The following is a 72089-nucleotide window of genomic DNA, read 5'->3' as shown; positions in this document are numbered from 1 at the left end:
GACACTTTGTAGGCAGCCATTTTACTCTAATTCCACTTTTGAGGTTTTCTTAAACCCTAGTTTTCATATCTTTGTTCCAGACTTGATCTTACACAATATTAGCCAAATTTTTTCCCTAGTTTTTGCAGATTGTTCCTCTCACACTGCATCATCCTCCCTCCTACTCAAGCTAGTAATTGGCATTGAAAATTCTTTTGGGTAGCTCCCAAACCAAACTCAAAGTCAAGCTCAAGCTACTCAGTTCACATTATGGCTTTAATCCCACTAGATAGCAGATAATGGAAGGTAGTAGTGGTACTTATATCACCAAAATGTTCGGTGGCTTTTCCATTATCCATGCCATTGTAAATTTAAAATAAAGCTTCGTAAACAAAATAAAGAGAGTGCTAGTTTAAAGAAGAACCAATCCATTCTCCCTACTTTCAATTGTGTAGCTCACTGATAACAGTATACATAAAGATCAATGATCACTAAAGCATATAAATCTAACATTTTCCTTAAAATATATGTTAATTGAAGGAAATGTGATAATCAATTCAAATTTAATGAAGAAGGGAAGAATCATTATGAAAATTACAGAAAACTTATCAAATAAGAAATTCTTTTAGAAGCCTGCATCCCAGAATAGCTAGAGAACATATCACAAAGGATATTAACGATATTTCAACACATCTAAGAATGACCAATAACACCACTAGTTGACAACAAGGAAAAAAGCAAAAGCAAAAAGGGGAAGACAGTGACAAGAAAACAATCCAAATGTCAAGGGAACCTACTTTTTTCCTTAACCGGCTCTTCCTTGCAGCTTCACGATTTTGAGCAAGCCTTCGAAGCGTCTACAAAACAACAATTTAGGGAAAAAAAAACAAAGGAAGAAAGAAACTGAATGAAATCAGTTGAAACCAATTGAACTAATAAAACCTTCTGGTCCCTTGACTTGTCACTGGCATCAGAGACCACCATGGCTTGAGATTGATCCCTTAGATACTGTAACCATGGATGTCAATATCAACATAAGGTCAAAATAATTCAGATATTTCAAACAATCCATAAAGAAAGAAACATAAATCATATCTCAAGTTAAGAATTGGGAGGGGAAAACCAAACTGATGTTCAAAAAAACACTTTTGGACAAAGAGATTTGCAGAAAGTAGCTGAAAAGAATGGTTGGAGAAATCACCCTCAAGTTCTTGTCTTCAGTATCCGCATCAGTTGAAGTATCAGTCCTAGGACTGATATCCGCCATCTCAGACACTCCCAATTCTTAAGACCACAGCCACAGGAGCAGGTTTGTTTGCAGGCTTCTCGGAGAACCCAGTTCAAATATGGGTAGATTTGTATTATTTGACCATAATCAGTCGCAGAAGATAGAACTGCATCCAATAATCCAACAAAATTAACTTGATTTCTCACACTTGCAAGAGATAGTTCTCAATTTTTAACTTTTACCAAAAAAGTTAGAATCTGTTAACGAAAGCCTATATACGAACACACAGTATATACGAAAGCCTATATGAATATGTTAACGAAACCCCAAAATCTTCGACTTGGAGCATCGAATTTCTTCCATAAACACGACAACAAAATATAGAAAATCATGGAGTTGGGGAGAAACTGAGGAACTTACAGTGAACGAGAAAAAGGACAACGAAGAAGAAGCAAAGCAAGAAGGCATCAGGGCCACCAGTTGGCGGCCATTTCCGGCATCAACGCAGCAAACCCTTGCGGTTGGGCAGTTGGCCGGCCCTAGAACTCATCCAAGAACACTGAATCCTTCAAAATCGAAGAGAACCCAGAAGGGGAAAAACCGCTGACCACTGTAATGCCGTCCCAGAAGCTGTTGAAGATCGGCCGATGATAGCTAATTTTGACTTTTGGTCTCTGGACTTCAATACAGTTCGTACAGTTGTAGCCCACATCCCCTGGGAATGTCAAAATAAAAATAAAAAGTTGCTTACTGCTAACTTGCTAAGTTACAAAAATGCCATTTGTATATTTAAATTTAACGTTTATTTTAATATTTTATATATATATAAATATAAATATACAAAATATATTAACATAAAATATCACTATAAATATTTTGGTACAAAATATTAGCAAAAAGAAGGCCTGAAATTTCTTTTCTTTTAGTGCAAATGCTAGAGAATAAAAACAATAGATCATATTTTTTATTTTTTATTTTAATTTTAATTTTAATTTTTAAATTATTAAATTTCTCATTAAAAAATAAAATATCCAATTTTTTAGATTTTGTTAACTTTAAACTACGAGTTAAAAAATATCTTTTTTGATATTTTTAATTTTTTTGTGAATGAAACTTTTTGAAACACACAATATCAGAAGTTCTTAAATTATAAAATTAAAATGAAAAGCTAAAAAGTATTCTTTGAGATTAAAAGGCCTAAAATTTTTATTTTTTGTGAAAAAATGGTTTATATTTATATATTAAAATATGTTAAATATTATAAAATATATCATTTTATTGATGTAATATAAATTATAACACATTAATATATCTGTGTCAAGACTTTCAAATGGTATTTTTCTATTATTTTAAAGGTTACATTAACCAGAGTCTTGAGAGCACTTATTAATATATATTTAATGTATTTTATTTTTAAATAAAATGCAAGAATTATATATTAAATTTAACATTCAAATAAATTTATTTAAGTTTAATTTTTAATTTCATTTAATAAAGGAGTCGAATTTAAACTTTAAGGTGTTTATCTCATTTATCAACTTGTCCAAAATAATATTTCAAAGTAATGTGTGTTTTTTTATAATTGATAATTTTGTCATCATATTATTTATATTATTCAAGAGTTAAATATATATTAAATTACACTAATTTTATATATTTTCTAAAATCATACCTTTAATTTTAAAATTTATGAAAAGATTCATATAAAGTGAAGGCCTAAATTCAGTAAAATTCCATATAAAAATATTGTGTATATGAAAATATGATTATATATATAAAAATGTTAATATATATAAAATATAATTTTATATGGATCTATATGAATTTACATTATGAAATATAATTATATAAATAATTAATGAATATATAATTTTATATATATGTAGTTATAAGATAAATGAGCAGCTCGATTAATCGTTACTTAATACCATGCGATAATATCGCATTCAATTTTTTACATATCAAACATGATGTAATTATAACATCAAGCAATATCTTTTTATCGAACTTAATTAGATCATTTCGCATTTTTATCTTTATCCCATCACTATTTAATTTGAATACTAAAAAACTTATAAATATATAAAATTCTAATAACAAAAGAGTTTAAATAATGGGTATTAATTGTCTAATGATGAATCTAAGACTATACAACAAGACGGATGGAGGGAGAGAGAAAGAGAATGAGAATGAGAATGGCTATTTCATTCCTTCATTAGATTTGGTATGAGCCATCCCTTTCCATTCTTATATTTAATATGCCTTAATTTCATGCTAGGATGGATGAAATAATTGTTGTTAGCAACTAAATGTTGCTTTTCAGTATGTCATAACCTTCTGTTAGATATAAAATTGATTCTCCTAAAATAAAAAATCTCATGCACCAAGAATAACCCTTTCTCTAGCTTTGAGTAATTAATAAAAGATGCATGCTTATTTGAACCTGCAGAAGTTGAGTAAATGCAATTAGATACAAAAGCCCTAATCTATAACTGTTTGTTTTGAATAATATACAGTACATTAATTAGTCCTTATAATATGATCTGTATCTAATCAATATTAATGAACAAGAATTGTAGATACATTTTAAGGAACTCCTCCACTGGTTTCTAAGTTTTAGCAAGCCACAACAAGACAACTGGTTGAAAATGTTAACCAACGAGAAATTAAGCCGAGCCGACCCCAGCTAAATTAAGAATAATTTTTCACAGTGATGAATGCCTCGTCGGGCTTCTATCATTTCCTACATCCCCCAGCAGCAGCCACTAGCCACTATTTTACAATGCAATCTGTAAATGGTCGATCCATATACATGAAGAAATACATCAAATTTGTCTCTCTTTTTTCTGTCTTCATGGCATTTCTTTAGACAATGTTCATCATTATCGTGCGTGCGTATGATAAGAAAGGATATCTACGTACTCTTTGCTCTACTTGATACATACATACATATATATATCTCAAAGCCCTGCAGGATCAAAGGAAATGTCGCGTCTTTTCTTGGGGTTTTGCGCTGCTTCGGGGTCTCCTTTCTTCATCATGGCTACAAACTCGTCATAGTTGATCCGACCATCCTACAAATACATTATATTCATCACTTGATTAGTTAGTTAGTTGTTTCCCCCCATAAATCAATAGAAGAACTGTCCCATATTGCTTTTGCTGCTAACTGAAAATGCATATGGTTTTGTCATTTTGATCTTACATTGTCTGAATCAACTTCAGAAATGATATCCTTAATGTCCCGCCCATCGTTCATTCCAAATTCACGTAGAGCTTGCTCTAGTTCTTCTATGGTAATGTACCTGCAGTTTGATTGATACAAATAGTAAGCAGAGCGAGCACGAGCAATGGTGTTATCAAAATATATCTGTATGTGGTATGTGTATGTATATATATATATATATATGTTATAGCTACCCGCTGTTATCCTTATCGAAGTATTGGAACGCCGTGTAGAGATGTTCTTCTCGGTCCATTCTGTTCAAGTGCATTGTCGCTGTAATGAATTCATCGTAGTCTATGGTCCCATTGCCATCGGCATCAGCCTATATATTTTGGTAACACAATGACATAATTAAGCAAGGTGTCATAAATAGAATTTATGACAAAATGATGATCAAATTAATCTAAACTTGATATGTTACAAGTAGTATTAGTAGTAGTAGTAGTAGTAGTAGCAGCAGTACTCACGGCTTCCATCAACTGTTTGACTTCATACTCAGATAACTTGGTCCCTTGCTGCGCGAGCCCGTGTTTAAGCTCCTCTAGTGTTATTGTTCCGCTGTTGTCCGTATCAATCCCTTTGAACATCTGCTTCAGTCCCATGATTTCTTCCTCTGATAGGCAGCCAGCAATAACCTAATAACAAAAACAACCCAACCCAGATAACCATTGATACATAATTCCCTCATCAACTATCATATATATCGATTTGATTCTATTGAATTGGGAAGGTGTGTGATGATGGATAAACAGGAGATTATACATTAAGGTGATATGTATGATGATAGGATATACTCCTATCTATTATGACTAACTAACTAACTAACAGGTAAACAAAGAGATTATTAATTGTGAATACCCGAAGAGCAACTTTCTTGAATTTATTCATTGCTCTGAACTGTTTGAGTCTGCCCAAAACAGCATTGTCAAGCGGTGTATCAGGAGCTTCCCCATCCTCCTTAATCCAAGGATGATCTGAAAAGCAATCGATGATCATATATACATATATATATATCATATGAAATGAAATAGTCCTAGATCGATCCATTGATGTACTTGAGAGTACATAGAATGATTGCAAAGATGATAAGATGCTACTTACTTAGAACTTGGAATGCTGTCAGCCTCTGCTTGGGATCCGAGTTCAGCATCTTCCTGACAAGATCTTTTGCTCCGGGTGAAATTGAAGGCCATGGATCGCTCGTGAAATCAACGTGACCACGCAAGATTGCATTGAAAATTCCATGCTCCGATTCTGTCGATTTTGTTTTTATCAATCAATCAGTTAGTCTATTAACAACAACAACAACATATTATTATATAAAGACTAGACAGATAGATACATAAACATTAACATTAAGAGTAAATAAAGAGAGATTTATATTGATTACCTGCCCAAAAAGGAGGAACTCCACACAGAAGAATATATAACATAACCCCAACACTCCATATATCTACTTCCGGTCCATATTTTCTCTTCAACACTTCGGGTGCAATATAATATGCACTACCGACGATATCTTTGAATTGCTCTCCTGCCAGAGCAAAGGAAACCATTTTTGCCAACTTTAGATCCTTAAGTTCAAAAAAGAAAAAAAGGACGAAGAAGTAATTGGCCGAGTTTACAGTGATTCTTAATTATGAAATTTACTCATCATTTCATCTTTGTTACCAAAAAAAAAATCAACAAAATAATTGAAAATCACATCAGAAACTACATATGTCCCATTAATTATCAATAATCAATCCAGTCCAAGAAGAAAAGAAGATGGCTCATCATTGATATCTTTGGATTGCTCTCCTGCCAGAGCAAAGGAAACCATTTTTGCCAACTTTATATCCTTAAGTTCAAAAAAGAAAAAAAGGACGAAGAAGCAATTGGCTGAGTTTACAGTGTTTCCTAATTATGAAATTTACTCATCATTTCATCTTTGTTACCAAAAAAAAAAAAAAAGAAATCAACAAAATAATTGAAAATCAAATCAGAAACTACATATGTCCCATTAATTATCAATAATCAATAAAGGCCAAGAAGAAAAGCAGATGGCTCATCATTGATTCTCTATGTAAATTAAGCATGTTGTTTGCAATTCCCATTTCCTGTTTCCTCCTACTCAACAAGCGCTAGCTAGATACATCCAAATATCAAATGTGATGCAGGGGATCCATCAAACCAGACTTTTTGCTGGAATCTTAGTTAAAACCATTTATCTGTACATTTGGGAAATTGAAAAAACGAAAGGAAGAAGAAGATTAAAACAGGGGAAATGAAATTGTAACCTTGCTTGTAGAACACAGACAGGCCAAAGTCCGTAGCCTTGAGAGGCGAATTCTCCTCCTTGTTCAAGAGAAGGAAGTTTTCGGGCTTGAGATCGCGATGGATGACCCCCATAGAGTGGCATGTGTGCACGATCTGAACGATGGTCCTGAGCAGCGAGGCAGCAGCCCTCTCGGTATAATGCCCCCTGGCAATGATCCGGTCAAAGAGCTCCCCCCCGGCGCACAGCTCCATCACCAAATGGACCGAATGCTTGTCCTCATAAGCCCCCTTGAGCTCCACAATATTTGGTTGGCCTGTCAAATGGTGCATAATCTGGACTTCTCTCCTCACATCCTCAATATCCTCCTTGTTCACCAGCTTCCTCTTGGCAATCGTCTTGCAAGCAAACTGTTCGCCGCTAGCCTTGTGGGTGCACAGATGAGTCACGCCAAATTGGCCTCGGCCAAGTTCCTTCCCAATCGTGTAGGTGGATCGAATGTCCTCCATTGGCCGGCCTAAAACGTGGCCTAAAGGGCTAGGCTTGGAGGGCTTGGTGGACTGATTGGGAGAGGCCGAGGGAGGGCCACCGGAGGAGGGCTTGGCCGGGGCAGTGGAGTTGTGGGGGGAGGGGCCGGCATTGCTTTCGTCGAATTGAGGTCCGTCCTTCTTGTTGTCGTCGCTCAGGGGATCATCATTCTGGTTGCGACGAGAGCAACAGTTCCCCATTGGAGAGGGAGCGAGCGAGAGAAAGTGATGGAAGCAGGAAGAAGAAGGATTATGAAATGTTGGGGGTGGCCCGAAAGGCCAGAGAAAAGAAAAGGAATAAAAGGAAAAAACAATGGGGCGGGGGCTTTTTGGGGCCGAGAATGAGAGGTCAAGGACAAAAATCCATGGTTCTAGAGGGGCGAGGTGGAGGAAAAACTGATACTGGTAGGATTTGGGGGGACAAGGGCCAAGGATTGATGGTGAGGATTGCCTTTGAAACCAGTTGACAGAGTCTTCCCACTGCACCTCGACTATTTTCTTTTCTTTTGGTTCCGAGAGTTTCCCGGGAAACAAATAGGCTGGCATCACATGACATCATGAGCGGATGCTTTTTTTGGCAAATCTGTTAAAAGAGTTTGGAAGTTGGAATAGCTTGGCCCGATCCCACCATCCACAAAACATTACTGTTTTTGCATGTCCTCTCTCTCTCTCTCTCTCTCTCTCTCTCATACACACACACACACACACATAATTGTCTGTAACAATTTCAGAGATTTGGGTAATTGTAGTCAACGTCTGACAAATTGATCTGGGTACTAATGGTGAGAAAAAATTTCAGTTAACAATGAGAATTCATGATCATGCACATTAAGCAAGCACACGAACGAGGTGGATTAGACATTATTAAAGACAGTTTAATTTTTAAAATTAATGAGACGGGACAGAAGGGAGGAGAAGCGTGGAATCGAAGGCGTGGACGAGGATCGGGAGAGTCTCGGAAGATTTCAAGATCTTTCAAGGGGTTGTGAGAAGCTGAGGAGGAGTTCTCAGGCCCGTGAACGAGGAACTAAGCTGCATATATATATACACGCGCGCGCCTGCATATCAAAAGCTTCGAATTATAGGAGTTGGGAGTTCAGTGACGGGCCTCAGCTGTCTCGGTTTTCGTCTTTGTTAACTTCCTTCATCCTGTGGTTAGTCGACTAGCATTATACAACCCCTTTGCAAAATGTAGAAGAATAGTGGATGTTGGCATACCACGAAGGGTTAGATCAAAAGGAAATAAGTTTAAGCTTGTAGTTGTTCATTTTAGATCAATGGACGAGGCCGGGGAGGCCATTAACGGGCCTAATGGCAGCGTCTTTTATGGGTGGAAGAGAGGCCTGCAAATGACAAAAGGCATGTTGGTAGCTTGGTTGTTACAAATCCTTTGTGGAAGGTGTTGTTAAATCTCAGGTTTTTGGGACTGGATGAATTGCTGTGCAAACGAGTATGTGAAGGAGTTGTCAATTATATCTAAGATTATGGGACATCCTTACACAAGGAGGTGTCTATTTGGGTCCAGTCCAGTCCACATATGGGAGGTGTGAAGATGTTTTTACTTTTGATGATGAAAATGTTAGAAGTGGTATGCTTCGATTGCTGGAGGAGACAGCCCTATGGTTGTCTCGAGCAGTGCTACTTTACCCGATAAATGCAGCGATGGGCTTACCGAAAAGTGTTAAAAAGACCAAAATACCCTCACCCAAGTTACAAATTTGTAAAATTTGTTATTACCCGCTTCTCTCTCCTCTCTCCCTTCTCATGGCCACTAATACAACCACCAACTGCTACTGCTCCGCCTTGCTGCCTCACCGTCATCGCCTCGCTGACAACCGCTGCATCTTTGATGGAAGGAGGATGTAGCGGCAGTCGGCAAAACGATGGCAGTGACGCGACAAGGTGAAAGCAGCAGCGGTTGCATCGGCAGCCATGGAAAGGGAGAGACAAGAGAGCAACGGGCAGTGACAAATTTTGTAAATTTGCAACTTGGGCGAGGGCATTTTGATCTTTTTAACACTCTTCGATAAGCTCTTCTGTACATCCGTTGAGGAAAGTAGATTAATTCGGTTGTCTCAATGGCTTGAATTGGTGAGGGAATAGGTTGCTGAGGATGTCAGTTTACATGGTTGAGGTGTGAAGTAACTCTGTTGGCTGCATGGAATTGTAACTTCTTCATTACAATTGTTGCTGAAAGGGGAAAGCTTGTCTTTGTTGATCCCTGACACTCTGGGTAGGAGAAGACTTGATGTGGCAAGGCTGCAAGGCTTCTGATTTCTACAAATTATGGAAATAATAATTTTGAAATTTAAATATAATAAATAAATTTAGCTAAGGGGTGTAAGTATATATGTAATTGAAATCCCTAGCTAAGGTTGAGAAATCCCTAACCTAATTGGATTAAGCTAGGATATAACCCTTTAGGTTTCTCTTATTTTTTAATTTATACTTGTTCTATATGTTATATGTATTGAGAGAGGCCTGCTATATTGTCTATTGGCGGGCAACATAACAGATGCCCACCAGTGAGGAGGGCGCGGGCCCCATGCACATGGGGCCATGTGCAGTGGGCAACATAGCAAGCCAGTGTATTGAGATATCATATTATGTCATTTGCGTGAGAGATTAGTTTGTAAGGACTTTAAATGCTCACAAGAAGAATCTATGAGTTTTGTTGCTCATGTATATGTGTTTGTTTAGTTTACTCAAGAGACTTCAATTACCTAATAATGAGTTTTATTGGTTTAGGAACGCTAATATTGGAATCTACATCATTTCTAATCTCACGTTCTCTTAATTATATCCCTTTTTTTTTTTACACAACTATTTTTTGATATTGCATTTTTGTTATAATGTTTGATTAGCATATTGTTTATTATTACAAAATTAATCAACACAACCTATATCCAGGGTTAATTACACCAATAATTACTCAACTTTGCATTATGTTATTGTTTGATCACTAAATTTTGAAATATTATCTATTAGTCACTAATATTTCAAAACTGTTACTGTTTAATCACTGAACTTTAAAATATTATATGCAAGTCATTAATATTTTAAAATCATTTCTTACTTGTCACTCGTTAGTCACTGAACTTTAAGTTCACGAGTGACGAATGAAAAACAGTTTTGAAATATTAGAGCCTGTTCTCTTTGCTGTTTTCAGCCCGTTTTCCATTTTTAGTTTTTCAAAACACTCATAACACGTTTACTTACTCATTTTCAAAAACGCATTTTGCAAAACACACAAAAAATTTACACAGAAAACTCAAAATGCCAAAAACACGTTTTGGCTATTTTCAGCCAAAACCAGCCCTTCATCCAAAACACGGAAAACAGCCACCGTTTTCACCTCTTTTCTTCCACCTCTCTTCTCTCTTATCTTTTTCTTATTTTCTCTTCAAGCTCGGTCGCCACCGCCATCACTGCCATCCACACTCACCACTGCCATTACTACAACCGCCCACCACGACCATCACCACCACGCCCAAATCCGCCCCCCACTGCCATCTCCCTCGCCCGCCATTACCCTCCAAGCCCAAATCCGCCATCGCCACTGTCTTCCATGCCAAGATCCGCCATCGCCATCGCCTGCCACTACCCTCCAAGCCCAGATCCGCCACAGCCACCGCCGGCCATTGCCTTCCACGCCAAGATCCGCCACCACCACTGCCATTACTCTCACCCGCCACTGCCATCTATTAGACTGAGAGGTGTTATGGCACACACCAAGAGGGGGGGTGAATTGGATATTTTAAAAACTTGATAGAAACTTGAAATCCTTTTGATGAAAATTTGATGCAAGTAAGGATTATTGAAATGTTTGAAATAATAAATGAAATAAAAGCACAAGCAAGAGATGAACACAAGAATTTATAGTGGTTCTGCTTAACCCAAACCTAATCCACTACCTTAGCTCCTCACTAAGGATTTTTAAAACAATCCACTATCAACCCCCTACTCAACCCGAGTAGATCCTCTAGTCCTCGACTAGGAAATTTACAAACCTCTCAATCAAATGGGCCCTCTAACTACACAAGATAGGAAATAAAAGAAATATACAATTGGAGAGAATCTAAGAGATGAATCTCTTAGTTACAATGTCTCTCAAAAATGATACAAGACTTAAATGAATGTATACAGATTAAGATCACAGGCTTGAAAAGAGAAAAATAAAGCACAGACGATTTTAAATACAAATGAGAATAACAGTAGGCTCAAATCATTTCATTTCCATCCATTGGCATTCTCTTGATTTCCTTGATATGTACATATAAGCATCCCAAGAGTTTTTCCCAAAACTAGCCTTTATTGAACCATTGGAGAATGAGAAACTAGCCGTTGGAGATTGAAAAACTAGCCGTTATTGATTTCTGAGAAACAAATAGTCGACAAATAAAATGGGTTAGTCGATTATTTCTTCAAATAAAACTAGGCATAGTCAACAAACAAGAAAGCATAGTCGACTATTGCTTAACCAAAACTTCTCATAGTCGACAGATCAAAAATACAAAGAAAATTTTGAATATCATGAACAAACATAGTAGACAGAAGAAAAACCATAGTCAACTATCCTTACATGATAGTCGACAGAATGAAAAATAGTCAACAGAAGCCTTATATAGTTGACAGATTAAACCAGCATAGTCAACTATCCTTATGCATAATCGACTATTTTTAGGCATAGTCGATAGCATTAAACAACATAGTCGACTATCTACTTGAAAAATTTGAAAACTTAACAGATAACATGTAGAAGCACACTTGATTGATACAAAACATCACCACATATTTACATTTCTTTAGTTTAAGTAAATGTCCTCATTTTATTTAATTTATATTTTATCTTCCATTTACTTTAATACATAAATGTAAATATGAAAGTAACCCCCCATTTGGATTCAATAAGAATATCTAAAAAATCAAAATCCATAAGAATAAGAAAGTAGAATTTGAGTTTTAATACAAAGTTAGGATTTTGCAATTTTACCATTCCAAGATATACATTTTCTATTTCTTAAAAAATTCGTTAAAAATCATTTTATCACTAATAAATATTAGCTATTGAATTACCGGGAGTTAGTTTTCTAAAAAGAAAACATTTTCATATATGTCTCCTTATAAGGTGCTAACCTTCCAGACTTAGAAAAATATGACTTTGAAATCTCAATACTTGAAATTCATTTGGTTTTCATTCTCACAAAGTAATACTTGATATTGAAATTGATTTATGTTAAAAACCACAACCTTGATTCATGACTTAAGGATTAAATAAAATATTATTTTTTATCATTAAAACTAAGTGTACAAAAGTAAACACCCTCCACGCCCGAGCCATTGCCACCGCCTGCCACGCCCAAATCCAGCCGCCTGCCACCGCCCTCTTCCATTTCTTCTCTGCCATTTCTTCCTTCCGCGCCTCCATGCCCAATGTAATTAGTTTTTGTTATTTTATGATTTATAATTTTTTTAAATATTTATAGGTAAAAAGAAATTTATTATGAAATTAATAGTTGAGTGAAATTAAGAATGACTTAGAATGTACTTTGTAATTTTAATATATTATATATGATTAAATTATTTAACTTGTATATATTTGAAATTTTTTAAATTAAATTTATAATTTATTAATAAATATTTATAATTTATTTTGAATCAAATTTCTTAAATAAATTATCATAAAATAACATTTTACAAAATTTCAAAGTAAACGCGTTTTCCAGTTTTCTGTTTTGAGAAATAATTTTTCAGAATAACAAAAAAAAACGTGTTTTTAAAAATCTCAAAATAAACACTCAAAACACAAAACACAAAATGAATTCAAAACTCAAAACAGAAACACAAAGAGAACACCATCTTAGTGATTAGAAGGTAACATTTTAAAGTTCAGTAACTAAACATAAAAATCAATGCATAAAATCATAAATTTTAAATTTTTATAGTATCTTGGAGTTTAAAACTAAAATAAGTTACTATCTAATAAAAAATGCAAATTTAAAAGTTTTAAATCTACAACATAACCACATGCTCATAATATAAAAATAACACAAAAATCCACAATATAATTCATGGTTAAGAAAGTATATATTTTTAATTTATTTTCTTAATTTTTAAATTATTAGATATTTTTAATTTTTTTATTAATATACTACTTGGCCGGTTTGGTTTTAACCGAACCAAAAAAATCACAAACCGTAAACCGCACGATTTGAGAATTTCTCAAACCGTGCCGAACCTCACCCCCAAAAAATCGCACGGTTTGGTGCGGGCGATTTCAGCGGTTTGACGATTTTTTTACACACCCCTAATTTTTAGGCATAGTCGACAGCATTAAACAACATAGTCGACTATCTACTTAGAAAATCTGGAAACTTAACAGATAACATGTAGAAGCACACTTGATTGATACAAAACATCACCACATATTTACATTTCTTTAATTTAAATAAATGTCCTCATTTTATTTAATTTATATTTTACCTTCCATTTACTTTAATACATAAAGATAAATAAGAAAGTACCCCCCATTTGGATTCAATAAAAATATCTAAAAAATCAAAATCCATAAGAATAAGAAAGTAGAATTTGAGTTTTAGTACATACTTAGGATTTTGTAATTTTACCACTTCAAGATATATACTTTCTATTTCTTGAAAAATTCGTTAAAAATCATTTTATCACTAATGAATGTTAGCTATTGAATTACCGGGAGTTAGTTTTCTAAAAAGAAAACATTTTCATATATGTCTCCTTATAAGGTGCTAACCTTCCAGACTTAGAAAAATATGATTTTGAAATCTCGATACTTGAAATTCATTTGGTTTTCATTCTCACAAAGTAATACTTGATATTGAAATTGATTTATGTTAAAAACCACAACCTTAATTCATGACTTAGGGATTAAATAAAATATTATTTTTCATCATCAAAACTAAGTGTACAAAAATAAAACAACACCCTCCACGCCCGAGCCATTACCACCACCTGCCACGCCCAAATCCAGCCGCTTGCCACCGCCCTCTTCCATTTCTTCTCTACCATTTCTTCCTTCCGCGCCTCCACGCCCAATGTAATTAGTTTTTGTTATTTTATAATTTTTTTAAATATTTATGTTGTGCATAATTTAAATCTCAAAATTAATATCATATTTTAATTTATAGGTAAAAAAAAATTATTATGAAATTAATAGTTGAGTGAAATCAAGAATGACTTAGAATGTACTTTGTAATTTTAATATATTATATATGATTAAATTATTTAACTTGTATATATTTGAAATTCTTTAAATTAAATTTATAATTTATTAATAAATATTTATAATTTATTTTGAATCAAATTTCTTAAATAAATTATCATAAAATAACATTTTACAAAATTTCAAAATAAACGCGTTTTCCAATTTTCTGTTTTGAGAAACAATTTTTCAGAATAACAAAAAAAACGTGTTTTTAAAAATCTCAAAACAAACACTCAAAACACAAAACTCAAAATGAATTTAAAACTCAAAACTCAAAATTGAAACACAAAGAGAACACCATTTTAGTGATTAAAATGTAACATTTTAAAGTTCAGTAACTAAATAGTAACAGTTTTAAAATATTAGTGACTAAGAAGTAACATTTTAAATTTCAGTGACCAAACAGTAACAGAATGCAAAATTGAGTAATTATTGATGTAATTAACCCCCTAATCCATGTATGTATATTAACCATGATTTATCGTATTTGTATTATTTTTTAGTGGTCATGGCATGCATTTGTTGCTTGTAAGTCCCTTGTGAGTTTACCGTTAGTATTAACATTTTTTAAGTTTTGACTCAAAGATATCATGTTTCTAGTTTTGTCATTCAGCATTATTAGTTTTGGATATATTATCTTTCTAGACGCACTTTGTGTGAACATAGACACTCAGGCCAAATCTTGAGTTATATATTTTTGTTATATCCTTATATGAATTTATGTTCCATATAGAAGCTTTGGATTCATTATAATTCTGTTATGAGATACTAAATGTAAATGAGACCAATTGTATTTGATAATTTAATGTAAATTTTGCACAACCAATGGGTAGGGTTGCCTTGGCATCGGGATCAACGTCGATCATGAACCTAATTTTTAGATCGTGAAAAATATTAAAATTAAAATTTTCAAAAAATAAAATTTTAGCAACAATAATTTTGCTCTCTCTTCAATTCAAGGTTTATTAATTTTGTTGTGTAATATACATCAATGTATAATGAACCAGAAAAGAAATATACATCAATACAAAGGGTAATATTGGTTTATTAGTTTTGCTCTTTTATCATTCATGGTTTATTGGTTTATTGATGGGGTTGTGTGTGGGTTTGGAATCTACATTGAAGGTGTTGTTGATTTCAAAGGGAGCTTGTGCATTTGGAAGATCTTGTGCACTTTTAATATCAGTTTTGAGGACAGAATCGACTCCAAGAAGGGATTTCAGAGTCAAATCTTTATGTTTACAATGGACTTTGGAAGCTAATAATGTTGCTTTCAGCATAGGGTCTTTAATTATTGAGTCTTGTTAGGAAGATTTGGTTCACCCTTTGATCCACTTTAAGTGAAAATTTTTATTTGGTTACTTCTATCCTAAACAAGATTTAACACCAAAGGTTGTTAATGGAACATTTTTTATTTGATCATTGGGGAGGCTTTGTCTATTGAAAGGCAATTAAAAGGTTGTGATTGTCCATCTCATTCAGCATTTTATGGACATTATGGCCCCAGGAGGCACTGGAACTTTAATAACAAACTGAAAGGATGTGGAAAACACAACACATTCTCGATTCAAAATGCCAGCCGCATCGCATAACCATGCTCAGTTAGAGCTCCCTAATGTTATGAGTTGAGAAATTTGTACAATAAAATGAAGTGCTTTCAGTTCCAAGCAATGGTTATTGCACCAACACTCAGCCTTGTTTCTAAAGAAATTGTTCGGGTATACGAGAGGACTGCTCGAGTCTGGGCGACCAAGTAGAAGTTTCTAACTTGGAGAAAAAAACCAGGACAAGAGAGTCAGAATCCTGCTCAGTAAGTTGGAATTGATGAGTCTACCTTTACAGCATAAGCGTGAATCCCCCCGGACACGTTGAATACTCTCTTAAACCCCTGAAAGTTACAAGTCAAGTCAGCAAAAACACAAGCTTGAGCCCGAAAAACTTGCGGCAACAACTTGCAAAACGGCAAGAAAAAAAGGAAGTAGTTTTCCATGGATGGATTTGCGGTATCTCCAAGACCAGGCCATAGACAAACAGAAAAAATCATAATGGATCAAGAATTAGTAATCCCATGGTTGATTGAACCGTTTACCCTTAGCAGCCACAGCCACCATATATTGAAGATTCTTAACTCACTACCATTTTCTACCCATGGAGCTATCTTACCTCTTAACCCATACTTCATCCCCCACCATTTACCAGAACTAGTTACATTACGCAACAAAAAGTTGACCTCTCCACTCAATGATCATAGTAACCTCTATGGCCGCCATCATCAATGACCACCTCCATTACGCTGGCCAATAAATTACCCTTGCTGCCAACCCAATGTATTACACATCGCAAGCCTAAAAATAAATGGAAAAATAATGATCCTCGCCTTGATTTATAGCAAAACCTTTGTTCCTTCTGCCTATTTATAGAACTACAATTGACTATTTTCGTATCACGCCCAAGAACACCAAATTAAAGAAACAAAAAGAAAAACCGAAAGGAATAAAACTAACTACATTAATCAGAAGTGAACTGCAGAGTAAATAGAAATCTGTGATCTACCATCCCCTTGAAGTAAAGTTCTGCAAATTTCTTTAGCCCAAACGGTTAAGCATTCCACCTGATTATCATCTGAATTTACCTATGCTTGTGTTGCAGGTAAGGAGGACAAAATTTAACATAGAGGGGCAATTCCAGTCCAACTTACACATATTTTCATAAAATTCTCCATTTTAACCAGCATTAAATTTCAATAATCTACATATGTTATGTGAATCTATTAACACACAGAATAAAATTAGAGATGCATATTTATTTGTAACTCACTAGGGTATTAGAATTTTCTAGTAATACTAGTCAACTTATTACCTGAACTAGGAGCACCAAAACTAAGAATCAAGGTCAGATGGTATTTTTCAGAAGAGTTCAGAGGTCAGCACAATTTGATCAAGAATATAACCACTGTCAGGCCTTTGTAGCATGTATCCCGTTTAAAGAATTTGCAATGTCCCATGTCATCATGTTCAAAATGAACAAATTACTTTGAGATGACTGTATTTTTACAAAAAAAATAGATAAAAGAACATTCACAGACAAGAAGGGAAAGAAGAATTAACAACTGCTATTGCTTTTTGTGTTTCCAATGATTATAAACTGGACGATATGCAGCATTTTCGTACAGGAACAATTTGTTGTCAGATCACAAAAATCATAGCAATTTATTATGAAACACTAGCAAATATCCCTTCTAAGCACGACACAACTTTCAAATTGCTTTAGTGTCCTGGGGATAACAGGCTAATGGCTCCCTAGAGCTTTATCAAATGGACCTTTTAGCACTTGAATGTCGACTCATTGCATCCTAGGATTGACGCCCTATATTAGAAGACCCAAGGATATATAGAGTGGCATTCCAGAAGACCCAAGGATATATAGAGTGGCATTAAATGAAGGATAGAGCCACAGAAAAAAGTCAGGGAGCCATAGCACAGATCAAATTCATAGGGAGCATTTTTCTAGCTTTTTTCACTCTGCTTGTGTTAGTGTAGGTGCTCTAGACCCAATCAGATTAGGCATGTAGTACATTAATACTTCCAATCATATTTATTATTAAATAAGGAGTTATTCAATTTCACAAGAAATCATTCTATTAGTTTCTTGTTGTTCTATTAATTTCTTGTTATTATTGTAAGGACTTGATAAAACTAGATAAAAGTCCATATGATGTATATTGTGATTAATCTATAAAGATGTGAAATGATGCATCATAGTTTCTAGACATCATTAAATGATCCAAGTCATAGCGATGTCAAGAATGGACATTGACAATTGCAGTAAGACTTATATATGCTATGTTTTTGCTATGTGATAGCAATGGGGTCTCACACCCATAGGTATGGGGATGCCTAAACAAGTACATAGGTGACCAATGTTGAAGAACATGTCGCTGGACATGACTCGCCATGTGAATCCATTTTAGTTATATGTTGATGGAATTCTCATACGAGATGGGTGCAACTAATCCTTGGACCTAAGGTTGTCACAGTCATCTCATAAGAAGATCGGTATGCTTTGACATCGTTTCGATGGGCCTAGACAAAGGCTGCACGTGGGCGATCGTTGAGCATATCGTGAGACTTATGGAGATGAGTGCATAACCAAAACTAAGATGAGACTTGTTTATCCCTTGATAGTGGATGATGTATCTAAGGCACCTTCGGTGGATATTAACTTTAAATCCATGGTCATGATGATAGAGATCAATCAGGAGTTATTGATTCACTTTTTATTAAGTGGGGATATCTAGATGACTGAAGAAAACTCATGTGATCGTAATCAAGTAACACATCGACAGATTTGAGATCACAAAAGATATATTGATGAGAGGATCGAATTACACAGTAACCATGCTCGTGAAAGATTGTTTACGGATTATAAATCCTTCTGAATAATTAAGTAGGCATGACGCCTTGCTAGAGGCCAATCTTGTCTTATGTGTTTGCACCGACACATTGCCAACATATTCAGAAGCATAATAAGTCATACGCAAAAGGTACGGTTCCTAACTTAAACTAGGAGAGCAGACGTATGGTTAAATGGGACACTTCGGCAAAAAGTTATGCCATCGTAGGTTCTCATGAAAAAAGAACAAATAGATGTAATGACGTCGATATAACGAAAGTCGTCATAAAAGAACAAGTTTCTTAAAATGGCAATTGATTAAATTAGAAAAAAGTTTTTAATTTAATAATTTTCTATTTGTTGGAGTGGCAAATAGGAAATAAAATATATTTGGGCTTTTGGGCTAAATAAAGTGTTTTGGCCAAATATTAAATTAAATACTATATTTGAGCTAAATTAGATTTGGACCAAATATTTTATTTAAACTTATAATTGGATTTGGGCCACTTAATTAATTACTAGTTGGACTAGGATAAATGAGTCGGCCCATATCCACTAGGGTTTTGGAAACCCTAAGAGGTCATACTCCTCTATAAATACCCCTTTATGGGTTGCCCAAATCAACGAATGGTTTTATGGTTTTTCAATGGTTAAAAAAATTGCCATTCACTCCCTTTCGTTTCCTTCCGCATCGATTCCAAACGAGGAGGTAGCACTCCCATTTCACTCTCATTGCCAACGGACGCGTGCCGCATATTACGAGTTAGAGGCTGAACGTTTGGATGACTCGAATCTGCAAACGACTCAGAAATCTAAAGGTTAGATTTAATTTTATGTGAATGATCTGATTTCAACGCTAATTCAATCGCCGAGATCGGGATAAGATTCAAAATTTTTGAACTACGTTGTTTGTCCCGTAGCGATCTTTTTTTACTTTCAGCTTGTGTATTTGATGCAGCTCAAATATTTTAAAAACACAAAAAAAGTCCCAAGTCCAAATTAGCATCAACCAAATGAAGCCCAACTTGTGGAAGCTTCTTGAGTTAGGTGTGTATTCCATTATTTAAGTACTGAGTGGGATTAGTGCTTCCATTATTTAAGTATTGAGTGGGTTTAGTGCTAATTGTGTGGTTGTCCTTAATTTAAGTATTGAGTGAGTGGTTGTACCCAATTTCCTAGTTTTTTTAAATGTGTGGTCTCTAACACATTTTGTAAGCTATAAATAACTCATTTGGTTGCACTTGTAAGGCATCCAATTTTGAATCAAATTACATTTGTATTCTTAGCACTTCTCTTTAAGAATTGTTCTTCTCTTTTCTCTTTGTAGAACGCAAGTTGGAGTGAAATCTAGCAAGCCACAGCGTCAATATTGCACTCTTTTATGTGGAGTGGCACATTGCAAAATGAAAGCCTTCAGCAGATTTGAACCGATGATTGAAGTCCTTTAGTGCAGCTTATTCAAAGTCTATTCCCTCACTTTTTGCAGTACTTTGATCACTAAGCCTCTTCTTATGCACCAACAAAGATCATTGATAATAAGGAGATGATCATAGACGAATGGTCGTATAATTAATGATGATATAGGTAAAAATGGCATGGTGTTGAAGGCAAAAGTATCTTGCAACAATACTCTCATAATACTCAGGAGGAAATCTACTATATTGCCTATTCTTGCCATAGAGAAAAAAAGATGCTAATGAGTAGGACCATACCATACATGACAACATGGCTGATGAAGAAATAATTTCGACAGAGGATATAGTAATCTTTAGTAGAGTAGCTTACATCATGTTTACAAACAAGTTTATTAAAAGGCAAAGGATGGGGATGCACAGAAGTGCAATTTGTTTAAATGACGCATCTTCTGAAGTTTCTAAATCCTCCAAAAATAACAAGTAAAAAGATTTTTAAAAAAATCCAGGCTGAAAAATGAAAAGAAAAGAGTGAGCAAATAGCAACAATTGGGTGGCTGAGGTAGGTTTTCACATAAAGACAAAAGACATGGATCAGAACTGATTATTGAAAAGGAGTAAAAAGCACAAAATGACAAATTCGGTGGCCGAAGGTATGTTCTACAGTTTTAAATTTTGTACTATATAGCAGCAAAATTTGTCAAGTCATTGCATGATTTCTAAGTAAAGCCATGCAGAAGAAGGTATCCATGTAGCTGAACATGTCAACGGGATTAAAAAATCCAAATTTTCTCAACATTATACATGTTTGGGGGTTACTTTATGTCAAATGTCAAGATATGGAGAAAACTTAAAAGGATTTTACTTCCAATGGCGTTTAGGCACTCCACCAGAATTCCACTTTTGAAATCTCAAGTAAAATGACAACAAACAGGAATGGTTTTACCTGTGTCTTCAACCACTTGGCAACTTGCAGTGACCGCATTCCATGATGACACTGGATTTATAGATATTCTTGTCAGTACCCTTGGAAAAGAATTTAAAAGAAAGAGATAATGATGACTACTAAGATTTAAAATCCTGATGTGAGGTGTACAGCATAGACACCATCATAGGCAATTAAGAAATGTGCAAAGGGAAACAATACTATCAAAATCACTACTGTTCACTTAACAGGAAAAAAAAACAAACAAACAAATCACTATTCGTCGTTTATAGAACATTCATATATTTTTTAGAAGGAAAACTCTGCCTTCAAGTAAAAAGTCCAACTAGATGCCCATGCTCCCATCTGGGGCACACTGGTCACCCATGACTATGTTTTTCCCATAATCTTCCTCAATGTCTTCTTCCAAGTATTCTACCACTACTCTAGTTTCTATTCGTGACTGTTGCTTGCTAAGGACATTATAACCATTGATAACATCACATTATGACAGATTTGACAATGAGTAGCTGAAACTTGTTTGGTAAATAAGTGAGCACAGATAAGAGGCATGGGTGAGAGCCGGTTAGATGGTGAAGAAAGGAATCTGAGGAAGACACATTAACAAGGATTATAACTGTATTTTTTATTTTATTTTTTATCGAATCAGTAAATATGTATAAATAATCAAATGTACAAACAATCACTGGGCATACCCAGGAACCATGGATGACATCCAAAAACTATAGGCCTATAGCTAGGCTATCAAAAAGGACCAAAACATGAGGATACATAGTAAATATTACTTTATATACAAAGGTTTTAATCCTATGAATGAGCCCCTCCACAGAAGGTTAAACATTATCAAAAATAAGGCAATTCCTAGCTACCCATATTTGATAGACCGAACAAGCAAGGGTGATTTTCTTAGCATTGCATATCCAAGAGGATCCTCTGGCGTCTTTCTTCAGCCATATGAGGGCACTAGGGATCAAAGTCGTGGCTTTGGAAATGCCAAACCATGTTCTTATATGCTCCCAGATTGTGGAACTGACCGGGCAACGGAAAAATAGATGGCCGACAAATTCCTCAACCCCATTACACAAGGGGTAGGTGCGGTCAATGTCCAAAAATAAGAGCTTGTCATGAGTTAGGGTGCCAGACCTAACACATAACCATAACATGAAGGCATGCTTAGGAACAAGGCAAGGATGCCAAACTGTCTTCGCCCAAACCTTGACATGCCCCTTCGGCCAAAAGAACTCATAGGCAGTATGAACATCAAAAGTAGGACCATTGCCCAGCTCTCAGGCAGGATCTTGGCAGCCTCCGCTGACTCTCAAGCCTCACACATGGCATCCCTAATAAGCATCATCCTTTTCATCAGAGAGGATTATAACTATATTTGGTTTTACCTTAAATGGATGTATGCTCATGGTATTGTATTTGAGAATGGATTGTTAGGTGCACGCCTAAAACGAGGATGTTATGATAAATCTATGGCTATAAACCACCCCCCCACACACACACACACGCACTAAAAAAAAAAAAAGACAATTAGAAACAAAATTGGAGTGTGCCTATTAAAGAAAAAGATGCATGGGATGCGATTAAGATAATTTTAACATGTAATGAAAGAAAAAGACTGGTGGGTGTATCTATGAGGCAAGTAGGTTAAGTGGGAAAGAAACCAAATTGTTGCAAAAGAGGTAAAGAAAGACCAAAAATAAACATCCTAGGAGACATGATATGAGATATATATGGCTGTAGGTAGAGATAATTGGAGAGTAAAAATTCATCTCGTTGACCCCACCTAATGGAACTAAGGCTAGTGACGAACTGATGATAATGATAAGAATAAGTGTTAAGTGATCATTCATAATTAATTTTATTCAACACACAAACATGATTTAATTTTGTTGACAAAATTTACATTTTTTTATCACTAGAAGAAAATATTTCTGCTTTCGTTTAAAAATCTAAACTATTAATGCATTTACCAATAAATTAATTTCCCTAATTTTAAAGCAATAGTAGTTGTTGAAGTGTATAAGTATATTGTAAGGGCATTATTGTAATTAGGGTACTTAGAATACTCTCTCACGACCCTAGGGGCAGTATTGTAATTGGGGATGGAACTAACCTTGTAAACCATTGGGGGTCTAACTACAAGGGTGAGGCAGTTAGTTAGGTGGGAATTCATTGGTTGTATAATAGCTAATTGTTGGGTTGTTAAAGTAGTTAGAAGATCTATTGAATTGGCTAAAGGTTCTCTATATAGGGACCTATGGTATTGTGGGAAGGATCATCAATTGAATATGTTGGAATTATTGTTGGAATTATGCTGATCTAATCTTGATCCTAGAATATTCTAGGATCAGTTTTTTATATAAATAATATGTAAATATAGAAAGTTAATTATAGTAGGATGCTGTCATTTATTTCCTTCCTTCTTTGCTAATAATCCTCTCCTTAAAAGAGGATGTTGTATACATTCATTAGTAAGAAATTAAGACATTTTCTGGTCTAATTTCTAAGTTGGTATCAGAGCAGTAATTTAGGGATTGAATCACAGCCGTTCACTATGAAACCCTAGACTGCCCATCAATCCCAGTCGTTGACCCAAGATCTGTTGGCCATTGTCGACCCAAGATCTGTTGGCCACCTCTGCCTCTCAATCGGTTGTCGCCCCTTTGCAGAAGTTGGAAGCCAAATATTGTCGCTGACTAAGGAAGACGAACTGCCCTCGGAGACAGCTGCTAGAACAACAGTCGTCGGCAACGAAGGCGCCGCAGACCTGCTTGCCGTTGTATCGGATTGTATTTCCGATCTCAGATCTACTTGCACCATCCCCAATCGCCATCCCCAAACACTGTCGACCGCATTCCCGGACAACAAATTGCTCGCGGTCTTTGTGCCGTGATTGCTATTCGCCATTAGTTGCTGGCTGCTATCTCCCAGCGTCACCACCTCCTAGCGTCACTGTAGCCATTTTTCTGATTGTTTTTTGTCAACTAGTTTCTTCTTCCTAAACCATGTCTGAAGTCACCTCAGGAACCACTGCACCCTCTGCTGCTATTGTCCCAACCAAACAACCAGCAACCCAGCCAACCCATTCTGTCCAAATCACCACTATCCGCTTAAATGGTAATAATTTTCTTCACTGGTCTCAATCAGTTCGAATGTATATTCGTGGGCAAGGGAAAATTGGCTATCTTACCGGAGACAAGAAGGAACCTGCAGCGGATGACCCATCTCATTCCATTTGGGATGCTGAAAACTCCATGGTAATGACATGGATGAAGATATCAGCTCCATGGATGAAGATATCAGCTCCAATTATATGTGTTATCCTACTACAAATGAATTGTGGGATAATGTAAATCAGATGTACTCTAACCTGGGAAACCAATCACAGGTTTTTAAATTGACTCTGAAATTGGGAAAGGTCCATCAAGGAGATGATTCAGTAACTAAGTACTTCCATTCTTTGAAGCGATTGTGGCAAGATCTTGATCTCTTCAACACATATGAGTGGAAATCTTCAAATGATTGCAACCACCACAAGAAACTCGTTGAAGACAGTCGTATTTACAAGTTCCTTGCTGGTCTTAATATCGAGTTCGATGAAGTGCGAGGACGGATCATTGGCCGGTCTCCCCTTCCGTCTATTGGTGATGTATTTGCCGAAGTTAGAAGAGAAGAAAGTCGAAGGAGTGTCATGCTAGGAAAAAAGACCACTGGTGAGACACTTGAAAATTTTGCTTTAATTGCTAATGCTAGCCTACAAGGCTGCAAATTACCAGCGTAAAAATGATGAGCGACCTCGGGTATGGTGTGACCATTGCAACAAGCCACGCCATACTCGTGAGACTTGTTGGAAAATTCATGGCAAACCGGCCAATTGGAAAAGCAGTAAGCAAGGAGACAAGAGCCACCGTGGGGTCCCTACTGCCAATGGGGTTGATATCCGTCCCTTCAACAAAGAGCAAATTGATCAACTTTTGCAGCTGTTAAAATCCAATTCCTCATCTGGTATTCCTAGTGTTTCCTTGGCACACAGGTAGAAAACCTAACGCCCTTTCTTGTCTTCATTTCTCTCCATGGGTTATAGATTCTGGAGCCTCCGATCATATGACTAGTTCTTCTCATTTCTTTAATACCTATACTCCTTGCTCCGGAAATGAAAAAATCAGAATCGCCGATGGTAGTTTTTCACCTATTGCAGGCAAAGGACTTATTAAACTGACTGAGAATATTAATCTCACTTCTGTCCTTCATGTTCCTAACTTAGCCTGCAATCTTTTGTCGGTTAGTAAACTGTGCAAAGATTCTAACTGTCGTGTTATTTTCTTTGACTCTCATTGTGAATTTCAGGACCAGAGTTTGGGGACGACGATTGGGCGTGCTAGGATGATTGAAGGTCTTTACTACTTTGGTGATATCTCTGTCGGTAATAAAAAAGCTCAAGACTTTAGTAGTACTAGTTCAATTCTTGTTCCAGACATAATAATGCTATGGCATCTTAGACTAGACCATCCTAGTTTTGCTTATTTGAAACGTTTATTTCCTAAATTGTTTAAAGGAATGGATTATTCACTTTTTCAATGTGACAGTTGCATCTTGGCAAAAAATCATCGTTCTACATATATACCAAAACCCTACCAAGCATCCAAACCTTTTTATATAATTCATAGTGATGTTTGGGGACCATCTAAAATTTCTACTTTCTCTGGCAAACGGTGGTATGTTATCTTTATTGATGATCACACACATTTGTGTTGGATTTATTTGATGCACAAAAAATCTGAAGTAGAATACTTATTCAAAAATTTTTACACTATGGTAGAAACTCAATTTCAAACCAAAATTAGTATTTTACACTCTGATAATGGCACTGAGTATTTTAATGAGCATTTGGGGGTTTTTTTAAAAGAAAAAGGTATTCACCATACATCTACTTGTCGGAATACTCCTCGACAGAATGGTATTGCTGAACGTAAAAATAGGCATTTACTCGAATTCGCACGTGCCATAATATTTTCTATGCATATTCCAAAATATTTATGGGGTGAAGCTGTTTTGACAGCATCCTATTTGATAAATCGGATGCCCACTAAAGTGCTAAAGTACAAAACACCTCTTGAGTGCCTGAAAGAAGTTTTTCCCAACACACGATTATATTCGGATCTTCCTATCAAAGTTACTGTGTATGTTCATATCTCTAATCAATTTCGTTCCAAACTTGATCCTAAGGCTGTCAAATGTGTTTTTTTGGGTTATGCCACACATAAAAAAGGTTATAAGTGTTATGATCCTCTCACAAACAAAATCCATATCAGTATGGATGTTTCGTTTTTTGAAAAACAACCCTATTTTACCCAAAATTCTCTTCAGGAGGAGACACATGAAATTGAAGAAAATTTTTGGGATGTTTCTGTCCCACTTCCAAATGCAATATGTCCCACTCCAGAACCACATGTTTCTGATAATGGTCACTTAGGAGATTCTGGTTCTTTGGTTCCAAGTAAAGGAGTTTCTCGTGCAAGAGGAGAAGTACTACAAACCGATTATCACGATCTAAATTCTGAGCTTCAGGTTTATACTAGGCAAAGATCTCATCAAAGGAACAAAGACCTGAATGTCAACTCTACACAAAACCAGTCTGAAAACCCGAGCAATGGCACTGTAAGAAATCCCATTTCAACGTCTAATTTACTCCCTTCAATTGTACCCAATAGTTCCCCAATTGATTCTTCAACTATTATCAATTATTCTCCTACTATTCCTGATCTTGATATTCCTATAGCAATTAGGAAAGGTGTCAGAAATTGCACTAAACATCCTATTGCTAAATATATCTCTTATCACAGACTATCAAAAACTCATAAAGCTTTCACATCTAGGATTCCACACTTGTTTGTTCCAAGGAATATACAGGAACCTTTGAATGATCCGAATTGGAATTTAGCAGTCATAGAGGAGATGAATGCTCTAAGGCAAAGTGGCACTTGGGAGATAGTTTACTTGCCCAAAGGTAAGAAAATAGTAGGGTGTAAATGGGTGTTTACGATAAAGTGTAAGGCTGATGGGAACATTGATAGGTACAAAGCCAAATTGGTGGCTAAAGGTTTCACCCAGACTTATGGGATTGATTATCAAGAGACCTTTGCTCCTGTTGCTAAAATAAACTCTATCAGAGTCCTATTGTCTCGTCGTAAATTCAGATTGGCCCCTACACCAACTTGATGTCAAAAATGTGTTTCTTAATGGTGATCTTGAAGAAGAGGTTTTCATGAGTTTGCCTCCAGGATTCGAAAAGAAATTTGGGAGTGACAAAGTATGTAGACTGAAGAAATCTCTGTACGGTCTCAAACAGTCACCGAGGGCATGGTCTGAACGCTTTGGAAAGACAGTTACCAGTTATGGTTTCCTTCAAATTCAGGCAGATCACACTATATTTTATAAGCACTCAAAAGATGATAAAGTTGCAATTTTGATTGTTTATGTTGATGACATTATTTTAACTGGTGATGATGAGACAGAGTTAGCAGCCCTCAAGATGAAACTTGCAAAGGAGCTCCAAATTAAGGACTTGGGCATTCTAAAATACTTTCTGGGAATGGAGTTTGCAAGATCCAAAGAAGGTATTTTCGTCAATCAGAGAAAATATGTACTTGATCTTCTTGGAGAAACAGATTTACTCGGTTGCAGGGTGCCAGAGACTCCCATTGAGCCTAATGTGAAATTACAGGCTGCCAAAGCTGAAGAAGTGAAGAACAGGGAACAATATCAGAGACTTGTGGGCAGGTTAATCTACTTGTCTCATACGCGTCCCGATATTGCTTTTGCAGTTAGTATGGCAAGCCAATTTATGCACTCACCAGGGCCAGAGCATTTCGAGGTGGTCTACAGAATCCTAAGATATCTTAAAGGGACACCTGGCAAAGGATTAATGTTCAAGAAACATGGCCACCTGCAAGTTGAGATCTGCACTGATGCTGATTGGGCAGGAAGTATTGACGATAGAAGATCTATTTCGGGCTACTGTTCTTTTGTTGGGGGAAACCTAGTCACTTGGCGAAGCAAAAAACAAAATGTGGTGGCTAAAAGTAGTGCAGAAGCAGAGTTTAGAGCTGTTGCCCATGGAATTTGTGAGGGAATGTGGATCAAACGAATACTTGAAGAGCTGAAGTTTTCTCATTCAGTACCTATAAGAGTCTATTGTGACAACAAGGCTGCCATCTCTATAGCTCATAATCTAGTATTGCATGACCGTACAAAACATATAGAAGTAGACAAACATTTCATCGAGGAGAAGATCGATGCTGGAATAATATGCATGCCATATCTTCCAACCACCGAACAAATTGCTGATGTTCTAACTAAGGGTCTACACAAGAAGCAGTTTGATAAACTTATTGGCAAGTTGGCTATGGAAGACATCTACAAACCAGCTTGAGGGGGAGTGCTGGAATTATGCTGATCTAATCTTGATCCTAGAATATTCTAGGATCAGTTTAAATAATATGTAAATATAGAAAGTTAATTATAGTAGGATGCTGTCATTTATTTCCTTCCTTCTTTGCTAATAATCCTCTCCTTAAAAGAGGATGTTGTATACATTCATTAGTATGAAATTAAGACATTTTCTGGTCTAATTTCTAAGTGAATACACGATCTTTTCTTCTTTCTTCTTGATTCTCTCTCTCTCTCTCTCTCTCTCTCTCTCGCGCGCGCGCGCGCGTTCTTACATTCGAAATTACCGAATTACAACCCTAATTCAAGGGCTTGACAATTGTGGTATTAGAGTCGGTTGACCCAAGGGTGGGAAAATTGCAACAACAACACCACGGTGAAAAAGGTGTCGAAAGCAGCAAGAAAGGCGTCGGAAGAAGCTAGTAACTGTTGCTCTGGTGCGGAAAGGGAAGAATAAGCAATCATGGGGCCTAGTGTGATTGAGGAAGGAGTCATGGGCGAGGGTATACGATTGAAGCAACTGGAGATCAGGTTAGAGGCCATGGAATTTGGAATGACCCATACTCAAGATACTATGTGCCAAACTCGGGAAGACTTAGCGGAATGGAAGGAAACCTTGCAAGTTGCGACGAAGAAGCAACAAGAAGCTATTGAACGGTGCCAAGAAACGATGGAGCAGCAAGGGCAGAGAATCAACAGTATGCTAAACATGTTATCCTCTCGGCCCCAATTTCGGTTGTCGCCAGAATTTTCGCCAAAGCAGGCCTCTAATCCGATTTTGCCGCATCAGGGCAATCATTTGGGAACACAATGAATTCTTGAAAAAGTGGATCAGCTTGCAGTCCAAGAAACCCAGGTGAGGAATCCACAACCATTCACTCGCACCCATACCCATATGCCAAGATTGGAGATTCAAATATTTGAGAGGAAGAAACCACAATGGTGGATAAGGAGATATGAGAGATTTTTCCAATTTTACCGGATTCTAGAGGATCAGAAGATCAACCTGGCAACATCCTATTTGAATGATGTGGCAGACTCTTGGTATCAAGGATGGGTTCAAGATGAAGGAATATAGGGGAATTGGATAGATTTTGTTGAATCATTATGGGACCATTTGGGGGAGAAAAGCATGGTGGATGTAGTAAAGGAGTTCAACAAATTGAAGCAAGGGACCATAGTGGAGTACCAAGCCCGGTTTGAGGAATTAAGGTCCCTGGTGTGCACTGTGCAACTAGGGCTCACTGAACAATACTTGGTATCCAGCTTCATTAACGGATTGAGGGAGGAATTGCGGCTCATGGTAAAGATGATGACGCCCACATCTATGAGGCAAGCTGCAAAAAAAACTAGGCTGCAAGAAATGACCTTAGAGGCCATTTTCAAGAAACATAAAGTCCCCTACAAGCCAAGTCTGTTGGCAGGACAATATGGGGGGTGGGAACTCGAGGCCCTTGCTTACATGGTCTAATCAACAAGCAACCAAGGCATTAACCAATAATAATGGCAGTAAGTCAAATTTGATGGAGCAAAGAAGACAATTAGGGCTATGTTTCAAGTGTGGAGACAAATATAGCCTTGATCATCAATGCAAAAGACAGCTGATGAATATGGAGGGGATTGGTGGGGAAAAGGAAGAAGAAGAAGTGCACTGAGAGGAAGGAGGGGAAATTTCCTTCCATGCATTGAAGGGAAGTCCTATGGGGCAGATTATCAAGGTGAGAGGCCAGGTGGGGAAACGGAAGTTAATGGTGCTTATTAACAGTGGAAGCACCCATAGCTTCTTTAGTGAAGCCACAGCTACGAACCTTAAATGTCCTTAGACAGCCATGACCCCCTTGTCAATAACTGTAGCTAATGGGAGTAGAATGTATAGCCACTATAAATGTGTGGGATTCAAATGGATCATGCAGGGGCAGGAATTTGTGGCAGATTTGCGGATTCTGGAATTGGGTGGCTGTGATGTTGTCCTTGGTGAAGATTGGATAAGGACTATGAGTCCTCTAACTTTTGACTTCAATAAGTTAGAAGTCACAGTGGTGATTGATGGGAAGAAGCTGACCTTAATGGGCAGCCTTGAGCAGGGAGAATGTAAGCTAATCAAAGGGAAAAAGCTGCAGAAGATGATGCTGAAGAAGGGGGGACAGATAGCACAACTCTATTCCATACAAGCTGTGGAACTGGAAGGTGACAAAAAGTCCAAAGAGGTGCCTCAGCCTACAGCTGCCTGCACTGATTCTCAACTCGCAAAGAAGGTACACTTTTCAGATTACTTGCATTCGCTTTTGGTAGAGTTTAAGGATCTATTTGTGGAACCAAGTTCTTTGCAACCCCATCTTAAACCAAACTCAGCTCCTGTCAACATTAGAGCCTATAGGTATCCTTCAATCCAAAAACGGAGATTGAGAAGCAAGTTAAAACAGTGCTAGACTCATCTATCATCCAGCCCAGCCAAAGCCCCATGCATCTTCAATCCTCCTTGTCAAAAATAAGGATAGAACATGGAGGTTTTGCATAGACTATCGACAGCTTCACTCCAATACTATCAAAAATAAGTTTCCTATACCCTTGATTGATGGCCTATTGGACCAGTTATTTGGTGCAAAAATCTTCTCTAAGCTGGACCTTTGGTCTGGATACCATCAAATTCATATGGCACCATTTGATATTCCTAAAATAGCTTTTGGAACCCACCAAGGGTCATACGAATTCACTATTATGTCTTTTGGATTGACTAATGCACCTGCCACTTTTCAAGCCTTGATGAACCAGATTTTCCTACCCTATTTGAGGAAGTTCATCCTCATTTATAGCACCACTTTTGAACATCACCTAACACACCTCCGCACTACATTTGAGATCCTTAAGTCTCACCAATTGTATGTCAAGCTCTCAAAATGTACCTTTGCTGCAACGGAGGTGGAGTATTTGGGTCACATTATTTGTGGTGATGGGGTGAGGACAGATCCAAAGAAAGTTGAAGCAATGATGGAGTGGCCTAGGCCTAAAATAGTGAAGGAATTAAGGCGTTTATTGGGCTGACCGATTACTACCGGAAATTTGTTCAACATTATGGCTTGATCAACAAGCCCCTTACTGAGTTACTTAGGAAAGAGGGATTTCAGTGGAACCCTAGGGTAGAGGCAGCTTTGTTAGCCCTCAAGAAATCGATGTCTATGGACCCGGTATTAGCCTTACCAGATTTTTCTAAGCTTCTTACGATGAAGACAGATACATGTGAGACCAGTATTGGAGTTGGTCTGGTGCAGGAGAGACGGCCATTAGCATTTATAAGTCAAGCCTTGTCTCAAAAACACTTGGGACTAAGTGTTTATGACAAGGAATTGTTGGCAGTGCTAGGGGCAGTTGATAAGTGGAGTCATTACTTGGAGAGTAGCCCATTTGTGATCTGAATGGACCATGAAAGCTTGCATTTTTTATCCCAACAGTGACTGCATACACAATTACAGCAAAAGGGTGTCTCCAAACTCATGGGGTTGGACTACACCATTCAGTACCAGAGGGGTAAGGAGAACATGGTGGCTGATGCTCTATCACAACGAGATGAAAATGTAGCCTGCCAAACTATTACAGCTGTAGTGCCTGAGTGGATGAAAGAGTTGGAAGCTAGCTATGGGCAGTCTGAGTGGCTTAAGGATATTTTGGCAAAGCTGATAGTGCAACCTACTTCAGTTGCTGGTTATACATTGTCTAATGGGCTGGTCAGGTACAAGGGCAGATTGGTGGTGGGGAATGACACCCCCCTAAAAGAGAAAATTCTTAAGGCCCTTCATTGCTCTCCATTGGGTGGCCATTCAGGAAAACGTGCCACTTATCATTGTGGAAGTGTTAAATACTTGAGGCAGTTTAAGTTGTTTCAGTTGTTAGTTATATAGCTGTTTTAGTGTTCCTCCTCTTTAGTTATGCTGTATGCTTTCTGTGTATGTTGAGCTACTTGTATAAATAGCTCAATTGTTTATTTTAAGAGGTAGAAGTTTTCATTCTTGTGATCTGCAATTACAAGATACATTTGTTTTTCTCTCTCGATTCTTTCTTGTTCATTTCTGCCCTATCTTGAGTTCTCACATGGTATCAGAGCCATACTAATGGTTTCCGATCAAATTGTTGGCCCCGCCTCTTCTTCTTCTCCTCCTCATCAGTCCAATTCGAGTCTTTCGCTTACTTCGCAATCTGATTTTTCCGCAGTTACGAAGGCTTAAAGCTATATTCGTCTAAAACTAGACACAAGGAATTACATCTTCTAGAAGGCACAAATTATCGCCATTGTTCACGCCTTCGATCTTGTTTCGTTTTTGAACAAGATAACTCATCTGAATAATGTGACTGCTCCTGACGGTGAGACTATAGTGAATCCGAAGTACATGAATTGGCTCCATTCCGATCAACTCTTGCTCAGCTGGTTGTTCTCTACAATCAGTGAAGAGGTGCTTGCTCAGGTGATACACTTAGAATCATTGGCTGAAGTATGAATTTTGTTGGAAAATTTATATGCTAGGCAGACACTAGCAAAATCTTTTCAACTTAAACAGCAATTACGTTCTATTAAGAAAGATAGCATGTCTATTAATGACTATGTTTTGAATATCAAAACCATAGGTCATGCACTTGCAGCCATAAGAGAACCTGTTAATGACAATGAATTACTGCTAGCCATTCTAAAAGGTTTAGACCAGGATTATGAGACTATTGTGAATCTCATAACCTATCAAATGGACGATATAAACTTAGAGAAGGTCCAATATCTTCTACTGATGCACAAACAACGATTGTCTGCTAAGAATTAGCCACTAACGACACTTTATTTTGATGGTGTTGCTACACCTTTGAGTGCGAATGTGGCATCATACTATACTGCTTAGAGCACTGGAGGATCTAGTAATAATAGAGGAGGATTTGTTAATCGAGGAGGTGGTACTGGATTTAGAGGCGACAGAGGTCGTGGCAAAAATTCCAATAGACGTATCTACTGTCAACTGTGTGGCAAGGCTAGTCACTTTGCAGATCGGTGCTACTACCGATTTGATAAGAATTTTCAAAGAGTGTCTAGTTATAATAATAGCAGATCACAAGGAGGTAACGGGAGTGTTCCTCAATTGGATGCTCATGTATATGGTCATCAATTGGATGTTCATGCTTATGCGGCCTCCTTTAGTGACTCTAACGGAGCTTTCATGCCTGACTATGGTTCAACCCAGGGTTCTCACTATGGTAACCCTTCTAAATCTAATTTGCAGCCTTCTGACCAATTTACTTCTCCATCTGCTCTTCCAGATCAGTCCTGGTTCGTGGATTCAAGTGCCACGAATCACATTACCTCGAATCTGAACAATCTGTCAGTTCACTCTCCATATTATGGTGGGGATAAAGTTTCCATGGGCAATGGTAAGCAATTACCTATAACACATGTCAGCACAGGTTCTTTACAGACTTTACCTCACTCAAATTCTGTTTTGTGTTCCAAACATTTTTCATGTTCCAAGTATGAAGAAAAATTTACTTAGTGTGTCTCAGCTTACTCCAGAACAAAATGTGATAGCTGAATTTCACGCTAATGTTTGTTTTATCAAGGACAAAATTACCGAATGGGTGCTGCTCAAGGGACACCTTAAGGATGGGCTATATCGGCTGGAACCAGCTTCTAATCTGTTGTTAACAGCAAGTTAGCCCATTCTCTTGCATGCCTTTCAGTTCCTTCAGTGTCTTCCTTTCCTTTTTGTACTAGTGATAATAATTGTAATAGTCAACAGTGTAACAAACAGTGCTTATTTGGTCATGAGATGTCTAAGTCTGTAACTGTGGCTCAGATTACACCCAGAACAGTTGTATGTAAACAGTGGCATCATCGCTTAGGTCATCCCTCTCTACATGTGTTACGTTTGGTGCTAAATAAAATTGGATTACCATGTTCTATTACTGATTTGTCTTTTTGTGATTCTTGTAAAGTTGGAAAACTAAGTCAACTTTCGTTTTCAAGGCATGATATCACTGTTAAAGCACCACTTGAACTGGTCTATTCTGATCTTTGGCGACCTGCCCCTGTATTGTCCACAGAGGATTTTCGGTATTATGTTATTTTCGTGGATGCCTATACCCATTATACATGGTTCTATCCTCTTAGACTAAAATCTGATGCTTTGTCAGCATTCATGATATTCCACAAACTTGCTGAAATTCAATATAAAACCAAGATTTGTGCATTGCAAACCGATCATGGGGGGGAGTTTAAGTCTTTTGTTCCTTATCTTCAATCTCATGGAATTCAATCTAGATTTACTTGTCCTCACATTCATCAACAAAATGGTGTGGTAGAAAGGAAGCACCGACATATTGCTGAAATGGGCCTTACCATGTTGTCTCATGCTTATCTACCCTTAAAATTCTGGGTTGAATCTTTTCAGACAACTGTGTATCTTATAAGTTTGCTTCCCTCTTCATCCATATAGTTTAAAGTTCCTTTTGAAAGATTATACAATCGCACCCCTAACTACAGCTTGTTGCAGCCATTTGGCTGCACTTACTTTGCTCTTTTACGGCCCTATAACAAACAAAAATTCAATTTTCATTCTACCAAATGTGTCTTTTCTGGTTACAGTCAAAACCAATTTGGGTATAGGTGTCTCCATTCTTCCGGCAAAATTTATGTCTCTCGTCATATTGACTTTAATCCCTCTGAATTCCCTTTTCTTCAGTTGTTTTCTGCTTCCTCTTCTTCGTCCTCACAGTCAAGTTCGCAAAGTCATTCCACTGCCTTTCTTCATCCTATTGTCCCTTCTTCTTCATCTTCTTTGTTTTGTCCTAGAGCAGCTCAGTCCATGTCCTCAGGATTCTTGGATCCTCCTTCCGTGCCATCTTCTGGCACATCTTTATCAGACTTAACCCTTGCCTCCAACGTGCCTTTGCCTATTGTTCAGCCTGTTGCTCCTATTGCTTCTAAGCCCAAACCTGTTAAGCCTATCCCAACACCCTCTGTTCACCCTACGCTCACCAAACTTCGAGCCAAGTCTCTTGCCATGTCTCCTCCACACGCCATAGTGAGTTCTCTTGAACCTAGTTCAGTGAGTGAAGCTCTTTTAGATTCACGATGGGTTAAGGCTAAGGCTATGGAGGATGAGTATAGGGCCTTGGAGAGAAATCATACATGGGTGTTGATACCTTTTTCCAGTGACATGAATCTAATTGGGAATAAATGGATTTTTCGGATTAAGTATAACTCCGATGGGTCCATCCTTAAGTATAAGGCTTGGTTAGTGGCAAAGGGGTTTCTTCAAAACCCGGGTGTTGATTATGCTGACACGTTCAGCCCTGTGGTCAAGGCTCCCACTATTCGCGTCTTGTTTTCATTGGTTGTTCAGTTTGGTTGGGAAATACAGCAAGTAGATGTGAATAATGCGTTTCTCAATGGTGATTTGAGTGAGATAATGTATATGGTCCAGCCTGAGGGGTTTGTGAGTTCTCAATTTCCTCAGCATGTTTGTCAGCTCAGGAAATCTCTTTATGGTCTAAAGCAGGCTCCTCGAGCCTGGTATACTAAGCTGAAAACAACACTTCAGTGTTGGGGCTTTGTTCGATCAGTGTCTAATGCCTCGTTGTTCATCAAACGGGCTACTAACCATGTGTTGTTTGTATTGGTTTATGTTGATGACATTTTGATTACTGGCTCCAGTTTAGCCACTTTGCATGCTTGTATAGCAGATCTTGGTCGTAACTTTGCACCAAAGACCCCAGGAGCAGTGAATTATTTTTTGGATTTTGAAGCATATAGAGATCACACTGGTCTCTATCTTAATTAGTCCAAATACATTCATGATTTGTTGTTAAAGCGTCAATGTAGGACTGTAAGCCCTGTAGTTCTCCTATGGCTACTGGAACTTCTTTGACTGATGATGGAGAACTGCTTTCTCAGCCTAGTTTGTATCGCACACTAATTGGCTCACTACAATATCTCACCTACACTTGCCCTGATATTTCTTACACTGTGAATAAGTTGAGTCAGTTTATGGCAGCTCCCAAGATGCAACACTGGCTAGCATGTAAGAGGTTGTTGAGGTATATTAAGGGCACGGTTGGTCTGGGCTTAGTGTTCACTTCCTCACCTAAAGATCTCTCTACACTAATGCAGACCACGCTGGTTGCCAGGTTACTTGATGCGGTCACCAATCAAGACCCGACCCAAAGCCGACCCGACCACGCCGGAACAATATTTTAATACTTCTTAAGTTTTAGAATTCTACTTGGTTTAGGATCCTACTTTATGTTATTTTAATACTTCTTAAGTTTTTAGAATTCTACTTGATTTAGAATTCAATTTCATGTTTCTACTTGATTTAGGATTCTACTTCATGTTGGATTAGGATTTATTTCTATTAGGATTCTAGTTGGATTTTGTTTTCCAAATATTAGATGGATTTGGATTAGCCAAATACTATAAATATGCCTAGGATCTAGAGTTTGTAATCAAGTTTTTCTTAATCAAATTTCAGCAACCTATTTGAGTTTTCTTAGCAAAACAGTCTTGTTTTTGCGTCTTCTTGAAATCCAAGCTTCGGCCATTGAAGTTTGCTTTTTCAAGATTTTATTTTGGTGTGTTTTCTTCACACTCGCGCTACACGCTGCGTCAGGTGGTATCAGAGCGGTTAATCAACCAATCAGATGGCCAATTTTGAAGGTAACGGTAGCAACCAGCCTCGTGACGATGATCAAGGGTTGTCCGCAGTTTGGAGAGCAATCGAAGAACAGCGGGAAGTAACTCGTACTATCCAGCAACAATTGGGGCAACATAACAACCAATTGGGCACCTTACTACGAGTTGATGATGGCAGGAACCTGAATAATGGGGTGAATCAAGCCGAAGCGGGAAGACCACCCATTAATCATGTCCTTATTAATCCTAGAAAACCAGTGATTGAAGATAGCGATGAAGAGGATGATTTTGGTCGAGCAATAGCTAACCCTGGTAGTAGAGGGGTTAGGAGGAATGCGCATCAGCACAACCACTGGGGTAACGATGAGTATAAACTAAAAGTTGATATTCCCACCTTTAGTGGAGATCTTGATATTGAGGGGTTCCTGGATTGGATCACTGAGGTTGACTGTTTTTTCGAATACATGGAGATCCCAGATGAACGACAAGTAAAGTTAGTGGCTTACAGATTAAAGGGCAGTGCATCTGTTTGGTGGGAGCGATTAAGAGAAACGAGATTGAGGGAAGGCTGACAGCTAGTTCAGACATGGAGACGAATGAAGCAACTGTTAAGAGGTAGGTTTTTGCCCCCTGACTATGAACAATATATGTTTGAAGCTTATCAAAGATGTACACAGGGAATAAAGAGTGTGAATGAATATACCTCTGAGTTTTTACGATTAGCGGAGAGAAACCAATTGTCAGAAAGTGACAATCAACAAGCAGCTCGTTACTTGAATGGATTGAAACTTGCTATTCGTGAAAAAAATTGGGGTTCAAATGGTTCTGAGTGTGCAAGAAGCAAGGAACTTAGCTTTAAAGGCTGAGTTAATGTTGAGTGAGAGATCTCGTAATGACAACTATCGTCGGTATAGTGGGAATGAAAATAAACAACCAGCTTTTGATAAAGGCAAGTCGGTTCAAGGAGCGCAACCCCTCAATCCACCCCATACAGTCAACCCTAATAAGGCTACAATGGGGGGAAACATTCGAGGTACTATTTCTAATCTTCCAAAATCCCCTAATCCTTATGCAAAGCTATTCTTTTAAAATGTTTCAAGTGCAATGAGGTTGGGCATCGATCTAGTGATTGTCCAAGGAGGAAAACAGTTAACATTGTAGAAAAGGAAGAGGAAGATGTTGCTGAAGAGGAAGTATATTACGGGCCTGATGGGGAGGATGACGAAGAAGATTATGGACATGGGCAATATACTTGTGTAGTGAGGAAGTTAATGCTATCTCAAAAGAATGAAGATACTACTCAACGGCATAAGCTTTTTCGCACGAGGTGTACGGTGAAAGGAAAAATCTTTGAGTTGATTATTGATAGTGGAAGCCAGGAGAACATCATAGCAAGAGACGTGGTGGCAAAGATGCAGTTAACTCCTGAAAAACATCCAAACCCTTACATGATTGGATGGATCAAAGAAGTTGGTGGCATACATGTGGATGAACGTTGCAGGGTGCCTTTCTCTATTGGTAAGTACTCCGACGAAGTCTATTGTGATATTGTTGATATGGATGCTTGCCATATTTTATTTGGGAGGCCTTGGCAATTTGATGTGGATGCTAAGCACTCGGGTAGGAAGAACACATATCAGCTTGAGAAAAAAGGTGTGCGTTATACTTTGTTACCCATAGTGGAAAAGAATCAAACCAAAGCTTCTAAAGTGGATGGGCGAAATTTTCTTACCATTACACATAAACACACTGAGTTTGTGAGGGAGTGTAAGGATACTCGAGAGGTTTACTTATTGGTTATCAAGGGAGAGAGTGTGAGTGAGCTACTAAAGGTGAATCAAATTCCAGTGGAGGTGCAGGGATTGTTGGAGGAATTTCATGATGTGGTTCCTGAGGAGTTGCCTAATGAGCTACCTCCTATGAGAGATCTTCAACACCACATTGACTTGGTTCCTGGTGCTAGCTTGCCTAACCTACCACATTACAGGATGAGTCCTAGGGAGAATGAGATTTTGGGTGAGCAGGTAGAGGAATTGTTGAGAAAATGGCACATTCAGACTAGCATGAGTCCATGTGCAGTGCCAGCATTATTGACACCAAAGAAAGATGGAAGTTGGAGGATGTGTGTTGACAGTAGAGCCATCAACAAAATTACTATTGGGTACAAATTTCCAATTCCTAGGCTTGACGACATGCTTGATCAACTTGATGGGACTGTGATTTTTACCAAAATTGATCTTAGAAGTGGTTATCATCAAATCAGAATTCGACCTGGAGGTGAGTGGAAGACAGCTTTCAAGACGAGAGATGGGTTGTTTGAGTGGTTAGTCATGCCCTTTGGACTAACCAATGCACCAGGCACTTTCATGAGACTAATGAACCAAGTATTACGCCCTTTCATTGGTAAATTCGTTGTGGTGTATTTTGATGATATTTTAATATACAGTAAGTCTATTAATGAGCATGAGGGGCATATTCGAGAGGTGTTGAGTGTGTTGAGGGAAAACAAACTTTATGCTAATTTGAAGAAGTGTACTTTTATGAGTGAGAGCTTGTTGTTCTTGGGTTTTGTTATAAGTAAAGAGGGCGTAAAGGTAGATGAGGAAAAAGTGCGAGCTATTAGAGAGTGGCCAACTCCTAAAAATGTCAGTGATGTGCGAAGTTTCCATGGGTTAGCAACTTTCTATAAGCGGTTTATCAAACACTTTAGTAGTATTGTGGTTCCAATTACTGAGTGTTTAAAGAAAGGAAAGTTCCATTGGGGTGAAGAACAAGAGCAAAGTTTCACCTTGATAAAAGATAAATTATGTACCGCTCCTGTCTTAGCTTTGCCAAGCTTTGACAAATTGTTTGAGGTTGAGTGTGATGCGAGTGGAGTGGGTATAGGTGCTGTGTTATCCCAAGAGAAGAGACCAATTGCATTTTTTAGTGAGAAGTTGTGTGAAGCCAGAAGAAAGTGGTCTACTTATGATAAGGAGTTTTATGCAGTAGTGAGGGCTCTTAAGATATGGGAACATTACTTGATTGCCAAAGAATTTGTTCTTTACACGGATCACCAAGCTCTTAAGTACTTGAGTAGTCAAAGGCAATTGAGGAGTGATATGCATGCTAGATGGTCTGCTTTTATTGATAAATTTCCATATAAAATTGTACATAAGTCGGGACAGCATAATCGAGTGGCAGATGCTTTGAGTAGGCGTGTGGATTTGATCAAGACCCTTAGTGTTGAGATTGTTGGGTTTGAGTGCTTGAAAAAATTATATGCGACAGACGAGGATTTCAAACATATGTGGGAACAATGCATGTCTCAGCAACCATCAGGAGATTTCTATGTGCATGATGGGTTTCTCATGAAGGGAAACCAGTTGTGCATCCCTTGCACATCTCTTCGTGAGAAAATTATTCAAGATTTGCATGGTGGTGGCTTAGCAGGGCATCTTGGCAGAGACAAGACTATTGAAGCTGTTATGGGAAGGTATTATTGGCCAAGAGCAAGGAGAGATGTTTCTATTATTGTGGCGAGGTGTTATATATGTCAAACAGCTAAGGGGCACTCTTCTAACGCCGGTCTCTACATGCCATTGCCTGTTCCCAATGCTATTTGGGAAGATTTGTCTATGGACTTCGTGTTGGGTCTACCGCGAACCCAACGAGGTATGGATTGACAGGTTTTCCAAGATGACGCACTTTCTCCCATGCAAGAAGACGGCAGATGCAATAGCTACAGCCAAACTGTTTTTCAAGGAGATTGTTAGACTACATGGAGTCCCTAAAACTATTACTTCGGATCGTGATACAAGGTTTTTGAGTCACTTCTGGATTACCTTGTGGAGAATGTTCGATTCATCTTTGAATTTCAGTAGTACAGCACATCCCCAGACTGATGGACAGACAAAGGTGGTGAATCGTACCTTAGGAAATCTGATTCGCAGTGTTTGCAAAGACAAGCCAAGACAATGGGACCTAGTCATAGCTCAAGCGGAATTTGCCTACAACAACGCCATGCATAGCTCAACAGGAAGATCACCATTCTCTATCGTATACATAAAAGTTCCTAATCATGCATTGGATTTGGTAAAATTACCAAAGGTATCAGGTTTCAGTGTTGCAGCTAGTGACTTAGCTGAACACGTTCAAGCAGTTCAGGAAGATGTCGAGCAAAAGTTGCACAAGGCGAATAAGAAGTACAAGACAGCAGCTGACAAGCATAGGAAGCACAAGGTATTTGCGGTTGGAGATGAAGTCATGATATTCTTGAAGAAGGAACGGATTCCTACAGGACAACAGAACAAGCTCAAGCCAAAGAAGTATGGTCCTTACAAGATTACAAAGAAGATCAATGATAATGCTTATGTTGTGGATTTGCCAAATCATATGGGTATTTCCAAAACATTCAATGTTGCTAATATTTCTTTGTATTTGCCGGACGTTGAGTTATCATACCCAGATCATAATTCGAGGACGAATTCTTCTCAAGTGGAGGTGAATGATGCGGTCACCAATCAAGACCCGGCCCAAAGCCGACCCGACCACGCCGGAACAATATTTTAATACTTCTTAAGTTTTAGAATTCTACTTGGTTTAGGATCCTACTTTATGTTATTTTAATACTTCTTAAGTTTTTAGAATTCTACTTGATTTAGAATTCAATTTCATGTTTCTACTTGATTTAGGATTCTACTTCATGTTGGATTAGGATTTATTTCTATTAGGATTCTAGTTGGATTTTGTTTTCCAAATATTAGATGGATTTGGATTAGCCAAATACTATAAATATGCCTAGGATCTAGAGTTTGTAATCAAGTTTTTCTTAATCAAATTTCAGCAACCTATTTGGGTTTTCTTAGCAAAACAGTCTTGTTTTTGCGTCTTCTTGAAAGCCAAGCTTCGGCCATTGAAGTTTGCTCTTTCAAGGTTTTATTTTGGTGTGTTTTCTTCATACTCGCACTACACGCTGCGTCATTACTCGTAGATCCATCATTGGTTATTACGTCTATATTGGTCCAAACTTGGTTGTGTGGGGATCTAAGAAGCAATCAGTTGTGGCTAGGTTTGTTAGGGAGGCAGAGTATCGCGCAGTTGCCTTGGGAGTGACTGATCTTTTGTGGCTTAAGCAATTACTGGTGGAGTTGGGTTATCCGTGTATCAATACTCCCATTATGTGGTGTGACAATCTGGCTACAAAAGCATGGCAGAAAATCCGATGTATCATTCTCGTACGAAACATATTGGTGTTGATATTCATTTTGTGCGTGAAAAAGTAGAAAATGATGAGGTGGAAATCAGATATGTTACTACGGCTGAGCAAGTTGCTAATGTGTTTACTAAGGGGCTCTCTAGAGATTGCTTTGAAATGCTATGCAAGAAGTTGGGCCTCACAGAGATACCAGGTTGCTTAGAAGTAAAGATAGGTGTAAGAATGTTAAAGGAATCGGAGCCTAAACTGAAGGGGAGTGTGGAAGTGTTAAATACTTGAGACAATTTAAGTTGTTTCAGTTTGTGAGAATCCCACATCGCCTCAACAAAGGAGACCTGGACTATATATAAGGAGGAGGATTCCTTCACCTGTTAAGCTGGCTTTTCAGGTTGGAGTTTTACCTCTGACTTCTCACATGGTATTAGAGTCAACCCTTGGTTGGGGGACTACCCTCAGTCGTGGTCATGGACCAGTACCCTGCCCGATCACCTAGGCATGTATCAGTTATTGGAGAAGTTTCGGCGTGGGGGGGAGTGTGAGAATCCCACATCGCCTCAGCAAGGGAGACCTGGACTATATATAAAGAGGAGGATCCCTCCACCTGTTAAACTGGCTTTTCAGATTAGAGTTCTATCTCTAACTTCTCACACAGTTGTTAGTTATATAGTTGTTTTAGTGTTGCTCCTCTTTAGTTATGTTGTATGCTTTCCGTGTATGTTGAGCTACTTGTATAAATAGCTCAACTATTTATTTTAAGAGGTAGAAGTTTTCATTCTTGTGATCTGCAATTACAAGATACATTTGTTTCTCTCTCTTGATTCTTTCTTGTTCATTTCTACTCTATCTTGAGTTCTCACAATCATAAGGTAAAACAATTGTTCTTTGGACCTAGACAGAAGTGGTGGAATTTGTGATGTCATGTGCAGTGTGCCAACAATGTAAACATGAACAGGTGGCTTACCCCGAATTGTTGCAGCCTTTGCCAATGCCTCAGCAAGCATGGGAGGGCATTTCCATGGACTTTGTGAAGGGCCTACCAAGGTCTGAGGACAAAGATGTAATTATGGTGGTGGTAGATCGCCTGACTAAGTTTGGGCACTTCATCAGCTTGTCTCACCCATTTACAGCTCAGGAGGCCTGAGCTGGCCAGGACATTTTTGGATAGGGTGGCCAGCATTCATAGTGTTCCTAAAACAATTGTGTCAGATAGGGACACAGTCTTTCACAAGTTCATTTTGGCAGAAATTGTTCAAGAAGTTGGGGGTAGGATTATGTATGTCCACTGCATACCACCCCTAAACAGAAAGGGTCAACCAATGCTTGGAAGCATACTTGAGGTGTATGTGCTTCACCAACCCTAAGAGCTAGAAGAAATGGCTACCGTTAGCACAATGGTGGTATAATTCCAGCTATCACATTGCTATTAAAAGGAGTCCTTTTGAAGCTATGTTTGGGTATAAGCCTACCTTGCTGCCAATCATATCAGGTTCTTCACCTACTATGGCTGTTGTGGAGCATTACTTCTAGCAGAGACAGTAGTTGTTATTGGTGTTAAAGAGAGAATTGGCTATTGCTCGTAATCGGATGAAGCAGGTGGTGGATAGGAGACGAAGTGAGAGGGCTTTTGAGGTAGGTGACATGGTCTACCTCAAGGTACGAAGGTTCCTACAGCAGCCCTATACCTCCCTCCCAGCTTCTAAGTTGAGTCCAAAATATTTTGGACCTTATCCTATTGTAGCCAAAGTGGGACCAGTAGCATACCGATTGCAGCTACCAGAAGGAGTGACCAACCATCTGATTTTTCATGTTTCTTTGTTAAAGATAGCTAAAGGAACTGTTGTTCCTGCTCAGCTAGACTTGCCCCCAAATGCAGAAGAGGTGGAGGAGGTGATTGAATCCCGTGCTATTGTGGAGAAAAGGGTGTTGTATCAAGAGAAGCTACCCCTAACTCAAGTGTTGGTGCAATGGTCTCATCTTCATCCAGACCACACTATGTGGAAATACCTCCTAGATCTTTTGAAGCAGTTTCCCCGGGCTATGAGCCTTCTCTAAATTCTTGAGGACAAGAATTGTTTGAAAGGGTGGGGATTGTCACGACCCTAGGGACAGTATTGTAATTGGGGATGGAACTAACCTTATAAACCATTGGGAGTCTAACTAAATGGGTAGGGTGGTTAGTTAGGCGGGAATCGATTGGTTGTATAACAGCTAGTGGTTGGGTTGTTAAAGTAGTTAGAAGATCTGTTGAATTGGCTAGAGGTTCTCTATATAGGGACCTACGGCATTGTGGGAAGGATCATCGATTGAATACACGATCTTTTCTTCCTTCCTCTTGATTCTCTCTCTCTCTCTCTCTCTCTCTTACATTCGGAATCACCGAATTGCCAGCCCTAATTCAAGGGCTTGACATACTCTTGTATATATACCTTTGTCTATACATTTTAGAGAAATATACAGATTATGTTATTCCTCTACACAGTATCAAAGCCAAACCCAAACCCAAACCCTAACCCTAACTAGTATTGTCGTTGCCGCCGTTGCTCGCTGACTGCCATCTTCTTCACCGGGTGGCGCTGCTCACCGTGACTCCGTGTTTCACGCCTGCAGATCTGGTTCACTGCTCGTCACCGCTACCACAGTCGACTTCATTGGTGTTGCTTACTGACCACCATCTCTTCGCTAGGTCGCGACTCCCAGTGCTTCATGCCTGCAGATCTGTAGACCTGGTGAAGATCTGCTTTGCTGCTCACCAACACCATCGACTTCATCAACACCACTCTCCTCACCAGTGCTGCTCGTTGTGTCTTCCCGTGCTTCCTGCCAGCTTTCAAAGGTTTGCAGATCTGGTTGCAAGTTTGCAACCCCTTGATTTCTAGGCGATTTTCAAACTTGATTTATGGCTCTCTCTCACTTAGTATTGGGTTAGGGTTTATAATCATCATCATGTCTTCATCAACTTCCCAATTTCATCCACAACTATCTCATCAACATCACCTGTTACCATTCCCCAATTCTTGAGCATGCCAGTTATTACCACCAAAAAAAAATGAATGGGAACAATTATTTTGCATGGTCTACAGCAGTGGAAATCTGGTTTCTTGGGCATGAACTTGAAGATCATTTAACACCTACCATCTCAACCATTCCTGAGAACAATCAATCCCTTTGGTGAAAAGGTGGATGTGCAGTCACTTAAGCCTGATGTGGCAAACTGTCGAACCCACTTTGATGCCTATTTTTCAACATCTTCGTGAGTGCAGTGCCCTACGGACTCATGCTTGAGCTATATACAAGTCACATCACTCACATATATCATGTGATTGGTGCTCTATTTTGTCTTCAATAGCATGATTTAGACATGACCACCTATCTTGGCAGGCTCCTGCTGGCTTCCATTACTGATTTTAATGAACTAAGGTTGTTTGATGCTGATGTGAAAAAGCAACAAGAGTAACGAGATGAGATATTTACCGTTCTTTGTCTCCATGGGATTCAGCCAGTTAAAACACAAATTCTAGGCAATGCCTCTCTTCCACCTTTGACAGAGGCATTTGCTCGATTACTTCAAGCCTCTTCAGTTACCGTTCATCAAGGCTCCTCTCTACCTAAAGACCACCCTACTCTTACCACTACCAAGACCAGTTCCCCTCCTAGTTGTGGGGGTAACTCAAGTGGATGTTGTGGTGGTGGTCACCATGGTGGACATACTTGGCCCCAGTGTTTCCATTGCAATCGTATTGGTCATCTTTGGGAGACTTGTTATAGCTTACATGATTGCCAACCTCAAACGACTAACCCTACCCACATTGCTATTGGTACTTCAAAGGGTCAAGAGGCTATCACCAACAACTATCTTTGAGGGAGAGTATGTTCAGTCCATTCAGTTCCGAGCAACACAGCAAGCCACTTCACTTGTCGCATCCCTTGCTCACACTACTAATCCCACTACTTCCTTTGAAAAGTCCTCATCTTCTCTTGGTCCATGGATCTTTTGACTTTGGTGCTACCAATCATCTGGTATTCGTTCACTCTTCTCACATCTTCACACCTCAGGGATCTTTACCTACTGTTAGCTTGGTTGATGGTTCTTAAGACTCAATCCAAGGTATTAGAAATGCAAAAACCCCTTCCTACTTTACCATTATCATTTATGCTACATTAACCACAATTCCTTTTAATTTTCTTTCTTTTAGTCAACTAACTCTTAATTTGAATTACCCCATCACCTTTTGTCTAATTCTATTTTTGTTCAGGATCGTAGGACCAAATAGATGATTAGCATGAGGTATGAGTCCCAGGGACTCTATTATCTGTCTTGACCTACTTCACCAATAGCCTGCACAATTACCATTACACACCCATAGTCAACTATGGCACTCGTCTCTATCTTGTCTCAAGAAGATGGTTCCTAATCTATATACTCTTCCTACTTTAGAGTGATGAGTCTTGTCAACTTGGGAAACATAGTCATAGTTCTTTGCCAAGTCCAATCAATAAGCCTGTTAGTTCTCCTTTTTCAGTTATCCAATTTGATGTATGGGGTCCAAGTCATGTCAATTCAAAACAAGGTTTTCAACTACATGATTATATTTAATGAAACATCGTTCCGAATAGTTTTGACTTTACTACCCTTTATGTTGAAATTCTAACTCAATTTAATGTGCCTATTTGGGTACTTCACAATGATAATGCTCTTGAATATCTATCAACACCCTTTAAATCTTATATGGCACCAAAAGCGATTCTTCACCAAACCTCAACTCCTCACCCCACTACAAAAATGGAGTTGTTGAACAAAAGAATCGTCATTTAATTGAGACTACACATATACTCCTCCTCCATGTGCATGTTCCCCTCCAGTATTGGGATTTTGTTGTCTTAACAACATGCTACTTGATTAACTAGATGCCCTCCTCTGTCCTTAATGACCAAGTTCCTCATTCCATTCTTTTTCCTCAAGTTGACTTGTATTCTCTCCCTCCTCATATCTTTGGGTGTACTTGTTTTATTCATCAGCTTGCCCTTGATCACAATAAGCTACCAGTTCATTCTCTCAAATGTGTTTTCCTTGGTTATTCACATCTTGAAAAAATGTATCAATGCTACCCCCTTGAGTTGGCTCTCTACTTTGTTTCTACTCATGTTACCTTTTTTGAGTCCTCTCCTTATTTTACTCCCTCTTCTATGTTGCCCAAGCTAGAGTCACCAAACTACCTTTGCATGTTCCCCGTCTTGATCTTCCCTCTTCTTTTCCACCCTCATCTTCATCTCACCCTGATCACCCTAATCTTTAGATTTATCACCGACATCCTCAACATGTAAACCTATGGAGCCCTCACCGGACTCATCCCTCATGTCAATTGGCCCTTACACCTTTGATCCATCTCCCACTGTTCTTGCTCTTGACTTGCCTATTGCTCTTTGTAAAGGTACTCACTATTGCACCTACTAGACATCCTATTTCCAATTTTGTTAGTTATCACTCTTTATCTCCTAAGTACTTTGTTTTTATCTCTTCTTTGTCTTCTGCCTCTTTTCCTAAGGCTTTATAGAAGCCCTATCCCATCTAAGATGGCGGGATGTCATGGTTGAAGAAATGTGTGCTTTACATTCTATTGGGACTTGGCACCCATTTCAATGGATAAGTCTACTGTTGGATGTTGTTACATTTTTACTATAAAGGTTGGCCTTGATGGCCATATTGATCGCCTCAAGACTCGCCTTGTAGCCAAAGGATATACTCAAATTTTAGCCTTGATTATGGGGACACCTTTGTCAAGCCCTCAAGTTATAGGCTGGACAATTGAAGGAATTCAGGCAAAATTCCGAGAAGAAAAAATGAATGTAGGGAGACCAAATAGGATGAGGAAGGGAGAAAGAACAGATAGAATGAGAAAGAGGGAGAAATAGAGAACGAGAGGGAGAGAGAGAGAGACAGCAATGAGAGAAAGAAAAGAACTTATTATTCTTCCATGATACATTCTCACAATAGTAGGTCTCTTTATATAGAGCCTATATCAGTATAACAGCAACCTAACTAATGTAACAGTAAGGAATGGGTTGTTGTATAGTTAGCCTAACTAACTAACCTCTTAAAGCCAACTAACCAACTAACGGTTACTATCGGCCCTTTACAGATTTACCCCTAAGGTCATAACAACCTTTTTCTCCTGTTGCCAAGATCTCCCATGTTCATCTCTTCTTGTAGCTTGCTGCTATGTTTCATTGGTCTCTCCATCAACTTGATATCAAGAATGTTTTCCTTCATGGTGATTTAGAGGAGGTGTACATGGAGCAGTCTCCTAAGTTTGTTACTCGACCAAGGGCCATGTCTAGCCTAGTGGGTCACTTGCAAAAATCCTTATATGGCTTAAAGCAATCTCCTGAAGCTTGGTTTGGTAGATTCAATTCAATTGTCCTAGAGTTTGGGTTAACTCAAAGTGGAGTTGATCATTGTCTTTTATTGCTCTCAATTTGGTCACCATATTCTCTTGGTGGTATATGTTGATGATATAGCTATTATAGGGAATGATGATGTTGGTGTCATTGAGTTGAAAAATCACCTTCAACGACAATTTCAAATCAAAGATTTGAGTCCCATGAAATATTTTCTTGGTATTGAGGTGGCTTAGTCAACGTAGGGAATCTATATTTCTTAGAGCAAGTACGCATTGGATATGCTTGACAAGACAAGCATCTTGGATGTAAGCTTATAAAGACTCCTATGGAGTATGGACCCAAATATCGAGTTGCATCTAGGGCAAGGGGAGCTTATATTTGAACCTTAGCGCTATCGTCGATTAGTTGGCAAGCTTAATTACCTCACAATCACTCGTCTTAATATTTCATTTGTTTTGAGTGTGGTAAGTCAACGTCTAAATTCACCTTGTGACAGTCATTGGATCGATATATTAAAGGTTCCCCTAGTCACAATGATGTATTGAGATCATGGGCACAGCCAGATTATGGGATATACAAATGCGAATTGGGTGAGACCTCCTACAGACAGAAAATCTATTTCTAAATATTGTGTATTTGTTGGTGGCAATTTAGTCTCTTGAAAGAGTAAGAAACAAAATGTTGCTAGGTCTAGTACAGAAGCTGAATGTAGGGCAATGTCCCTAATAACTTGTGAGTTACCGTGGCTAAAACAATTAATTGAGTTAGAAATCATTAAGGTCAAGTCTATGTGGTTGAAGTGCAACGATCGAGCTACTATGCACATTTTTCTAATCTTGTATTCCCCAAGAGAACCAAGCACATTGAGATTGATTACCATTCTATTAGAGAAAATGTGCTTTCTAGGGATGTCATTACAACATTTGTGGGCTCATGATCAATTGGTTGATTTACTCACTAAGTCACTTAGACGTCCTGGTGTGGGTGACATTTGTACCAAGCTGGGCATGCTTAATATATATACTCTAGTTTGAGGGGGAGTGTTGAAATGGATAAGTATATAATAAGAGTATTATTGTAGTTAGGATACTTAGTCTACTCTTGCATTTACATTGTAGATACATTTTTAGGGAAATATACAAATTATCTTATTCCTCTATAGTAATCATTCTTTTTTTCATAAAAAATTCAATAATGGAGTGCAAATTTACCAACATTAATGCAGTTCATAAAGCAATAGTAGTCATTTTTTTTATTTTCATTATATGAACTCCCATCCTTCTTAACAGTCATTTGTTATGCTTCTTGTTGGTAGCACTTGCAATATATTTCATGGTGGGTCAGGTAATCAACATCATCCTCAAGACTACCAAATAAAGCAGAGTCCTAAATCTCCTATCATTTGGTACATTAACTAAAGCTCTCATTTTTTCTGTGACATTAATCCCTTCCTATTGCATTTTCAGAACCTCATAACAGGGATGTTTTGTAGAGGACATAGGCAGGATGGTATGTACTATCTTGATATTGAATCTAGGTTCAGTTCTGCAGTTTTCCAGTGTTTCCGAGCAAACAATGGATCACCATCTTGGCAGTCCTTTTCCGTTCCTACAGTTGTCAGGCTCTATTTTTGCCATCAATGTCTAAGCTTGTCTCCTTGTCAATAGTAAGCATCATCACATTTTTTCTCCCTGGGTGGATAATTGTTGATCAGGTCCTTTTCAGTTAGTTCTCACCCAAGGGTTCCATCTAGGCATATCATTGTATTAGGATATTCTTATTTTGTTATCTTTGTAGATCACTTTCCAGAATGACATGCTTCTTTCAAAGGAAAGATCATTGTGATATTGTATCCACAAAGAAATTTGAGATCCAGTTGCATTGCAATTTTGTCGTGAGATTTGACAATGGTTAGAGAACGTAAAAGGTTTTTTTCAATCATATTGCACATAGAATAACAATTTATCAAACTTCTTATGGTTATCCCAGAAAAATGGGACTGTCGAACATAAGAACAGGTACTTGGTACCAGTTGCAAGAAGTATGATGATTAAAATGCATGTTGCTCAGTAGTTTTGATGGGATGCCATTTCAACATGTTTTCTTAGTAATTGCATATCATCCTCTATTCCATGGATATCCTTTGTTCGGGGCCTCGGGTTTCCCAGATGCAAGCTGATAGAATGATTGGTTTTCCCTCGGATCAGGAGATTAAGCTGGCCCTCTTTGATATTGGGGATGACAAGGCTCTTGGGCCAGATGGGTTCTCTTCCTGTTTCTTCAAGAAAGCGTGGAGCATTGTGGGTCATCAGTTTTGCCAAGCGGTCAAGGAATTCTTTAACTTGGGCTCGCTGTTAAAGCAGATCAACCATACAGCTATTGTGCTGGTGCCGAAGACTGCTCATGCCTCGACTGTGACTGATTATAAACCTATAGCTTGCTGCAACGTTTTGTACAAAGTTATATCTAAGATTTTGGCATCAAGGATGGTTCCGGTTCTTAGTTCTATTGTTGACCAGGCTCAAGCTGCTTTTGCTGAAGGTAGAAGCATTGCAGATAATGTTCACCTTGTTCAGGAATTGCTGCGAAAGTATTGTCGTAAGAGGATTTCTCCTAAATGCATCCTCAAAGTGGATTTAAGTAAGGCGTATGACTCTGTTAATTGGAGTTTTATTAGGCAGGTGATGGGGGGCCTTGGATTTCACTCGCAATTTGTTGGGTGGGTCATGGAATGCATTACTTCTCCTTCATATTCGATCGTGGTCAATGGAGCCTTGTGCGGGTTTTTCAAAGGGGCTAAGGGGCTTCAACAGGGAGACCCTATATCACCTTTCATTTTTGTGTTATGCATGGAATATCTCTCTAGAGCGTTGAATTGTGTTACCCGGCAGCCGGATTTTAACTTCCATCCCAAGTGCAACAAGCTCAGTATTTTTCACCTTATTTTTGCGGACGATATTATGCTCATGTCTAGGGGGGATCCCATTTCTGTTTCGATGCTTATGTGCTACCTTAATGATTTTGCTACTATATCTGGTTTGTCTGCTAATTTGAGGAAGTCTAGCATTTTTACTGCAGGGATCCAGGATGGGGATATGCAGGATATCCTTAGTATTACAGGCTTCCAAAGAGGCAGTATGCCCTTTCGGTATTTGGGGCTTCCTATTGCGGCTTAGAAGCTAAGAGTGAGCTTTTATGCGCCTCTTATTGACAAAATTTTGAATTGTATCAGTTCATGGACAGCTTCTTCATTATCGTATGCTGGGAGAACCGAGCTTATTCAGGCTATCCTGCAAGGGACCGAATGTTATTGGCTTTCAATCCTCAATGTTCCTGGTGTTGTGATTGATAATATAGCTCAGTTGTGTAGGCTCTTCTTATGGAATTTTGAGTTCTCATTGTTTCCTTGGAGGTCTGCGTGTATGCCGAAGTCTAAAGGTGGCCTGGGTCTCAGAGATCTTAGAAGCTAGAACACTGGGCTGCTATCCAAGTTATTATGGAACATTCACTCCAAGAAGGACTCTCTTTGGGTGAAATGGATACGTCATCACTATTTAGGGGCAGCATCCATATGGGAGAGGGAGCGCAGAGAGGATGATTCCTCTTTATTCAAAAAGTTGCTGAGTATCAAGGACACTCTACTACAGGGTGGAGGTTCTCTCAATGGTGAACTATCTATTTTTGAAGGGTGGAGCAAAAGTGGGTCATTTAGCACCAAGGCAACGTATGATTATTTTAGGCCCAAGGGGTAGAGAGTTATGTGGGCTTCGGTGGTGTGGAAGTCCAACCTTATTCCCAAACATGCTTTCATTTTGTGGCTGTGTGCCAAGGCGAGAATTCTCATGAAGGATAGGCTTTTGTTCCTTGATATCGATCGTTCATGCCCTATGTGTGGCGTTGCTGATGAGTCCGTGGGTCATATTTTCTTTCAGTGTCAGGTTAGCTTGGACATTTGGAGCTTGATCAAGACTTGGCTTGGCCTTGCTCGTGCTATGTCTTCGCTGCCAAGGGCATTAAAGTGGTTGCAGCATCAAGCTAAAGGGTCTTCCTGGCTGAGTCGGGTTAAAAGGATGGCTTTGGCAGCCATGGTTTACCACATTTGGGAAGCTAGAAATGGTGTTGTTTTTGAGAATGTTAATCCTTGATGTGAGAGCATTTCCTATAGGATTAAAACCTTTGTATACGAAGCTATGTTTTCTTTGTACCCCCATGTTTTAATCCAATACGAGTCTCTTGCTCAGGGGCTTTAGTCTTGGTATTACTCTTTGGCCCAGGTATGCCCAGTGTGTACTGTACATTTTGATCTTTATAAATATTTACATCTTGATCAAAAAAAAAAAAAAATCCATACTTAGTTATGCATCCACAACTTTCTTATGGAAGACAAGACTAATGAAGCCAAGCCTGTTGATACTTCAATGCATCTAACATGAATTTGGAAGGACAAAGGTTAACTGTTTGATTGTCTAGGAAGGTGTTGATACTTCAATGCATCTAACCTGAATTTGGATGGACAAAGGTTAACTGTTTGATTGTCTAGGAAGGTATTGGAAGCTAGTAGGTAAGTACATAGTCAACCTGGTATCTCTTATATAACTGGAGTTATTCATCAATTCATGTAGAATCCAAGACAAGCATTGGGAAGTTGTATGTCCTATACTGGAATATCTAAAGGAAGCCCCAGAAAGGGAAAGTAGGGGCTGCTAGTTTTATCAACAATGTTGGTTTCCCAGATGCTGGCTGCTTAGGAGATTGCATGGATGGGAGATCATTTTTCTGATTATCGTGTCCTTCTTGGTAACCTAATTAGATGGAGGAGTAAGAAGCAAAACGTTGCTAGATCAAGCATAGAATCTCAATATAGAGTCATGTATGATCATCATGTGACTAAAGTCCCTTCTACATGAATGAGATTTAAATTGTAAAATTAGTGAGAATGTTCAGTAACAACCAAACTAGGTTTCATAGAGCCCAATTGTTCTTTTACGAAACAGGTGGTAACAGATCGTCATTTTGTTTGAGATACGGAGATGAGGGAAGAAATTTTAAACATGCATGTCAAATCACAAGATCAATTCGGCATATATTTACGAAGTCTTAAGCAAAATTGAGGTGGTTTGAGTTATGTAACAAGCTGGGCACTGTGTATGCAATTGCCCACTTGGTAGAAATAAATACAAAAAGATCATCCTTCATGGGTCGCATTCTCTCTGCGCCTCTGTTCTTTACTCTCTCATTTCCAACATCTGTAATGACCATCAGCTTTTGCCCATAACTTCCTTTTATGGCAGTTACAACACTGTTATGGACATTACAACAAATATAATGGCCATTACACCTGTGATGTAATGCCCCTTTGATTCCTAGGCGCTACTCATTGAGAAAAATCAGCATTTTTTCTTAAACAATTTAATTAAATACTAAATTGCCCTTCTACCCTACTAGAGATCATTTAGCCCCCAATCCTCACCCTGGGGTTAAGTTTATTCTTCCATACACTTTAGCGGGCATCGCCCTTAATTCCCTTAACTTCTTTAACATTCACTTGCTTAAGGGTGCACATTAACAAAGAGATTTGCAATACAAAGTGGTTAGGAATAGACCTAATATTTTCCTTTGGTTTATATTGACTTTCATATCATCAGTCCTTTGGAACCAACCCCATGGTCTGCAAGAATCCCCTGGACCGAAGCCTAAATTTGGTTGGATATTATTCTGTTCCTTTTGGAATAGTGTTATTAAATGCACTAAGCGCACCTAAGCACAGAAAGCCAACGGAGCTTAGGCATGTGCTTAAGCAAAGTGAAGCATGTATCAACAAAATAGAGTATAAACTTTTATAAGCATAAAAAATACGAACTATTAAAAAAGCAATCATTAAAAAAAAAAAAAAAACTAAATGATAATGAGGGTTGCAGATTTAACAAAAGATTAGATACCATTTTTCATTTATATTTTATAGTAGTTTACAAGTTCATGTAACCATAGCAAAAACCCATAGGGAATATATAAAAGGATACAATCTGATCAACTGTTGGTCTTGATGGAACTTGGAAGACAAACTGATCTAAACTCTCGATTGAAAAGATCTAAATTATGTTAAGGCTTCTTTGTAAATTTTTTATTTTTTATTTTGTTAAGTCTTCTTTTGTTCTTGTAAAAGTTTGGCAGGAAAACCCATTCTATTTCATTAACAAAATTTGTAGAGAGGATTGGATAGAATAATTAGGAAAAGAAATCACCCCTAATTTACAACAATCCCCAATTAATAATCCCTAATTTACAACAATCAAAAATCAATCACCAATCCTTAATTTAGGGCAATCTGAAATCAATCATCAATCCCTAATTTATAACAATTAGGAACAAATTAGCAACCCTTAATTTACACCTAATTATATGTTTCCTTCAATATTTTTTGTTTCATAAATACAGTAGAGTCTTCTCTTTCTTTCTTTTTTTAACAAATGTATATATGATTTTACTTAAATCTTTCTAAGATCTGTTGGAAAAATGGGGAAGAAGAAACCTTGATGGCCGAAAATTAAGAGGTAGGGTTGTGAGGGTATTTCAAAGTTAAAATGAGATAAGAGATAAAGGATAAGGCTTGGTTTGTGATCAGGTTGCTGGAGATAAAATTTCAAGTTAAAGAGATAAGAAATGAGAAGATAAAGCATCAAGAAAGAAGGAGATTACACAGAACTTAGATAATCCTATCAGAAAAATCAAGTTTAAAGTTTTTTGATTTCATTTATCATGTATTCCTATACTTTAGGAAGAGATAAGACATATTCATGTATAAATACCCTACTCAAGATCAAGGAATGGTAGAAAAACAATCCTCATTTATTCAAGTTTCCTCCCTACTCTTTCTAACCTCTCGGGTACAACATTTAAAGGGGTACCTGAATACATCTTTTCAAACCAGTTGTTTTTGTTCAAGATCTAATAATAGCTTTTTTTGGACAAGAATTACATACAAGAAATCACACTATTGCAAAAATTTAAACAAATCTGATCATTCATATTGTTTGATAAAAAAAAAAACAAAAAAAGTGTAGTCTGAAGCTCAGGTAAAAGCGTAATTTAAACACGCTATAATCCCACTCAACTAAAGTCGCAAAGCTTCACACAAAGAAAGCCCCAAGCATGCTGCACTTCATGGTTAAGCACACTTTTTTAAACACTACTTGGAATTCTCTTATCTATTGGTTGGATCATCTAAAGCGTTCCTAGCCAGGTGTACCTCTACATAAAATAGCTTTTGTAAAAATAAAAAGGTACATATTGGCTAAGCCTGTGAATACATATACTTGTATTTATACCTTCAACTTTTTGGCACCCGTAACAATATTTGTCACGCTCCGCCCCTAATGAATCCATGGCCCATTTACAAATTTTTATATTTAAATGCTCTATTTTTGCATTTTTCTTCAAAATTAATTTGATGAAAAATTATAAAATAACTAGGTATTAAATATGATTTCATTAAAAGCATATTGCAAATCATATGAATTTGATAAAGGTCAAACTGTTAGGTAACAGGCATAACGTTATGAATAGGGTCTGCATTAAACAACTCTATCTACATCAAAGTTAAGGGTGAAATAATTGTTAGGTCAATACACAAATATTATAAATTACAATAAGAAATTTTAAATTTTCATATTGCAGTTGCTTAATATGTCTCAGATAAAACAAACAGTTGTGTATATTGTTAGATATTAGTTGGTGAAAACAATAAGGCAATCTTGTTCCGTTATTAGATGCTGAAATGACGAAAATGTAAGACTAATTCTCTGCTTCTACAAGCAATTGACAAACATGGAGGATGTAATTTGTACTCAAACTCACAAATTATCTCAGTTTTTTCAACATAAAGAATGTATGACCTATCTTATGTGATGAACAAGGACAGCTTTTTGTGCAGAATAAGAACATAGGTACAGACCAGGACATAGGTATCCTTCTCAGGATCAAACTTGGTAGTAATTTCTGGTCCCCAGCTTCCAAATTGACGGAGGGGAAGAACCTGAAAACCTGGCAAAGATGCTTGGTCCCTGGCATAGAAGAACATAATCTGAGCATTGGAAGGGTAGAAAAACACATCCCTGGGAAATAAAAAGACAGACTAACCAAGGAAATTAGTTTCACAACATCAGAAACAAAGGAAAAAGAAACATTAGAAAGGGATCACACTGTCCCTCTTCCACCACAAACAAATATGTGTGTGTGTGTGTGCTGGGGCAAGGAAGGGGGGGGGGGGGGGGGGGGGGGGGGTGAATACGATAAGCATCTATTCATGTGCCAGTAACAATATGTAGCCCAGGACATTATCGGTGAACACTAACAAAAAGAAAATAGAAGACAGCCCAATGATGATGGAGACAACAACAAACAATGATGATCAAATGATCTTTTATATCACCATAAGTTCTCAGAAATATGGAAGCAGCTGAGTTTATTAAAGATGAAATTTTACCAATAAGGCTTGACGAGCTGACTGTAGGATATCTTGTTCATGAATCTCAATAAATATCAGGAAATTTCCCAACTTTTGTCATATAACTCCAGGATGCAACAATGATCCTTGTGTGGCACAAACTGGACTGACCCTCAATTAAATGTGATATTGGTTTTTGCCATAATTATTCCACAAATTGTTGCAGATTCCATTCTGATAAGGCTCCTTAACTTTCCAGAATTTAACAAACTAATTATCAAATTTTATATACAAAGTGCTTTTAAACAAAGCCTTACGAAGTTGGGATAATGTGTGTATTAGTAGCAAAGTAGGTGGCCTGGGTAATGACCTCTAAATATTTTCTACAAAGCCATTTTCATAAAGTGGCCCTGGAGATTTGTAAATGAGATGATTTCTTTGCGAAAAGGTTAAGTATAGATTTTTTTTAATTTTTTGGGAGGGAGTGTTGGTCCATGTGTTCGATTAACTCACCCTGTGGTGTTGTGGAATCTGGCAAGGCAATATCGAGTCTGAAATTATTTCTTTAAATTTATATCTATCAAGTAGGAGATGAGAAAAGGACTAAATTCTGGTTGAATATTGGATGTAATTCTAGTCCTTTGGTTCAGTTATTCCCACATTTGTACCAGTTACCTGGTAATAAGTTCACCTCCATAAATGATTCCTTACCTCTCAACTCCATTAATATTGATTGATCCACCCCTTTCAAGCATAACCTTCATGACTGGAAGTTCTTCCCACTTTTAGGTTGAGGTAAGATAAAATTGAAAGTTCCTCACAAGAAGGACTTTTTCATTTGGACTACTTGGTGCTATAATCACAAATGATGACTCAAGGAAGAGAGGTCTTTTGGGACTAATTGGTGATCTTGTAAGACAGCCAATCAGTAAATATTTACTTCTTGATGAATTTGTAGCTCATGATATATGGAGTCTTATCTTCTCCTTTTTTTAAAGTCAAGTGGGTAATGGCGCTTTTTATGTTGGAAAATGATTTAAATTAAGTCATCTAAAGTAAACTAATGAGTTGGAAAACCAATAAGCTTAGCCACCCAAGAGGCATCCATTAAGACATACATCAACTAAAGAAGTTATACATCAATTAAGAACTCCAAAAGATATTTCGAAATTAGGAAAGCATTCCAGAAGACACAAGTTAAGAAGTTAGAAGTTCAATGGTTAAATATTAAAACATTCATAACAAAAATATCAGACTATTAAACGGGCATCTAGATATGATGTTGAGAAGTACTTGGTTCCTATTGGTTAGTGCAAGACTGTGAGGGAATGGGATCAAATCCAAGCTAAGTTGAATCCAAGAGATAAGAGTTGTTGGATCCCTTTACACAGTGACAAGGTCTGACTATCTTCAAGAAGCGTCATAACACCTCTTAGCAAGAGATTTGATACTTGTTTCAATTCAGGTTTTCTGACAACGCTCATAACAATTCCAGTTTTCTAACATTTTATTTTGTTCAGATCAGGTTTCTCCAATAAGGGAGCAAGGGACTTTTGTTATCTATTCCTTTTTGAATTATGTGAATTTTATAATAAGGAATATTTTTAAATTTCTTACAGTTTCTTGCCTATCTGAAGGGAAACATTCTCATTTCTCCTTTTTTATAGGGTTAGACATGAATTCTTTTCTCTTTTGAATCTTGTGAAAAGTTTTTAGATGCCAAAGTGATGTAATTAAGTAGTCTCTTTTCATAAACAGTTTGTCCCCTTAAAGGCACTTTCTTTTCTTTATATTCTTGCCTTTCAAATAACAAATAAAAAAAAAAGCTTTATATACATTTCGAATCCCTGAACAACTAAACTACCTAATCCCATAAATATCATCATTTTGCTTTTATCAAGTTCAAATCCACATCAAGCTGTGAGCAAAACAGAGAGAATGAAACTTAAAAATATCACTTATTAAGCATGTAGACACTTTTGAAGCAAACCTTTCATAGAACTCCAAAAGCAAATGTTTCTTAAAAGATTTTAAGACCAGTTATTAGGAAGCAGCAAAAGGAAATATGAGCATACACTTCTTCAGGTTCTCGAACATCAATCAACTGGGCCTCTTTAAGGAATGATGGATCTTGAAGTTTGCTATGAAGTTCATTTGGCTCAATGTCTTCAAGTTTTGATTCTTCCCTTGGACATTCAAGTACAAAAACTAAAAGTCAGCACCTGCATACTTCATCAAGCAGAATATTAAAATCAATATAGGCTCTTGTATTCACCTCTCAGAAAGAACCTGCAATAAATGCCATCCAAATTTAGTTTTACACCTTACAACTTTGTTTATAGGTGCACTAAAAGCAGCCTCTTCAAACTCTGGAACCTGGGAGATTTTAACCAAGAAATATCCTTTAACCATAAGGAAAACTAGAGTAACTGAATCATCTGTCAAGCAACTCAAATAAATTAATTAATCTTAAGGAGCCTAATTTATGAAAAGCCTTATCAAGACACATATATGCCTGAACACCATACCATTTGACCCTTTCTCACCCAACCAAGCATTCCGCCCTCTTCTTTTGATGGGCAAATAGAGTATTCCAGAGCCAAATCACTAAGATCCTCTCCTGCATGTAATAAACATTATAAACAAAAAGAAAAATTGGTATTGTAGCCCTGCCTCAGGATTATGTTCATTTTCTGAAGGCATGCCAGTATTATATGACCAACATCTAAGATAGAAATCTCAGATGAAAAGATTAGTTCTTTAACTTGAACCTCATATCAACCCATTATTAACTACCATGACAAAGATATAGGCATGTAGATTTACTTCAGATGACACAATGAATGGATGCCAACCTTCTGAAATCCTTTTCTGAAGCTCCAATAAAAGCTTTAGGTCATCTTCTTTAAGAAGCAAATGTTGCACCAGTATTTCCCTGGCAATTCCTGAGCTGTTCCCACCACTGAATGAAGCTGGAAGATATTACAGCAATAAAATACAGAAGAACATTGTAAATTTCACCCAAAAAAAAAAAAAAAGAACTGATTAGATCTTACATCTAATAATACTGAAACTCAATTCAGGAACTTAACCAAAAGAAAGAAACTCAGTTCAGGGGACCAGATATAATAGACTTTAAGCCAAACTATAGAATGACCAAAAAAGTATTCTTGAGAATTAATGCAGTACAACTTGACAAGGGGGAAAGGGCAATAACATGCATAGTTCAAAGTAAGGTGGTGGTCAGAAAAAGGAAGAAGTTTAAAGTGAGATACATATTTCTAATTAAATTTTGCTGGGAGAGGACTTCATTTTAAGGATCTCTCTCTCTCTCTTGGAAAAATTTAAAAATAAAAACATAATAAAATAAACAAGTATTATCTTGAGTTGAAACAATGACCATATCAATCTAACCAAATTATCAGACCTCTACAGAAAATGAAAATAAAATAATTTAGGGCCTGCTTGGTATACAAAAAAATTTCTAATTTTTCAACTCCAATTTTTTATTGAATGACTGAATCTCTAATTAGAAAGCAGAAAACTCAACTTTCTAAATTTTCAATATTATACTATGAATTTGAAATGAACAGTATTGCCTTTTGAAACATAGAATGTTAAGGCATGTTTTGTCATAAGATTGGAGTTGAAAATTTTGAAAATGTCTTCTACGACTGAAGAAGCCCTTAAGTTTTTTAACAACTAGTATCAGTTCTTACTCTGTCCCTTGTCAATCCCCCCTCCCCCAACTCACAAATTCCCCCTGCAGGGGGAAAAAACCTAGAAAGTAATGGTGACAAAACTTATGAGATAAAAGAAGGATTTATTTTTTCTTTTCCTTTTTTTCTCTGTCTAGCAGACTAGCACAATGACTAGGGGAGAGCTTTGGTATCATTATCAATGGCAATGTTGCTCATTTCAGAGTGGAACGCCGTGGATAGCATTTTTGTAAAGCAAAGGTAAGCTTGCATACAAAAATGACCTTCTCCTGACCGTCACAAAGCGGGGGAGCCTTGTGCACTAGGTTACCCTAGCACAGTAACCTAGTACAATGGCAAGGAGGAGATTTCCCAAATTCAACTTATTGCTTCACTTCCATTGAGTAAATGAGTAAAATAATTAATCTTCCCTTATTTCATTCTTTCCCTTTTCTGGGTAACGAGGGAATAACCGAATATGCCCCATATTAGCTTCGACGGTGCAAGAAGTTTATTTAATAATGATTGTCGCACGGGTTACAGGTATAACACAGTGATAACAGCGGCAAGATACATAAATCAAAATTCCATCAAACGATCAGAAATCATGAGCATTGAACATATTAAGATAACCACCCTATTAAAACGAAACGAAAATTGGAGTCTTAACACGTCATGCGATATTATTTGAGCCCCCAAAAGCTCAGAACTTGGATCCAAAAACACGCGAAAGAACATCTAATCAGAAGCCAGGAACCAATCAGGGAGCAAAGAAAATTTAAAAGAAGTGATGGATTTTGAGTTGGAAGTAGTACCGACCAGTGGCTTTGGGACGAATATGACCCATCATAGCTGCGACCCGGTTGAAGCTGTAAAAGGGGAAATGGAGTGAGGTGGATTTGATGGTTTTATGGAGGAGCGTCGCCGGCGCCGGCGCGGGAGCAAAGAAACAGAGTTTGTCAACGGTCGACGAAGACGTAAGAGGAGATCCTGTAAGAACAGAAAGAGTTGCCAGTGGTGGAAGATGAGAAGAAGCTCTTAGCATTGCTCCTCCTGTTGCAAGCATCTCTCGAAATTTTTGCTGTGAAAGAGAAAGGGGCGCTCTTCAACCAGAAGGATCTTCTCCTAGAAACTAGAAGAAACCCGTAATACAGCTTCCCCTTTTATGGGAAAATTACACTACCCCCTTCTCCATTGTTTTGCATCACGAGCAAACTCGCAGTCATTGCTATTTTGAACAGGGGTATGCAAAATTTTGATTAAATCAGAATAATCGAATTGAGTAGGTTGAATTTATAGATCAGTTTAGTTTTTAAATTTAAGTTTCCTGATTATTTCGATTTGATTTAATTTATAAGTCAGATTCAATTCAATTTGATACCTTTATTATAAATTTTTAAAATAATTAAATTGACTAAAATATAAAAAATTATGTATTTTTCGATTAAAATTAGCTAGTTCAGTTGGATTATTTTGATTTAACTGAATCTATCAATTTATAATTTGTTATTTTCAATTTTTCCAATTTAAACAATTATTCAATCAGGTCAATTCAATTTTTGAAACAGAGTCGATCTCTTTAGTTTGAACAATTCAATTAGTTCAGTAATCAAATTGACCGAATACCTATCCTTACTTTTGAGTGATTGTATATTTTTTAAATTATGCTTATTAAGTAACTGTTACGGGTATTTATCAGATTACTCTTTATGGGCTATAGTAGATCCAGCAGGTCGATCCAATAGTCTAAAACCCAATAGATTTGAGCTCATCAGAACAAGATCATACATCGCTAATATCTGAACTCAAATTGCAAAACTAAGCGAGTTTCTAGCGAGCACTCAACAATGCTTGCAGCGAGCTCTCTATGATGTTTTCAGATCACCGGCCTAATATTTCAGCTCGCATAACAACATTGTTGTTGAATAACTAGAGGAAAGGATTCACTTACTTTATGTAAGGCAAACCAGATCCCTGGTAATAGAGAATCCACTTCTGATTTTATGGAATTGATAAGGATATTTTGTCCCCATTATGTCATTTTTTCACTATTTGATTTTATGTAAAATACTATTATAAATGAGATAACACAACAATAATAGCATATTGTTATTCTGCTGGAATGATCAGAGGACAGTCGTGGAGTAGCCACCGTTCTGGTCGAAACACATAAAAATCTCCAGTGTACGTTCTATTTCGTTCCTCCTCCTTGCATTTTAGTTTATTTTTTCTTTTTGTGGCCCTACGAATCACGATCGGATAACTCTAAACGTTTACAATAAGATGATAAAAAATTAAATAATTCATGGCTTTGATCTTTAAAAGGCAGTATTGGGAGTCCAAGTGGGGTAGACATTGATTCATGGCTTTGATCTTTAATAGGTAATATTCTTTAAATTTTGTATATTCTTTCAAATCGTCTATTTTAAATGAGTGTTTTTTTATTTTATTTAAATGATGACAATTGAAATTTAGTTGTTTGGATAAATTTAAGTTAAGAGTAGTTAAATTTTAAGTTAACATTTACATGAGGTGTTTTCTTATATAATAAAAATAAATATGTCATAAATAGTATGTAAAAAATATCAATTATAAATAGTGAAATGTGAATTTTAAATTTGTATACTAATATTAGTAACAATGTGTTATTAATAATATATAATTTGAGTTTGGTAGTTATAGAACCTAATAAGGTAAATTGAACTAAGTCTCTTGTAGTTTAGGTCATTTGCGTAAAAGCTTTTTATGATTTAAAAATTACTTTAAATATTTTTATAGTCTGCATTTTTTACTCAAACACCCCTTATGTCACTAACAACATTAGTTAAATATTAATTAAATGAAATTTAACTAAAAATAAACAAGAATTTGAAGGGAAGAAACCAACAACAATGGGCTATCATTAATGATGGTTGTTGTCACTTATGGGCTTGGCCTTGAGGATATCGCTGATAGATTCAATGTTGACTAGACCTCAATATGGATAAGAGATAAAGAATAAAATAGAAAAAAAAAAAAAGTCATGATCGGGTTGGAAAATGCAATGATGGTTGCAATCCCCAATGAATTTATTAACAACGGGCTCCAATAACAACTATAACCCCCAAAAAAAAAAGGGGGGGGGGGGGGGGGGGGGGGGATACAAATAAATAAAAGAAGAAAAATAAGAAGATTTAAATCCAAACTATCAAAATCAATGGAAAAAGAATAACATAGAAGATGAAGATGAAGACACTTGAAATTATTGGAAGACGAATAAGTAAGAACATCTGGTTCGGTTACTTTTTCAAAATAAATGATTTGAAATTGATTGATGGAAACAATAGTAGTGCGATTTAAAAAATAAGTATTCGTCCAATTTGAAATCATTAAATGGTGAATAAGCTACAATTGTCCAATCAAACAACCTATTCTTCAAATTGGACTACAAATGTTTATTTTTCTCAATCGTTTTCCTATTATAAAGTTGATTCCATATTTTTTTAAACTATTTTTCTTCGGACAGTTGGATCATTGTTGTTATCATCTTCTTTCTTATTATTCTTGTAAGACCCCGTTTCTACATAAGATTGCCACATAATTTAAGTAAAGTTTGAATATCAAAAAATTAGCTTAATAGTAGTTAATCGACTATAAGGAATGCCTCGAAGTGAAATTGTCTAAGGAAAATGATACGATGATAATAACCATCCCAAGATAGGATTTATGGTATCGAAAGAAATCGGATCGTGAACGATTTTCGGTATAGCTAAAATACAGCTGCTATTTAGACTACAAAACTGAATTGTCATAGGGGACTCCAAAAAAATCAACGGAACCCTAGGGGGCTCCGATTTTGCATAATGAGCAACCCTTCATTGGTTTCGGGATGAAACGACAGCCTGGTGAGGACACTAAGACGAAATCGTCATTTTCAACTAAGCTTTGGATTATTAATTTTGGATTTTCAGTATCGGAATGCAATCTAATTCAGTGTTTGAGGATGTAATAGTAATTAAGGAATTGTCCTAATGAATTTAAGATAAAATGTGAGGTTTAAATGTGTAAATTAGTGTAATATATAATTAAATATATATATATGTATATATATAGGTGGCGTTTGCATTTGCATGTGCGAGTGATGATCGTCCATGCCCTGCAAACGTGATGGCCGATTTATGTAAATTGAGTGATTCTCACGCATTGAGGGATGGCGCCATGGCAGGCTCGAGGCAAAAGATTTGCCTATAAATAGATAGGAGAATTGAGAAGCAAACGGCAAGCCATGGACGAAGTTGCAGAGAGCGAGCCCGGGCTAGCAAAAGGCCGAGGTGATTGAGGAGAAGCTGGGAGGCAATGCAAAAGGCCGGAGACGCCGCAAGGATAGCTGGAGGCAACCGGAGCAAACCACCACAACAGTAGCAAGCGGCCATAGCCGCAAGCTCCCAAGGTTGCAGGCGGCCATGGCCGCACGAGCAGTAAGATGGGCAGAGCTGGGGCTGCCACAAGGAGACTGGCAAGGCCGGCGGCGGCGAGCGGAGGCCCGAGAAGTGGCTAGAAGCGGCAAAGTCGCAGCCATGGCCACAAGCTCGTGATCGAACGCGAGGCAGGGGAGGTGGTCGCGAGCGTGGTGTAGCTTGGTGGTGGTTCGCGGGAGGCCGGCGGCGGCGGTGCTAGTAGCGGCTAGTGCGCGCGGGAGTTGCAGGTGGTTACAAGGGAGGAAGAAAAAGTAGGATAAAAGAAGAAGAAGAAAAAAAAAGAAAAAGAATAAGTAAAAAAAATGGAAGAAAAATTAGGGGGGAAAAAAAGAGAAAATGTGGCCAAAAAATTGACCGGGCACGCGTTTCGGGAATATGACACGCATACCGAGGAACATGACATGCGTTTCAAAAATTCAAGAATATTATTTTATGAATTTTCATAATGAAATAGTTGAGAAAATATTTGAGAAATATTTAATTTGGATTTATTGAGGAAAAATAAGAAGAAAGAGAGGGAAAAATAAAGAAATTGCAAGAAATTATGGAAAAATAAGTTTTAATACTTATTTAAATAAATATGGTAATTAGGATGCTTTGAGGTTAAAGTTGAAGTGACTTGTGCGAATTTTGAGGTTGGCACGCAAATTGAGGTAATGCACGTAATTCGATGAAAGACATGAATATTGAGGTAGCCCGATAAGTTTGAGAAGGTAGGTGGTACTTTCTAACTGGATTTAGCTTATGAAAAATGCTTGGTTTGTAGGTGATTTATGTTTCAAACCCTGATCATCGGGAATGCTTTCATCATATTGACATGCTCTAATATGTATCCATCACTTAGACTGCATACATGACATGCTATGAAATGCATATGTACACATTAATATCATTGATCACACGCATTGTAGCCATAGGGAGTATGAACTGGCATCGCTGCTTTACCAATTGTGCACCCATACACCCTGGCTTCGAAAGAGGTGGCCGCAAAAATGGTGAGTAGCATGAAGAGTGCAGTTGACCCTTACGATGAAGTAAGATATTGCATTCATGCATGAAATATGCTTTATGTACCTTTACTTATATGATTCATCATCTAAGTTGGGCTTTGTCCTTAGAATATTCAAACGTTCTAGATGGAGATTGTAGCAGATACGATGATGAATGAGACATGAAATGGCACTTAGCAGAGTGCATGATGAATGAAATGTATGTAATGTAGCCCATATATTTAAGTTATGCTATTTTGAATTCTGGATGTTTTGAATGCATGAGGATATATAACCCTATTTAAGGTTAATGATAGTTGAGAATTTATGCATTGTATTAAGTTATATTGAGGAGCGATGATGTAAGAACTAAATTTCGATTTATGTTAAAATATCAAATTCAATCCTTGCTTCCGCATTTGATGTGTATAATAATTATCTTTCGAGAAAAATGATTGGAAATTTTGGGATAGATACAAGGAATGATATGGTTTAGCATTAGTTTGAAAAAAAAAAATTATTGTCCCATAATTGTTTCAAGTTATAACGCGCTCAAAAATCGAGACGTTACAATTCTTCTCACTCAATTCTAATTGTTGATGAGCCCTATAGACAAGGGATGGTAATTGGAGCCCATTGTTGGTGGCCTTATCACTAAGAGCAACCATCGTCAATGGTTCTTGCTCATCAATAATAGGTTTTTCAATTTTTTTTGTTTATTTTGTTTATATTTTTGTACTTAATTTTGTTTAATGATTTTCAATTGAAATTTAATTAATATTGTTACTAATTGAATAAGGTTAGAGCAAAACATGCAAACTAAATATTTTTAAAGCCATTTCTAAAACACTCTAATTCTCTATGCAAATGGCTCAAAGTACACGATGTTCAAGTGCAATTTACCCAAATACAAAATTATAAAGTCTTGAATTTATAAATTCGCAAAGTTGGATTAGAATCGAAAAAATGATTGAAAAAGGGTTTTTAGATTTTTCACTAATTTTTAAGCTTTGTAAAATATCTCTCCAATTTTGTCCTCTTAATTCCCTTATTCTTCTCCCAACTTGAACCCCATTCCCAATGTTCATCTCCTCTTATCTTATTACTTGTCTTTTTCATAGCGAAAGCTCTCTCATTCGCCACTGATTCTATTTGTGGCTTCTATACCATACTTATATCCCCATTATTCATGTGTTGTTTTATTCTTCTTGGTATAAGAGAATTTAACATTATGTTTCAGGGTTTTTAAATTGTTGTGAAGGCTATAAAATTCACAATGATACACAAATTTGACTACCAATATATTAGACAAAAAAATATACCATATGGTGAAAAACTTTGGCTTTGAACTAATGAATTTGATATATTATAAAAATACAAAAAGATAATGAGACTCCATTAAGATCGCCTATAAAAGTCACTATAATGCCTAAATCAAACAAGAGCAATAGAGAGAGAGGAAGAAAATTTAAAATTGTAATTGAGATTGGTTATTCTAAAAGAAAGACCTTTTTTTATTTATAGTAGTTTAGAACTAATCCTTTAACTTATAACGAGAGTTTCTTATTGGATAGTACTTGTAAATAATTATTTCAGATAATTTTTAATAATTAACTTCATCCCTTAAAATCGTTATTCTATAATTATGGATAATGATTTTATCCCAAGTTTATCAATATTAGAATAAGTCACCATATTATAGAAAATAATCTAAAATCATAAGTTTATCTCTTAATGTATAAGAGAATCCTAACCCAAATTAAGTGATTCAATCTTAAGTTTGATTGGTTGTGATTTGGTATATAAAATACTCATTTTTTTGGGTCGAGCTAAGTCCAAATAGAGTATCAAAGTCAAATGTGACATGATTTACCAATAAACTAGACATAAGTCCTTATTGTTAGGCACTTTTCTTACCCCATCATTAGGGGTTCAAAGCAATAGAGGTATTACGGAGAAGCCCCCAACAATGGCTTCATTCTTTGGGCACTGCTATTTATTATTATTATTTTTTAAAAGAGTATTAACTATAAAAATTGTTGTGTTAATATCCATTTTGATAATTTTATTCTTAATAATATTTTTTTTTCATTAGTTAAGCAAACATATATGACAATATTAAGAGAGTTTTAGATAAAAATATTGAGTTTGATTGGTTGTCATTTGGTGTGTAAAAAAATGATTATTGTAAAAGCACTTTTCACGAAACTAATTCTTACAATAACAAAAATTTCACGATAATTTCAAACGAAACCTTAAACCACTTATTTGTAGACCTGTCACTAGGTTGGGTCTACATACCAAACCCATCAAGATTTAGATTTAATTGTAATAGATCCAAACCAAATCCATAAAACCCATACATCAGACCTGTTTATAATTAGGTGGATTAGGTTTGGACATGCCTATTAGCTCAAGAGAAAGGCCCAAACTTGGTAACCCAATTACAGAACGACGCATTATGATCTCCAGATAACGGCATGGCGGAGCAGATGGTGTCTTCCAGTTGCTGTAGAAGTCACTGCTGCACTTATTGAGGTTTAGCAAAAAGATATTTATTTCAGGTATCAATTCCTTTTCTAAACCGTACTGATAAAGCATAATATCTAGGTAATATAAACTTTTGAGCTTGTGATGATTTGCTTTGTAGTGAACTGGTTTTGTTGATGCTAGAGTTGACATCGGCAAAGATGCTTTGGCTCAGAGGAGACGCTAGCCATGTTGTGTTGCATGGCAATCATGAGGCAATTGTTGTGCTTTTGATGAATTGGTCTCTAAGTCTGTCTGTCAATGCACTGCAAAAGAAAAAGAACAAAGAAAACTAAAATGACGGTAATTGTCAACATTCCCATGTTTCTCGTACTCTTTGATCTTAGAGCCTCCAAACTCCAGATCAACTGCCATTGGAAAGTGATGTTACTGATCATGCTTTATTGATGAGTTAGTCCCAAGGGTCTTTTGGTTAATGTTTTATTGAAAAACAGTTTAAAGTAGATTAGACACAAATAGTGCGTGTGAATATGATGTATATCTTTGCAACTGTTGCCCAAAATTCAAGCATAAGGCCTTGAATTTGCTTTATGAAATGGTATTGTTGATTTTTTATTGGCCTTCATATATCTATTGGAAAGTAATCCAGAGATGTATATATCGGGTCTTTAATAAATGTGGTAATATAGAACCTCAAGGTAAACTGATAAATAAATAATTTTAATATATAGGAAAATGAGAATCATCATATTTTTGCTTGAAATATGTTATTTGTTGGCGTATCTTAGAAAATTACAAGAATTTGAGAAGGCTGTTTTATGGGATAGTGCATTATCATGTAGAAAAAAGGCAGAAAGGAACACGTAACCCAACAAGTTCTTCCTCCTGTCCTATTGAAGAACGGAGTAATTGTAGCAAAAGGATAGAGTACAATTGTCTGAGAGATGTCTGGCTACTTTTCCTTCAAAGCCCCTAAAATTTTATTTCTTCTAGGATTCCCCATTGGACTGCTGGCACACTGAGTGCTGACAAACTGAAAACTATGTATGTCGCTTAATTATTGAAGGTGTACTCAAAATTTCCTTTTATTTCTAATAAATTGTAGATATAGATGACCCATCATAGTGAAGTTTAAGACAATGCCATTTATGTCTCTTTTTTGAACGTTGGTTTGTGAAGATAGTGAGTGAACCATTCACCAAGAAAATTGATCAATGACTCTAATTGGGCATTTGATAATCCTCTTGTGTGCATTTTCTATAATATACGTATAAATTGCATTCTTGCCAAAGCGATAAATTTCTTTCCAACTGCAAGTTCGGGAAACAATCTAATTGCTTAAAATGCAAGGGTAAGGCTGTGTACAAAAAATGACCATTCCTGGCCCTCAAAAACTAAGGAACCTTGTGTGCCAAAGACACCTGTTTTTTTTTTTTTTTGTTTCTGTTTATGTGGTTCCTCTAATGTTTAATAAAACGAGGTTAGGATTTTCTTTCTAATGCTCTATTAATCTTTTATTAATTGTTTGCATGTGTGGTGTAGAAAAGATTTATGGGGGGTGCTGCCCATGTACATCAGCACAAAAAAGATTCCAAAAAAGCCAATATTAATGCCTAGATTTGTTGAAACCACTTAAAAAAACCAACTATACAAAATTACAATGATCTATTCTTTAATTAGAATGCTGGCTATTCACAATCTTGTAGTGACCTTTAATACTCCAACTTCTCAATACTCGAATAATTACTAGCCCTCTAAAAACATATGCCATTCACAATGATACCTCCAAAGTCATTTACATGATAAAGGTTGATTGAAGTTCTTTACAAATTTGATCTAAAAATGACCTTACCTCAATGGGGCAGAAATAGGATCCTGATCTACAAAAGGCAGAGGCATGAAATAGGTCGGAAGGGGCACTATCAAAGCAAATATGCATTTTTATTACAACTTTTAGTGATCAACTGAACATGCATAAGCTGCATGCTAGGAACTTGATTTGATTATTTTTCTTTCTGCATGATGCAGTCTTGAATATTTCATTCTTAGAGATAATTTCAGCTCTTTTATTAAATCATTTTTTTTCTGTGAAGGCTCATGAATGGTGTTGTTCAGAAGACCCGTAAGAAGACGGAGGTATCAATTGCTGAGGCAGCTGATGCAATCAACCTTCCCCGTATGTTGATTGATATTCGTCATGGTAGGGATTTCTAAATAATTTTTAAGTCTCAGTCTCTCAATATTCCCTACTAGGAATGCTAGGTGGCTCACCCAGGCTCCCAGCATCTGTTTACCATTGTTACATTCTGCAGAATGTGGCCTTGTGTTTACCTTCAACCTTTGGTATTGCTTTATTTGTAGAAGGTTCTCACCGTGACCTCCCTTCACTCAGACTGGTTCGTCTTGCTTCAGTAAAGGTAAGCATATCTACTCTTTCTATCATATAAATTATAATCTGAGTGGCTGTCTCTTTGACTGGATTAGTGGAAACTTTCAGTGGTGATTTCTTAGAATGTTCTCATCTCAACAACTTGATTCCTTGCCGACAGATAGATCTAGTCATGTCCAGATATCTCATTATTCTGTTTACTGGTTTCTTACAAGTAAAAGCTAATAGTGAATAAATCAGTATCATTTACAGTTTCTGAATGGCATCTACAAGTTGAATAAAAGTGATGTGAAGGTTACTATATTTTGGAGAAAGTTGTTGATGCTTGTTCAGGCCTTTCACTTCTTTTTCTTCTTTGCTGTTTGTACTCTTCCACCACTTCTTTCTTTTTTCTTTGCTGTCATTATTATTGCTATTTTTTGTATAAAACCAGTGACTTCTACATAGTTGGAAGTCAGGTCTAATTTGTTTCTTTTGAAACAAAAGTAAAATTTAGAATGCTTTTCTCTTCAAAAAACTAAATCAGAGTTTGTGGGTTAATAGTTAGGGATGCCATGGATTTATCCATTTGGTTAGTCAAACTATGTTATTTCACTATGTATAAAGGTTACCCAATTAGGCTGTTTTTGGGCTTTTTTTGTTCTTTCTAAAATTTATTTTGAATCATATAACTATAGATGGGAATGGTTTCTTGCTATCT

General features: G+C 37.2%; 4 protein-coding genes across 17 annotated transcripts in view; 1 reads left to right on the top strand and 3 right to left on the bottom strand.

The window, feature by feature from the left end:
* The window catches only part of LOC127812282 (transcription factor TGA2.2-like), a 16945-nt gene extending 15031 nt beyond the window's left edge, over positions 1-1914 (bottom strand). Inside the window, exons 1-4 of one of the 2 annotated variants that reach the window (XM_052352696.1) lie at positions 1628-1914; positions 1181-1373; positions 922-987; positions 777-836 (exon numbers count right to left, since the gene is read on the bottom strand). In XM_052352696.1, the coding sequence (XP_052208656.1) occupies positions 777-836; positions 922-987; positions 1181-1246 (192 nt within the window). In that variant the 5' untranslated portion in view covers positions 1247-1373; positions 1628-1914. The remainder of the gene's footprint in view (positions 1-776; positions 837-921; positions 988-1180; positions 1374-1627) is intronic. The other variant, XM_052352688.1, reaches the window with a different exon arrangement.
* Positions 1915-3744: 1830 nt separating this feature from the next.
* Positions 3745-8933, bottom strand: LOC127812275 (calcium-dependent protein kinase 34-like). Its single transcript, XM_052352675.1, has 8 exons — positions 6713-8933; positions 5824-5967; positions 5535-5687; positions 5292-5407; positions 4901-5068; positions 4628-4755; positions 4413-4512; positions 3745-4281 (listed from the first exon to the last, which is right to left on the bottom strand). Exons 1-8 carry the CDS (start codon positions 7761-7763, stop codon positions 4168-4170), a joined length of 1974 nt encoding a protein of 657 aa, XP_052208635.1. The 5' UTR covers positions 7764-8933; the 3' UTR covers positions 3745-4167.
* Positions 8934-15922: 6989 nt separating this feature from the next.
* LOC127812294 (rhodanese-like/PpiC domain-containing protein 12, chloroplastic) lies at positions 15923-62280 on the bottom strand. Of its 2 annotated transcripts, none has more exons than XM_052352709.1 (8): positions 61884-62278; positions 60222-60338; positions 59895-59986; positions 59642-59742; positions 59442-59552; positions 56875-56983; positions 21208-21258; positions 15923-16345 (listed from the first exon to the last, which is right to left on the bottom strand). In XM_052352709.1, exons 1-8 carry the CDS (start codon positions 62128-62130, stop codon positions 16265-16267), a joined length of 909 nt encoding a protein of 302 aa, XP_052208669.1. In that variant the 5' UTR covers positions 62131-62278; the 3' UTR covers positions 15923-16264. The 2 variants fall into 2 exon arrangements, with proteins under 2 accessions (XP_052208669.1, XP_052208678.1); XM_052352718.1 differs by lacking the exon at positions 15923-16345 and adding an exon at positions 16352-20354 and having other exon boundaries at positions 61884-62280.
* A 6629-nt stretch (positions 62281-68909) lies between these two features.
* Positions 68910-72089, top strand: part of LOC127792182 (uncharacterized) — a 10075-nt gene continuing 6895 nt past the window's right edge. For 4 of the 12 annotated variants that reach the window (XR_008021100.1, XR_008021098.1, XR_008021097.1 and 1 more), the window contains exons 1-4: positions 68910-69074; positions 69161-69342; positions 71094-71200; positions 71362-71417. Coding sequence is in view for 6 of the 12 variants with exons in the window: in XM_052322585.1 (XP_052178545.1) it covers positions 71098-71200; positions 71362-71417 (159 nt within the window). In the remaining 6 variants the exon portion in view is untranslated. Of the gene's footprint in view, positions 69075-69160; positions 69343-71093; positions 71201-71312; positions 71418-72089 lie in introns of all 12 variants that reach the window. The other 8 variants (XR_008021099.1, XM_052322612.1, XR_008021101.1 and 5 more) reach the window with 5 other exon arrangements.

Source organism: Diospyros lotus, chromosome 1 (assembly GCF_014633365.1).
Source record: "Diospyros lotus cultivar Yz01 chromosome 1, ASM1463336v1, whole genome shotgun sequence".
NCBI classification, from domain to species: domain Eukaryota; kingdom Viridiplantae; phylum Streptophyta; class Magnoliopsida; order Ericales; family Ebenaceae; genus Diospyros; species Diospyros lotus.
This window is presented reverse-complemented; position numbering and strand designations above follow the sequence as displayed.

Excerpts from the sequence above, each read along its gene's own strand:
- LOC127812275 (XM_052352675.1), bottom strand. The coding sequence starts at position 7,763 with ATGCCAGCCTATTTGTTTCCCGGGAAACTCTCGGAACCAAAAGAAAAG. Across the intron at positions 4,756-4,900 it reads TCAAACAGTTGATGGAAGCC|GCTGATGCCGATGGCAATGG; the intron begins GTGAGTACTGCT and ends CAAAATATATAG. Across the intron at positions 4,282-4,412 it reads CTGAAGTTGATTCAGACAAT|GATGGTCGGATCAACTATGA; the intron begins GTAAGATCAAAA and ends ATGTATTTGTAG.
- LOC127812294 (XM_052352709.1), bottom strand. The coding sequence starts at position 62,130 with ATGCTTGCAACAGGAGGAGCAATGCTAAGAGCTTCTTCTCATCTTCCA. Across the intron at positions 60,339-61,883 it reads TATTCGTCCCAAAGCCACTG|CTTCATTCAGTGGTGGGAAC; the intron begins GTCGGTACTACT and ends AATATCTTCCAG. Across the intron at positions 56,984-59,441 it reads GTTCGAGAACCTGAAGAAGT|GGACCAAGCATCTTTGCCAG; the intron begins GTATGCTCATAT and ends CTTCTATGCCAG.